Here is a 72,089-nt window from a genome sequence, read left to right as displayed (position 1 = left end):
TTAACATGTGAATATTATGTGATATATTAATCTCTTAACGCGTTTGATATTATGTGATAGATGTCTACCTCTAGAACAAGTCCCATTGACTCACCTAATAATAATGAAGAGTCAAATGTAAATTGGAATGATTCGTGGACTGATTCACAAGTTCCCGAAGAGGAACCGGAAGAAGAGTCGGAACCGGAAGAAGAATCGGAACCGGAAGAAGAATCGGAACCGGAAGAAGAAATAGAACCGGTGGGGGAAATAATAAAACAGTTAAGTAAAAGAGAATCCTCAACCAACCGACCAAGGTTAATTATGGTCAATGGTGTTTCCGCCAAGGAAGCAAAATATTGGGAGGATTACCAATTCTCCGATGAATCGGATTCCGACGAGAATTCCGATGATGTTATAGAAATTACCCCAACTGAATTTAAAAAGGCAAAAGAAAATAATAAGGGAAAGGGCATAAAAATAGAGAAATCTAATTCCAACCCCGATGAACTTTATATGTATCGTCAACCCCCGAAGTCCTTAAGTTGTAACAATGACCCGGGAACCTCTAAACCACCAGGTTGTTCTAAACCAATGTGGATCACGACGGCTCGTATTAGGGGAACATCATATATCCCTAGAAACTTGGCAAAATGAACCAAAACCGAAGAAGAAGAAACAAGCGAGTCGGAATAAAATAGTTGTATTCGTGTGGTGTAATATATGTAATATAGTGTGCTTATGCTTTATGATATATGTAAAAATTGCTTGTATTAATAAGTATTTTTTTTTTATGAATCTAACTCTTGTCTATTTTACAGTATAAAAACACAAAATGGATAGACAACCCAATATTTTAAGAGACCTACCCGGAGACATGATTGATGAAATCTTGTCTAGAGTCGGTCAGAATTCTTCGGCACAACTATTTAAGGCGAGATCAGTTTGTAAGACATTCGAAGAACGTTCCAAGAATGCCTTGGTTTATAAAAGGCTTTCGTTCGGAAGATGGGGGATATCACATTGGGAAATCCATAAGTTACGATGTGTTTACTTTGACGCATATATTGCGGGGAACCCAAATGCTATTTTACGCAATGGGTTAAGAAATTATTTTGACTCAATATATCCGAATATTGGACTTCGTGATTTAGAAAAAGCGGCTAACATGCAACATAAAGAAGCATGTTATGCTTACGGATTAGTAATGTTCGCTTCTCACCAAAGTGAGAACAAGAACATCGGGCTACAACTATTAAACAAAACGTTCCCACAAGTGACGGAGTCGGTAATTGGGGTAAGAAATGAGGTTTTTAGATTGTTACGGGACTGTTGGACATTACGTAACCCTCGTCCCTTTGACGACGTTACAACACGCTGTCTTATCAACGGCCATAACGGTTATGTTCCACAAGACCAAGGATGGGAAGTAATCCTAGTAAAACCAGAATGCATGACTTGTTTCTGGACGTATGAATTACGTGTCTTTATTGCCTTTGCTGAACGACTTGTGTACTAGCTAGAATTATCTTCACAACCATCTTGTATCAAATTTATTGTGTGCTATATTTCATGCTATATGTAAAATAAGCGGTATTGTAAGTTTGTAAAATATTGTGTAAAAGTTTGAACGCGAAATATTATTATAATCAGTTTTTCATATAGAATTGTAGTAGTTGAATTGTATATTAGCTACTAAGTATGAACTTAACGGGTAGGTACTACCCGAATTTAAACTTATAAAACGCTAATATGAAGAAAAAGCTTTTATAAATGAGTTCATATTATGCTACGAAATACTATTAACTACTCTTAATATTCTGTATGATTAACTTGTTCCATTTAACTATTTTGAAGGAAATGGCACCGACTACTCGACACACCGTGAATATGAATGAAGAGGAATTCCGTACTTTTCTAGCTTCAAACATAGCCGCAGTACAGGCTGCGCTACATACCAACAATAACCTTGGATCTAGCAGTACAGGAAATCGTGTAGGATGCACCTACAAAGAATTCACTGCCTGCAAACCTTTGGAATTTGATGGAACCGAAGGACCGATCAGATTGAAACGGTGGACCGAGAAGGTTGAATCGGTGTTTGCCATAAGTAAGTGTACTGAAGAGGACAAAGTAAAGTACGCTACGCATACCTTCACAGGTTCTGCGTTAACATGGTGGAATACCTATCTAGAGCAAGTGGGACAAGATGATGCGTACGCACTACCGTGGTCAGCATTCAAGCACTTGATGAACGAGAAGTACCGTCCCAGAACCGAGGTCAATAAGCTCAAGACAGAACTTAGAGGGTTACGAACCCAAGGATTTGATATTACCACGTACGAAAGACGATTCACAGAATTGTGCCTATTGTGTCCGGGAGCATTCGAAGATGAGGAAGAGAAGATCGACGCGTTTGTGAAAGGATTACCGGAAAGAATCCAAGAAGATATAAGTTCACACGAGCCCGCCTCCATACAACAGGCATGTAGAATGGCTCACAAACTAGTGAACCAGATTGAAGAAAGAATTAAAGAACAGACTGCTGAAGAGGCCAATGTGAAGCAAGTCAAAAGAAAGTGGGAGGAAAACGGTGATAAGAATCACCAATACAACAACAACAGCAATTACAACAATAATCGCAACAATTATCCCAACAATCGCAACATCAATCGCAACTACAACAAACGGCCCAACAACAACAACAACAACAACAGCAACTACAACAATCATCCCAACAACAATAATAACCGCAACAACAACAACAATCAGAAGCAGCTATGCCAAAGGTGTGAAAAGAATCACTCGGGGTTCTGCACCAAATTTTGCAACAAGTGTAAAAGAAATGGTCATAGCGCGGCGAAGTGTGAGGTCTACGGAGCAGGGGTTAATAGAACGAAAGGAACAAATGGTGTCGGAACGAGTAATGGCGGAGCAAGTAGTGTCGGAGCAAGTTATGCCAATGTAGCTTGTTATAAATGTGGAAAACCAGGCCACATTATTAGAAATTGCCCGAACCAGGAGAACACGAATGGACAAGGCCGTGGAAGAGTTTTCAATATTAATGCGGTAGAGGCACAGGAAGACCCGGAGCTTGTTACGGGTACGTTTCTTATTGACAATAAATCTGCTTACGTTTTATTTGATTCGGGTGCGGATAGAAGCTATATGAGTAGAGATTTTTGTGCTAAATTAAGTTGTCCATTGACGCCTTTGGATAGTAAATTTTTACTCGAATTAGCAAATGGTAAATTAATTTCAGCAGATAATATATGTCGGAATCGAGAAATTAAACTGGTTAGCGAAACATTTAAGATTGATTTGATACCAGTAGAGTTAGGGAGTTTTGATGTGATAATCGGTATGGACTGGTTGAAAGAAGTGAAAGCGGAGATCGTTTGTTACAAAAATGCAATTCGCATTATACGAGAAAAAGGAAAACCCTTAATGGTGTACGGAGAAAAGGGCAACACGAAGCTACATCTTATTAGTAATTTGAAGGCACAAAAACTAATAAGAAAAGGTTGCTATGCTGTTCTAGCACACGTCGAGAAAGTACAAACTGAAGAAAAGAGCATCAATGATGTTCCCATTGCAAAAGAATTTCCCGATGTATTTCCGAAAGTATTACCGGGATTACCCCCACATCGATCCGTTGAATTTCAAATAGATCTTGTACCAGGAGCTGCACCAATAGCTCGTGCTCCTTACAGACTCGCACCCAGCGAGATGAAAGAACTACAAAGCCAATTACAAGAACTTTTAGAGCGTGGTTTCATTCGACCAAGCACATCACCGTGGGGAGCTCCTGTTTTGTTTGTCAAGAAGAAAGATGGTACATTCAGGTTGTGTATCGACTACCGAGAGTTGAACAAACTTACCATCAAGAACCGCTACCCACTACCGAGAATCGACGACTTATTTGATCAACTACAAGGCTCGTCTGTTTATTCAAAGATTGACTTACGTTCCGGGTATCATCAAATGCGGGTGAAAGAAGATGATATTCCAAAGACTACTTTCAGAACACGTTACGGTCATTACGAGTTTATGGTCATGCCGTTTGGTTTAACTAATGCACCAGCTGTGTTCATGGACCTTATGAACCGAGTGTGTGGACCATACCTTGACAAGTTTGTCATTGTTTTCATTGATGACATACTTATTTACTCAAAGAATGACCAAGAACATGGTGAACATTTGAGAAAGGTGTTAGAAGTATTGAGGAAGGAAGAATTGTACGCTAAGTTTTCAAAGTGTGCATTTTGGTTGGAAGAAGTTCAATTCCTCGGTCACATAGTGAACAAAGAAGGTATTAAGGTGGATCCGGCAAAGATAGAAACTGTTGAAAAGTGGGAAACCCCGAAAACTCCGAAACACATACGCCAGTTTTTAGGACTAGCTGGTTACTACAGAAGGTTCATCCAAGACTTTTCCAGAATAGCAAAACCCTTGACTGCATTAACGCATAAAGGGAAGAAATTTGAATGGAATGATGAACAAGAGAAAGCGTTTCAGTTATTGAAGAAAAAGCTAACTACGGCACCTATATTGTCATTGCCTGAAGGGAATGATGATTTTGTGATTTATTGTGATGCATCAAAGCAAGGTCTCGGTTGTGTATTAATGCAACGAACGAAGGTGATTGCTTATGCATCTAGACAATTGAAGATTCACGAACAAAATTATACGACGCATGATTTGGAATTAGGCGCGGTTGTTTTTGCATTAAAGACTTGGAGGCACTACTTATATGGGGTCAAAAGTATTATATATACCGACCACAAAAGTCTTCAACACATATTTAATCAGAAACAACTGAATATGAGGCAGCGTAGGTGGATTGAATTATTAAATGATTACGACTTTGAGATTCGTTACCACCCGGGGAAGGCAAATGTGGTAGCCGATGCCTTGAGCAGGAAGGACAGAGAACCCATTCGAGTAAAATCTATGAATATAATGATTCATAATAACATTACTACTCAAATAAAGGAGGCGCAACAAGGAGTTTTAAAAGAGGGAAATTTAAAGGATGAAATACCCAAAGGATCGGAGAAGCATCTTAATATTCGGGAAGACGGAACCCGGTATAGGGCTGAAAGGATTTGGGTACCAAAATTTGGAGATATGAGAGAAATGGTACTTAGAGAAGCTCATAAAACCAGATACTCAATACATCCTGGAACGGGGAAGATGTACAAGGATCTCAAGAAACATTTTTGGTGGCCGGGTATGAAAGCTGATGTTGCTAAATACGTAGGAGAATGTTTGACGTGTTCTAAGGTCAAAGCTGAGCATCAGAAACCATCAGGTCTACTTCAACAACCCGAAATCCCGGAATGGAAATGGGAAAACATTACCATGGATTTCATCACTAAATTGCCAAGGACTGCAAGTGGTTTTGATACTATTTGGGTAATAGTTGATCGTCTCACCAAATCAGCACACTTCCTACCAATAAGAGAAGATGACAAGATGGAGAAGTTAGCACGACTGTATTTGAAGGAAGTCGTCTCCAGACATGGAATACCAATCTCTATTATCTCTGATAGGGATGGCAGATTTATTTCAAGATTCTGGCAAACATTACAGCAAGCATTAGGAACACGTCTAGACATGAGTACTGCCTATCATCCACAAACTGATGGGCAGAGCGAAAGGACGATACAAACGCTTGAAGACATGCTACGAGCATGTGTTATTGATTTCGGAAACAGTTGGGTTCGACATCTACCGTTAGCAGAATTTTCCTACAACAACAGCTACCATTCAAGCATTGAGATGGCGCCGTTTGAAGCACTTTATGGTAGAAAGTGCAGGTCTCCGATTTGTTGGAGTGAGGTGGGGGATAGACAGATTACGGGTCCGGAGATTATACAAGAAACTACCGAGAAGATCATCCAAATTCAACAACGGTTGAAAACCGCCCAAAGTCGACAAAAGAGCTACGCTGACATTAAAAGAAAAGATATAGAATTTGAAATTGGAGAGATGGTCATGCTTAAAGTTGCACCTTGGAAAAGCGTTGTTCGATTTGGTAAACGAGGGAAATTAAATCCAAGGTATATTGGACCATTCAAGATTATTGATCGTGTCGGACCAGTAGCTTACCGACTTGAGTTACCTCAACAACTCGCGGCTGTACATAACACTTTCCACGTCTCGAATTTGAAGAAATGTTTTGCTAAAGAAGATCTCACTATTCCGTTAGATGAAATCCAAATCAACGAAAAACTCCAATTCATCGAAGAACCCGTCGAAATAATGGATCGTGAGGTTAAAAGACTTAAGCAAAACAAGATACCAATTGTTAAGGTTCGATGGAATGCTCGTAGTGGACCCGAGTTCACATGGGAGCGTGAAGATCAGATGAAGAAGAAATACCCGCATCTATTTCCAGAAGATTCGTCAACACCTTCAACAGCTTAAAATTTCGGGACGAAATTTATTTAACGGGTAGGTACTGTAGTGACCCGAACTTTTCCATGTTTATATATATTAATTGAGATTGATGTTTACATGATTAAATGTTTCCAACATGTTAAGCAATCAAACTTGTTAAGACTTGATTAATTGAAATAGGTTTCATATAGACAATTGACCACCCAAGTTGACCGGTGATTCACGAACGTTAAAACTTGTAAAAAACTATATGATGACATATATATGGTTATATATATAGTTAACATGATATTATGATAAGTAAACATATCATTAATTATATTAACAATGAACTACATATGTAAAAACAAGACTACTAACTTAATGATTTTGAAACGAGACATATATGTAACGTTTATCGTTGTAACGACATTTAATGTATATATATCATATTAAGAGATATTCGTACATCATAATATCATGATAATATAATAATTTAAAATCTCTTTTGTTATTATAAACATTGGGTTAACAACATTTAACAAGATCGTTAACCTAAAGGTTTCAAAACAACACTTACATGTAACGACTAACGATGACTTAACGACTCAGTTAAAATGTATATACATGTAGTGTTTTAATATGTATTTATACACTTTTGAAAGACTTCAATACACTTATCAAAATACTTCTACTTAACAAAAATGCTTACAATTACATTCTCGTTCAGTTTCATCAACAATTCTACTCGTATGCACCCGTATTCGTACTCGTACAATACACAGCTTTTAGATGTATGTACTATTGGTATATACACTCCAATGATCAGCTCTTAGCAGCCCATGTTAGTCACCTAACACATGTGGGAACCATCATTTGGCAACTAGCATGAAATATCTCATAAGATTACAAAAATATGAGTAATCATTCATGACTTATTTACATGAAAACAAAATTACATATCCTTTATATCTAATCCATACACCAACGACCAAAAACACCTATAAACACTTTCATTCTTCAATTTTCTTCATCTAATTGAACTCTCTCAAGTTCTATCTTCAAGTTCTAAGTGTTCTTCATAAATTCCAAAAGTTCTAGTTTCATAAAATCAAGAATACTTTCAAGTTTGCTAGCTCACTTCCAATCTTGTAAGGTGATCATCCAACCTCAAGAAATCTTTGTTTCTTACAGTAGGTTATCATTCTAATACAAGGTAATAATCATATTCAAACTTTGGTTCAATTTCTATAACTATAACAATCTTATTTCAAGTGATGATCTTACTTGAACTTGTTTTCGTGTCATGATTTTGCTTCAAGAACTTTGAGCCATCCAAGGATCCATTGAAGCTAGATCCATTTTTCTCTTTTCCAGTAGGTTCATCCAAGGAACTTAAGGTAGTAATGATGTTCATAACATCATTCAATTCATACATATAAAGCTATCTTATTCGAAGGTTTAAACTTGTAATCACTAGAACATAGTTTAGTTAATTCTAAACTTGTTCGCAAACAAAAGTTAATCCTTCTAACTTGACTTTTAAAATCAACTAAACACATGTTCTATATCTATATGATATGCTAACTTAATGATTTAAAACCTGGAAACACGGAAAACACCGTAAAACCGGATTTACGCCGTCGTAGTAACACCGCGGGCTGTTTTGGGTTAGTTAATTAAAAACTATGATAAACTTTGATTTAAAAGTTGTTATTCTGAGAAAATGATTTTTATTATGAACATGAAACTATATCCAAAAAATTATGGTTAAACTCAAAGTGGAAGTATGTTTTCTAAAATGGTCATCTAGACGTCGTTCTTTCGACTGAAATGACTACCTTTACAAAAACGACTTGTAACTTATTTTTCCGACTAGAAACCTATACTTTTTTTGTTTAGATTCATAAAATATAGTTCAATATAAAACCATAGCAATTTGATTCACTCAAAACGGATTTAAAATGAAGAAGTTATGGGTAAAACAAGATTGGATAATTTTTCTCATTTTAGCTACGTGAAAATTGGTAACAAATCTATTCCAACCATAACTTAATCAACTTGTATTATATATTATGTAATCTTGAGATACCATAGACACGTATACAATGTTTCGACCTATCATGTCGACACATCTATATATATTTCGGAACAACCATAGACACTCTATATGTGAATGTTGGAGTTAGCTATACAGGGTTGAGGTTGATTCCAAAATATATATAGTTTGAGTTGTGATCAATACTGAGATACGTATACACTGGGTCGTGGATTGATTCAAGATAATATTTATCGATTTTCTTTCTGTACATCTAACTGTGGACAACTAGTTGTAGGTTACTAACGAGGACAGCTGACTTAATAAACTTAAAACATCAAAATATATTAAAAGTGTTGTAAATATATTTTGAACATACTTTGATATATATGTATATATTGTTATAGGTTCGTGAATCAACCAGTGGCCAAGTCTTACTTCCCGACGAAGTAAAAATCTGTGAAAGTGAGTTATAGTCCCACTTTTAAAATCTAATATTTTTGGGATGAGAATACATGCAGGTTTTATAAATGATTTACAAAATAGACACAAGTACGTGAAACTACATTCTATGGTTGAATTATCGAAATCGAATATGCCCCTTTTTATTAAGTCTGGTAATCTAAGAATTAGGGAACAGACACCCTAATTGACGCGAATCCTAAAGATAGATCTATTGGGCCTAACAAACCCCATCCAAAGTACCGGATGCTTTAGTACTTCGAAATTTATATCATATCCGAAGGGTGTCCAGGAATGATGGGGATATTCTTATATATGCATCTTGTTAATGTCGGTTACCAGGTGTTCACCATATGAATGATTTTTATCTCTATGTATGGGATGTATATTGAAATATGAAATCTTGTGGTCTATTGTTACGATTTGATATATATAGGTTAAACCTATAACTCACCAACATTTTTGTTGACGTTTAAAGCATGTTTATTCTCAGGTGAATACTAAGAGCTTCCGCTGTTGCATACTAAAATAAGGACAAGATTTGGAGTCCATGTTTGTATGATACTGTGTAAAAACTGCATTCAAGAAAATGATTTCGATGTAACATATTTGTATTGTAAACCATTATGTAATGGTCGTGTGTAAACAGGATATTTTAGATTATCATTATTTGATAATCTACGTAAAGCTTTTTAAACCTTTATTTATGAAATAAAGGTTATGGTTTGTTTTAAAAATGAATGCAGTCTTTGAAAAACGTCTCATATAGAGGTCAAAACCTCGCAACGAAATCAATTAATATGGAACGTTTTTAATCAATAAGAACGGGACATTTCATTTGGGCTGAGAATACATGCGCAATTTTTATAAATGTTTTACGAAATAGACACAAGTAATCGAAACTATATTATATGGTTGAATTATCGAAATCGAATATGCCCCTTTTAGTCTGGTAATCTAAGAATTAGGGAACAGACACCCTAATTGACGCGAATCCTAAAGATAGATCTATCGGGCCCAACAAGCCCAATCCAAAGTACCGGATGCTTTAGTACTTCGAAATTTATATCATGTCCGAAGGAGGATCCCGGAATGATGGGGATATTCTAATATTCATATTGTTAATGTCGGTTACCAGGTGTTCAATCCATATGAGTGATATTTTTGTCTCTATGCATGGAACGTTTATTTATGAGAATTGAAAATATGAAATCTTGTGGTCTATTAAAGTTATGAAATGTTTGTTTATGATAAACTAATGAACTCACCAACCTTTTGGTTGACACTTTAAAGCATGTTTATTCTCAGGTATGAAAGAAATCTTCCGCTGTGCTTTTGCTCATCTTAGAGATATTAATTAGAGTCATTCATGACATATTTCAAAAGACGTTGCATTCGAGTCGTTGAGTTCATCAAGATTACTATTAAGTCAATTATAGTAAGATATATTATGGAATGGTATGCATGTCATCAACCTTAGATGTAATGAAAGATTGTCTTTTCAAAAACGAATGCAATGTTTGTAAAATGTATCATATAGAGGTCAAGTACCTCGCGATGTAATCAACTGTTGTGAATCGTTTATAATCGATATGGACTTTGTCCGAACGGATTAGGACGGGTCTCTATAGTTGGTATCAGAGCGGTAGTATTTGCGAACAAGGTCTTGCATTAGTATGTCAAACTGATAGTTGTTAAGATGCATTAGTGAGTCTGGACTTCGACCGTGTCTGCATGTCAAAAGTTTTGCTTATCATTTCTAGTCGGAAATCATCTACTTATCATCCTTAGGAAATTACCTACTTATCATCTTAAGTATAGACGCGCTTTCCTGCATTTATTGCATAATAGTGTATAGACGAATTCACATCTTAGCATATCTGCTAATTAATATCTTAGCGTATCTATTACTGCGAACTTTGACTGACATTTTTTCAAAGATTCTCTGTAATTTATGGGATTTTGGTATTATATATACATGTGCAAATTATGTAATTGAAGAATACTAAATCTAAATTCTACAATCTATTTCATACCAAAAATTCTTTCCCTGATCATACGAGATGGATCCCTCAACCAGTTCGAACTCCTCAGATTCCGACAGTTATGCCGATATGGATTTCCATTCGAGCTCCGAAAGCAGTGTGACCGGAATGGATCAACCGATTAGCCATCATCTATTCTGGATGAATTAGGGATGGGTTCGTAATATACTAAATCATTGGAGACAAGAAGAAGGCGATCCCTTCCATCCACCACATTCTCCTCTTGACGATGAACCTGAAGCACTTACCGGCGAACCTATTCGAATCACCATTTTTTCTCGCATTTCTAGAGTGTCTCATCACGATTATTGATAATGCTAAAAACGAACATATATTTCATAGCATTATTCCTCAAGAAAGACAAGCTTTTAGTTGCAATTGTTCTATTTACAAGAGATATTCGTTTAAATAATAAAAGGTGAAGACAAAAGACAGATTCGACGAATTGAAGACGCAAACGACCAAAAAGCTCAAAAGTACAAAAGACAATCAAAAAGGTTCCAATTATTGATAAGAAACGTCTCGAAATTACAAGAGTACAAGATTCAAAACGCAAAGTACAAAATATAAAATTGTACGCAAGGACGTTCAAAAATCCGGAACCGGGACCAGAGTCAACTCTTAACGCTCGACGCAACGGACTAAAAATTACAAGTTAACTATGTATATAAATATAATATAATATATAATTAATTATATTAATTATATATATATTATATATATATTATATTTATAAATAAAAAACCGTCGGCAGAGAAAAACTCCAAGGACTGAGCTGTAAAAGTAACCTCCGCGACTCGCGGAGTTTGAAGAGCATTTTGCCGCGAGTCGCGGAGCCCCAAATTTGAAAACTGCCTATAAAGCCAACCGAATTCTGATCAAAAACAATATCTTTTCTTCCTCATTCATACGTAAAATTTATATTTATATTTATAATTTATATTTTAATTTTAATTATAATTCTAATAATAAGGGTATGTTAGCGAATATTGTAAGGGTGTAAGTCGAAATTCTGTCCGTGTAACGCTACGCTATTTTTAAATCATTGTAAGTTATGTTCAACCTTTTTATATTAATGTCTCGTAGCTAAGTTATTATTATGCTTATTTAAAACGAAGTAATCATGATGTTGGGCTAATTACTAAAATTGGGTAATTGGGCTTTGTACCATAATTGGGGTTTGGACAAAAGAATGACACTTGTGGAAATTAGACTATGGGCTATTAATGGGCTTTATATTTGTTTAACTAAATGAAAGTTTGTTAATGTTAATATAAAGATTTACAATTGGGCGTCCCTATAAATTACCATATACACTCGATCGGACACGATGGGCGGGGTATTTATATGTACGAATAATCGTTCATTTAATCGGACACGGGAATGGATTAATAGCCACTAGAATAATTAAAACAGGGGTGAAATTACATTCAAGGGTAATTGGTGTAATTGTTAACAAAGTAGTAAAACCTTGGTTTACACGCAGTCGATAACCTGGTGTATTCATTAAACAAAGTATTAAAACCTTGTTACAATTCGAATCCCCAATTAGTTGGAATATTTAACTTCGGGTATAATAATAATTTGACGAGGACACTCGCACTTTATATTTATGACTGATGGACTGTTATGGACAAAAACCAGACGGACATATTAAATAATCCAGGACAAAGGACAATTAACCCATGGGCATAAAACTAAAATCAACACGTCAAACATCATGATTACGGAAGTTTAAATAAGCATAATTCTTTTATTTCATATTTAATTTCCTTTATTTTATATTTAATTGCACTTCTAATTATCGCACTTTTATTTATTGTTATTTAATCGCACTTTTAATTATCGTACTTTTTAATTATCGTAAGTTTATTTTATCGCACTTTTATTATTCGCAATTTCATTATCGTTATTTACTTTACGCTTTAATTTAAGTCTTGTATTTATTTTATATTTTACATTAGGTTTTAACTGCGACTAAAGTCTTAAAATCGACAAACCGGTCATTAAACAGTAAAAACCCCCCTTTATAATAATAATATTACTTATATATATTTGTATTTTTAATAAAAGTAAACTAATATAGTGTTGAGCTTTGTTTAAAGATTTCCCTGTGGAACGAACCGGACTTACTAAAAACTACACTACTGTACGATTAGGTACACTGCCTATAAGTGTTGTAGCAAGGTTTAAGTATATCCATTCTATAAATAAATAAATATCTTGTGTAAAATTGTATCGTATTTAATAGTGTTTTCTGCTAAAATTAATAACTATTTTATATACACCTCGCATAACATCAAGTATTTTTGGCGCCGCTGCCGGGGAACTATCTTAAAAGCCGGAAGCGCAACGCTAATATAAAAAAAAAGATTTTTTGTTTACTTTTATTAAAATTCGTTTTGTAAAAATACGTTTTAAATATTCGAAAAATATAAAAAGAAAAACAAAAATATAAGTATTTTTAAGATTTTGTTAAATATTTAAGTTTTATAAGTTTCTTTATTTTTATTTTAGTTTATAAAAATATAAGCTTTATTAACTATCTTTTATTTATAGAAAAGAATTAAAAACAGAAAAAAAAAAAAAAAATAAATAAATAAAGAAAAACGCGTTGAAGATAAAACCTGTCAGCTGAAATTCTGAACCCCGCGACTCGCGGGGTTTTCTTTATAAATTACCGCAACTCGCGGAGGTTACCTGACACACGGACAAAAACCCTAAACCAGCATTAATTACGAATTATTATTAATTATTAATAATATAAACCCTAATTATGTATTATTATTATTATTAGTTTTATTTTAACTTTTACTTTTTATTTATTTTATATTTTATTTAATTAGTTTTATAAAAATTGTAAAATTAATAGTTTTATTAAATAAATAATATAAAAATAATATTTTTATAAAAATTGTAATTTTTACAACTTTTTGTATATTTTTATATTTTGTCCCTTTTTAATCGTTGTAGCGTAATATTTGTATTTTTTTAGCTCATATTTAATTTTAAACTTAGTATTTGCTATATTCATTTTTACTCCTAGATTTTTAGGCTTTGCCGTAGAATTCCTTAAGTGCTTTTTCTTTAGACTAAGATTTAGGTGCTTTAGAATTTTGCGACGCCTTTTTAAGTTTTAGTTTCTTTTTAAGTTATTTCCATTTGGGATTTAGTTTTTCCTGTAAGCTTTAATATTTTTAGACACCTTTTACTATGTACCAATTATCATTCCAATTAGTAATATCAATTTGCGATTATAATTTTAAGTTAGTTGTAGTAATAAGGTTAGGTTAGTTAAGTATTTTTAAGTTTTTATAAGTTTCTTTTATTTTTCCGTCACCTTTTATTTTTCAACCATTTTTTTTCTTTTTCAACCTTTTTCGACGAACTCTTTTTCTCTCTTATTTCTCGCTATTCTAGTTTTTAGGACATAGATTTTTATTCTACTTCTTATCTAAATTTCTTAAAATTACGAAAATTTATTTTAAGTGGTTAAATTAATAGACATCAAAATTTTCTGGTTCGTAGTAATAGTTGGATTTGTACGTGGACCGGGTTATTGGAGCCAAACAGTCCTCAATTATATTGAGACCAAACGAATCCTGCCCCTCTGCTGCATCTTTTGGCTATTCGAAACGTGGGCAAAATCAGAAAAGTCTATTAATTGGATAACTTTTTATAATTTTTCTTTCCTTTTAAAAACTAATAGGATATTCAGTGAATGCACCGAGCAAGACGTTCATCACCTTTTGTACGTTCACCACCTGTAACTCGATCAAGACATCGTTTAACAAATATAACCGCCGTTGATTTTTCTTTAGAATCGTCATCCAGTCGACCAAGTACTTCAGTTCAAATTTCCGATAATCCATTTTTTGAACCCAACCTCACAATTGAGAATCCGGAAAATATTCAGGAACGGTTCGTAGATCCTGAACCACTAAACTTTTCTCCGGAGCCACCAATCATTCAAACAGAGATTGTTGAGGAACGAACTATTAAATCAGAATCATCTAGTGATACCGATTCAACAAATTCAATTATGGAGAATCTGGAACCTTTAAGTATGGAAGACCGAATGAGAGCTAAACGCACTGGCCAAGGTCACGCAATTACTCATCCAGATATTAATGCGCCAGATTATGAAATCAAAGGACAAATTCTACACATGGTGACTAATCAATGCCAATTTAGTGGTGCGCCGAAGGAAGATCCAAATGAACATCTACGTACCTTTAATAGGATCTGCACACTATTTAAAATCCGAGAAGTGGAGGATGAACAGATATATCTCATGTTATTTCCCTGGACTTTGAAGGGAGAAGCCAAAGATTGGTTGGAATCGTTACCTGAAGGGGCGATTGATACATGGGATGTTTTAATTGACAAATTTCTTAAACAATTCTTTCCTGCATCTAAAGCCGTAAGACTTCAAGCAGAAATTGTTACGTTCACACAGAAACCAAATGAAACTCTATATGAGGCGTGGACAAGATATGGAAAGTTATTAAGAGGATGTCCGCAACATGGTTTAGACACCTGTCAAATAGTACAAATATTCTACCAAGGATGCGACATCACTACAAGGAAAGACATAGATATAGCAGCTGGTGGTTCTATTATGAAGAAAACCGAAACTGATGCTTACAAAATTATTGATAATACTGCTTCCCACTCACATGAGTGGCACCAAGAAAAAGATATCATTAGATCATCTAAAGCAGCTAGAGCCGATTCTAGCCATGACTTAGATTCCATTTCCGCAAAGATAGATGCTGTGGAACGACGAATGGAAAAGATGACTAAAGATATTCACTCAATACGAATTAGTTGTGAGCAGTGTGGAGGACCACATTTGACAAAAGATTGTCTAAGTATTGAATTAACAATGGAACAAAGAGAGAATATTTCATACATAAACCAAAGGCCTGGAAATAATTATCAGAATAATTATCAACCGCCAAGACCGATTTACAATCAAAACCAGAATTATAACCGAAATATTACATACAACAACCAACAAGGTCCTAGCAATCAACAAGTATCCAATAATACTTACAATCAGCAAAGACCTAATTTTCAAAACAAACCACCACAACAAACCGATGATAAAAAACCAAATTTAGAAGATATGATGACGAAGCTAGTTGAAACTCAAACACAGTTTTTCACATCTCAAAAACAAACCAATGAACAAAATGCTCAAGCATTTAGAAATCAACAAGCTTCTATTCAAAATCTGGAACAAGAAGTGAGTAACCTAGCAAGGTTAATAGGTGAAAGAAAACCGAGAAGTCTACCTAGTGATACAAATGCTAACCCCCGGAATGAAACAGCTAAAGCTATTCTGAAATACCTGTAACTTCTGATGAAGCCATTCCTACTCCACAAGAACCACAACCTGATCAAGATAAGGAAAAAGAACCGGTAGTTGAAAAGGTTAATGAAAATAACACAGTTAAGGATAAACCTTATGTTAAACCATACCAACCACCACTTCCTTACCCGAGTAAAATGAAGAAAGAGAAACTTGAAGCCGAGCAATCCAAATTTTTGGATATGTTTAAACAGATAAATGTAAATCTTCCTTTCATTGATGTGATTTCAGGAATGCCAAGATATGCTAAATTCTTGAAAGATCTAATCTCAAATAGAAAGAAAATGGAAGAACTCTCGGCTGTTACTATGAATGCTAATTGTTCAGCAGTGCTGTTGAATAAGATACCAGAAAAATTATCTGATCCAGGAAGTTTCACAATTCCATGTTTTCTGGGTAGTCTTAGTTCAATAGAAGCATTGGCAGACTTAGGTGCTACTATAAATCTAATGCCGTATTAACTATACACTAAACTAGACCTTGGAGAATTGAAACCAACCAGAATAAGCATACAACTAGCCGATAGATCAATAAAATATCCTAGAGGGATAATGGAGAACATGCTAGTTAAAGTTGGTACTTTAGTATTTCCAGTAGATTTTGTTGTTTTGGACATGGAAGAAGATTCTCAAGTTCCTCTCATATTAGGAAGACCATTCTTAAACACGGCTAAAGCAATGATAGACGTGTTCGGTAAGAAACTGACCCTAAGTATAGAGGATGAGAGTGTTACCTTTTCAGTTGATAGAGCAATGCAACAGCCACAATCTGCAGATGATACATGTTATTATATTCAAACTATAGATGCACATGCAGAATTATTAGAAGAATTTCCAGAATTACAAGGAACAGGAGAATGTTCTTTAGGAGAAGGTAATGAACCAATTGATGAAGCTGAAATGTTAGCTACACTTATAGCTAATGGATATGAACCAACAACAGAAGAAATTCAAATGCTAAAAGAAGAAGACAGATATCGATATAAATCATCGATAGAAGAACCTCCGAAATTAGAGTTAAAGCCACTTCCAAACCATTTGGAATACGCTTATTTACATGGTGAATCTGAATTACCTGTAATAATATCGTCTTCTCTTACTGAAAATGAGAAATCACAACTCATTTCTGTGTTGAAAGCTCATAAACCAGCCATTGCATGGAAGATTCATGATATTAAAGGAATAAGTCCTTCGTATTGCACACATAAAATCCTTATGGAAGAAGGTCATAAAACGTATGTGCAACGCCAATGAAGACTAAATCCTAATATGCAAGATGTAGTTAAGAAAGAGATTATTAAACTGCTAGATGCAGGTTTGATATATCCAATCTCTGATAGTCCATGGGTAAGCCCAGTTCAATGCGTGCCTAAGAAGGGTGGTATGACTGTCATTACAAATGAGAAAAATGAGCTTATTCCTACTAGGACTGTAACAGGATGGCGTGTATGTATTGATTATAGAAAATTAAATGACGCCACCAGAAAAGATCACTTTCCCTTACCTTTCATAGATCAAATGTTGGAAAGATTAGCCGGAAATAGTTACTATTGTTTTCTAGATGGATTTTCCGGATATTTTCAAATTCCAATAGCACCCGAGGACCAAGAGAAAACCACATTCACGTGCCCTTATGGTACTTTTGCTTACAAACGCATGCCATTTGGACTTTGTAACGCCCCTGCAACCTTTCAAAGGTGTATGATGGCGATTTTTCATGACATGATAGAAGAATGCATGGAAGTTTTCATGGATGACTTTTCAGTCTTCGGTGATACATTTAAATCATGTCTAGTTAATCTGGAACGAATGCTAATTAGATGCGAAAAATCAAATCTAGTACTTAATTGGGAGAAATGCCATTTCATGGTTAAAGAAGGCATCGTTCTTGGACATAAAATTTCAAAAGAAGGAATTGAAGTGGATAGAGCTAAAGTAGATGTAATTGCTAAACTTCCACATCCCACCAATGTTAGAGGAGTTAGGAGTTTTCTAGGGCATGCCGGTTTTTACCGACGTTTCATAAAAGATTTTTCTAAAATTGCCACTCCTATGAATAAACTCCTAGAAAAGGATGCGCCATTCATCTTTTCAGATGAATGTATCAAATCTTTTAATATTCTTAAAGAAAAACTCACTAATGCGCCGATCATGATAACACCAAATTGGAATCTACCATTTGAACTAATGTGCGATGCAAGTGATTTTGCAATGGGAGCCGTTTTAGGACAAAGGATTGAAAAACGATTTCAACCTATATATTATGCTAGTAAGACGTTACAAGGAGCACAAACGAACTATACAACTACTGAAAAAGAACTCCTTGCTATTGTCTTTGCTTTTGACAAATTTCGATCATATCTCGTTCTAGCAAAAACGGTGGTCTATACCGACCATTCTGCTCTTAGATACCTATTTTCAAAACAAGATGCTAAACCAAGATTAATCCGTTGGATCTTACTCTTACAAGAGTTTGATATTGAAATCCGAGATAAAAGAGGAGCAGAAAATCTCGCCGCTGATCATCTTTCTCGTCTTGAAAATCCCGAATTAGAAGTTCTGAATGAATCGGCCATACAAGACAACTTTCCTGATGAATATCTATTGAAGATAGATTATAAAGAAATCCCATGGTTTGCAGACTATGCAAACTACTTAGTTTGTGGATTCCTTGAAAAAGGATTATCGTACCAAAGACGAAAGAAATTCTTCAGTGATATAAAACACTATTTCTGGGAAGATCCACATCTGTTTAAAAGTTGTCCCGATGGAATAATACGCCGATGTGTATTTGGAGATGAAGCTACTAAAATTTTAAACCATTGTCACACAGGACCAACAGGAGGGCATTATGGGCCTCAACTAACAGCAAGAAAAGTTTATGAAGCTGGATTCTATTGGCCTACAATTTACAAAGACGCACACCTTCTTTGCAAATCCTGTGATGCATGTCAAAGGGCCGGAAAAATAAGTCAACGTGATGAAATGCCACAAAATGTCATCCAAGTATGTGAAGTATTTGACATTTGGGGTATTGACTTTATGGGTCCATTTCCAAAATCTAATAATAATCTATATATACTCGTAGCCATTGATTATGTATCTAAATGGGCGGAAGCACAAGCTCTCCCAACTAATGATGCACGAGTTGTAGTCAACTTTTTAAAACGTCTTTTTGCAAGGTTTGGAACACCGAAAGCTTTAATAAGTGATCGGGGAACTCATTTTTGTAATAATCAACTTGAGAAAGTTCTTAAAAGATATGGAGTAACTCATAAAATCTCCACCGCATATCATCCACAAACAAGTGGACAAGTTGAAAATACCAACCGAGCTTTAAAACGTATTCTAGAGAAAACCGTAGGATTAAATTCGAAGGAATGGTCCATTAAATTGGAGGATGCACTCTGGGCTTTTAGAACAGCCTACAAAACTCCAATTGGAACCACACCTTTTAGACTTGTTTATGGAAAAGCATGTCATCTTCCAGTAGAAATTGAACACAAAGCATTTTGGGCTTTGAAGACATGTAATCTTGATTTATATGAAGCCGGACGTCTACGATTAAGTCAACTAAACGAATTAGAAGAATTAAGACATGAAGCATACGAAAATTCGTTAATCTATAAAGAAAGAACGAAGAAATGGCATGATAAAAGAATCAGAAGTTCAAAAGAATTTAAAGAAGGAGACAGAGTTCTTCTTTTCAATTCACGATTCAAGCTATTTCCTGGAAAATTGAAATCAAGATGGTCTGGACCATTCATAGTCAAAAGGAGTTTTCCCATACGGAATGATAGAATTGATAAATTCAAATGGGATTGAATTTAAAGTTAATGGTCACAGAGTTAAACATTACATACATGGTCCGATGGAAGTCGACAACGAAGTTAATCACAATTTCGACACCACAGCTAACTAAGTGTGGGGAGAATCAAGTCTTTAAAGGATAATATGTATTTCTGTTAGAGTTAGATTGTCTGTTTTCATGTAGTTCTCGAAAATAGAACCCGAATGGTCTTTCCCTAGCAGACCCTAAAGAACTAGTCTTCTCCCCCCATTCTGAATTTTTATTTTTTTTACAAAATGAAGACTGCCTGTGAACTAAACCATGGTCTAATGCTACACGCTTTGATCACTAAAAGAAATAATGATATACTACCGAGTGAAATAGTATCAGTAATCAGAGAAAGAATGGACGGAGTTAGAAAAGAATCCAGATGCGAAGATAATAAGTTACAATTTGGTAAAGGAAAATCAAAATCCGCAGCGAAAAGAAGAGCACGACACCTAGAACGATGTCACAAATGTGGAAAATGGTCACATGAAGGTAAATGTTCAAATAATCAAACCTATTCAAATACCGAATTTGTTACTTTATGCAGAGACGAACCGTTCATATGTTTAGAAGAAAAGACACTGAATGCTCGAGGTTACGCCTATGTAGCCATGGAAAACAAATTAAACCGACTATCTTATGAATGGGATAGATCATATAACTAAGAAATCTATTCCACAGGTATGTCTGTACAGTTTTTATTTTTATTTTTATTTTTAACCTTTTGATAATAAACGCTAATTTTTTCGCTAAAAAGTATTAAATTGGTATTGAATAAAATTAGGTTTGGCGACCGAAATTATTGATATCATTCAAAAATTTATTACATCACTGCGAAATTTAACGTTTATTATAAGGTATAAATATCTTTAAACAATCAACCCAAAATATTTCAAAAATTCGTCATGAGTTAAATTAGGTCTTGGAACCGAAATTACTTTACCGAAAAGAGGGGCGCATATTTTTGATAATATTTGATTGATTAAAGTGGGATAAAAAGACAAAAAGATTTTTAATTTTATTTTTACCATATTTTTAAAATTAATATTTAAATCTTAAATTAATATTGTAAACTTTGTAAAAACAATATAATTGTAAATATTTGAAAAATTAATATAAGTTTGATATGAATTTATAAATTTTTAAATTAAGTTTGGTGTGAATTTTTAATTTTTAAAATATAAATTTTTAATTTTATGCATTTCAAATTTTAAGTTTGGTGTGAATTTTTAATATTAATTTTGAATTTCATATTTAAGTTGTGTGAATTTAAAAGCAAAAATTTACTTTATCTCATTAAGTTAAGAATATGATTTTTAAAATTCGTCGTAAGTTGAAGACTAGGTCTTTGAACCGAAATTGCTTTACCCAAGGGAGGGACGAGAACTTTTATTATCATTATTTTTAATCTTATTAATTTAAAGTATGCCAAAAACATTAAAAAAAACCCAAAAATCTTAGCTTTTAAAACAATCGCTACAAAAAGACAAATTTTAAAATTTTGTCGAGAGACGGACTAGGACATCGATCCGAAACGACCTCGTCCTAAATAACAAGGGAAACAAAATTTTAAAATTAAGTACTTAATTGTTTCAAAAGTTAATGATTATAAAAAAAAAAAAAAAAAAAAAAAAATATACCAAACTCCGCGAGTCGCGGAGTTTGGAGCTTAAATCTCCGCGAGTCGCGGAGAGACTAAAAACCGGAAAAAAAAATATAACTGCAGAACAGATCAGTCCCCAACCCAAAACAACAAAAACACAGCGAATTCTGCACCCGAAAAACACCCCCAAAAATCCCAATTTTTAACCGTTAATCACCAAATTTTTTGCTAAAATCATGTTGAGAAGGATGCTATCTAAGAATTACTCAAGAAAAACGGTAAATTTCTACACCTAAACACCATTTAATTCGAAATTTGGTGTTCTTGAGCAAATTTTTCCCCAATTTGATTTTGATGCTTTTTAGTATAATTAAGCTTAAATTGTTTATGTATTATGCTTGTATAACCTAGATTGATGCTGTTTAACATGATTAGAAGCCTTAAACTTCAAATTTTGAGTAATCTAGGGTTTGTGTTCTTGAGCAAATTTGGGGCTTTTTGATATAAACAGGTTATGGCCGATTTTTGTCATGAATTGTTACTAAATTGAGTAGTGTAACATGTCTAGGTAGTTAAATGATCCAAACTTTGAGCCTAAACATGATTTTGAGAATTAAAGTGGACTTTTTCAAGTCTAAAATTCATGAACTTGATTTTTGAAAGATAATGCCATTTGAGACTTGTTTAATTGCTAGTAATGATTATTTTGACATGTTATTTGAGTTGAATGCTTATGAACTTGGCGAACATTTTCGTATATGCTTATTTGAAAAAGTGTAGATTTGATGAAAATATGAAAATGAGCTTAAGTTTGATATAAATTGATAATGTCATTGTAATTATTTTGATTGATGATTTTGCTGACACTAATGCATATTTGGATGCACAAAATTTGTGTTTGATGTGTTTTGCAGAATGAAAGGGGTGAATCTTCATCCCAAGCCTGCAATGCTCCTGCTGAGAATTTGGAACAACAGGAGGTGGATAACTACTACAAGCAGGATGTACCTCATCCAGTCATGACCTTTTCCGATATGCATTTGGAAGAGTTGCACCCGAACCTGAGATTTGACAGACTTTGGATAGATTATCCAAAATATCAACGGGGTTTGCATACTCTTCATTCCAAGGTTGTTGAGGTACCGAGGGTCATAGAATGGGGACCCTTAGAAGCTGTAGAATTGGCCGGGCCAATTAGGGAATTACTTGTACAGAGGTATGGTAATTCTTCTTTTAATGACTGGATATGTTTATTCACCATACGTAGACCTGTATATAAAGTATGGTGTGAAGAATTGTTATGTAGTATAGAGTTGAATGATCGGGTAGCTAGTTTAACCGATCGTTCTTTTGTTAGATTTTTGTTAGGCGGTTCGATACGCCACATGTCTTTACTGGACATGGCTCAGGCTTTACGTATATATACGCCTGAGGAGTTAGCGTCTGCCGATTGTAGAGGATTGATACTAAACGGTAGAAAGATAGATGAGAATTTTGATACACACGGTGTGTGGAGTCAAATGACAAGCCATCACCGTTTCAAAGGGGGAAATTACTCTTATTTGGATATAGATAGAGCCGAATTAAGAGTGATACATAGGTTTTTAGCTAATTCGATTACACAAAGGGGTAAGAACAAAGAAAAAGTAAATGAACAGGATTTGTTTTACCATATGTGTATTCGAGACCCACAAAGCGCTGTAAGTATACCATATTGTGTGGGTTATTATTTATCAGCTATGGTTCGGGGGATGCGACCACATAGCATAATAGGAGGTGGTATTTTTATTACTTTGATTGGTGAATATCTCGGTGTGGATATAAGTCGGGGGGGATTATTACTAGAAGAGCCGGAACCCCGCGATACTATAGGTTTAAATGTATACCATGGTGCGAAAGTTTTGAAGAGGCGAAATAACGCCGCAGTACGATACCATGGTAGACATCCACAGGTGGAGAGAAACCAGCAGCAAGGTAATGTAGGAGGGGGGAATGAGATGCAAGAAATGCATAGGTTTATAGCTTCTCAGGAATACGAAAATGCTAGACAGAGAGCATTTGAAGATTGGCAAGTTCATCAGAACCAGATCATAGCTCATTGCCAACATATAGGTAGAAACTATATTCCTACACCGAAACCCGTCTTCCCTCCTTGGTCTATAGAGATGCAGCCACCATATCCTACGTATGACCCTGCCGAAGCATTCTATAGCACTTATGGTTATGCCTGGAACCCCTATTGGTACCAATATCATCCTTAGTTTACTTATTATTATTTTTTTTATTTTGTAATTTGTAATTATTGATACATTTAATATTTTTGTTAATATTGTAATCATTTTTATAATTATCTAACTTTTATTCTTAGATTTTAATAATTTTTGAACGTGGGGTAATATACCAAACTTCAAAAATATGTATATATGTTTGCAAGTTTATCTTATGTACACAACAGGGTAAAACAACGCATTTTCAAAGACTGGCATTAAGTTCAGCAAAAGCAACTAATTTTGACGACAAGATGCAAAATATATGTGAAATAACAACAAGACGGAATGAACAAATGATGTGCACCATTTATCATTCAGCAAACAAACGCCAATATATTTGGAAACTTTGGTAAAATTTAATCATTTTCACACAAATCACCCTCAATAATTTAAATTGTTACTGATTTCTTGCAAATGAGGGCATTGCAAGATCTTAAGTGTGGGAAGGGGTTAAATTCTTTCGGATTTTAAAATTTTTATATTAAACACTTGGTTACCATTAAAAATACTAGTAAAGCAGTAGTTGTATTAGAATCTAGTGCTCTCTGATAAAAAAGAACAGCCCTAGTCTTATATACTGACTACCCAATTCTAGTAAAATTTTTCAATTAAATGAATTCAAATCATGTTTATACATATTTATGAACGATAAAACTAGGTTTTAACACCGAAATTATTGTTACCTCGGAAAGGACATAAATTGAGAAACAAACTAAAATGTTAAAATTCATTTAAAATGGAATAGAGGACGATAAAAAGGAAAATAAAAGTCAAGTGTGGGAAAATTTACCAAGTTATTTTAAACATATGCCACATATATCTGTAACAAATAACTGAAAATACTTTTGCTTTGAACTAAACTAAACTGTTTTACCCAAATGAAAGAAAAGAAGAGATGGATCTACACGATGAATCAATTCCATCATTAAAAGGAAGTAAAGTCTTCCGAAAAAGAAACGCGCTTCTTGATTTAGGTCATGAAGTTGTCGTCCAGACCAGCTGTAGGTTGACGAAAAATCTAGAAAAGTCATCACTAAAATCAGCAGGAAATCCACGGACCTCAGCATTAAACAGGGTCGCCAAGTGGTCAGATTTATCCTAACCATGAGAAGGATTTATCTCGTACAATGGGGGCACCATGCAAATTAGCTGGATAAGACTAATGAATCAGATCCCCAGAAAGGATAATCTCCTTAAAGATTAAAAAATCAGCTTTTAAGACTGATATTACTCAATCCTAGAGATTGACCTTAAAGATTGAGAATTACAAACTCATGGAATTCGATGATATCTAAACTCGAGCTTAAACGAGAAAATATTTTGATCAAAATTATAAACCGATTTGTTTTCTGAAAACCCTATTTTCAATGCGTTCATTACCATTGAACGTAAAATCCTAGGAATTCACCTGGAATTCATTAGGTCACCTGAACTAAATCGGTTGTCAACCGTAAGAACGGTGGTTGCATAGTGGTCAAAGACAGGACCTTGTGCCATACCGAAAAATTATAAGGGTGAGCTTTACTATTGCTCCTACCAAGGATAGTAATTGCGTCCGACACGTTATAGACCATAATCAAAAGCATGTCACGGGACATTGCCTTAACAGTTGCTTGTTCAACGCTTTCCTTTCAACCGGACGGTAGTTTACCGAAAGGTAATATACGGGACAAGTAAACTGGACGTGTTGCTTTCCAAATACAAGGTTAGCAAGTGGGTGACACAAAACCGCAAGTTTTGAGCTAAAATTTTCAAATCTGAAACCCACCAAACCCACAAAAATATTTTGCAAACACCGGTAAAGGGTTATCCCGGAAAACTTATCTAGGGTAAAAACTTGATTTAATTTTCAAAAGATCAAATGTTTTCATAAAGATCCAATTTCCTTAATGGATCTAAATTTTTATAGTCATATGGGACTGTAAACCATATCGTTACTACCATTGTTTATACCGCCGTATAGAAATCACTGATGTACAAAGTGTGAAGAATAAAGAAGTGATTCTAGTATTTCAAGACGATATTGCTTGAGGACAAGCAACGCTCAAGTGTGGGAATATTTGATAATGCTAAAAACGAACATATATTTCATAGCATTATTCCTCAAGAAAGACAAGCTTTTAGTTGCAATTGTTCTATTTACAAGAGATATTCGTTTAAATAATAAAAGGTGAAGACAAAAGACAGATTCGACGAATTGAAAACGCAAACGACCAAAAAGCTCAAAAGTACAAAAGACAATCAAAAAGGTTCCAATTATTGATAAGAAACGTCTCGAAATTACAAGAGTACAAGATTCAAAACGCAAAGTACAAAATATAAAATTGTACGCAAGGACGTTCGAAAATCCGGAACCGGGACCAGAGTCAACTCTTAACGCTCGACGCAACGGACTAAAAATTACAAGTTAACTATGTATATAAATATAATATAATATATAATTAATTATATTAATTATATATATATTATATTTATAAATAAAAAACCGTCGGCAGAGAAAAACTCCAAGGACTGAGCTGTAAAAGTAACCTCCGCGACTCGCGGAGTTTGAAGAGCATTTTGCCGCGAGTCGCGGAGCCCCAAATTTGAAAACTGCCTATAAAGCCAACCGAATTCTGATCAAAAACAATATCTTTTCTTCCTCATTCATACGTAAAATTTATATTTATATTTATAATTTATATTTTAATTTTAATTATAATTCTAATAATAAGGGTATGTTAGCGAATATTGTAAGGGTGTAAGTCGAAATTCTGTCCGTGTAACGCTACGCTATTTTTAAATCATTGTAAGTTATGTTCAACCTTTTTATATTAATGTCTCGTAGCTAAGTTATTATTATGCTTATTTAAAACGAAGTAATCATGATGTTGGGCTAATTACTAAAATTGGGTAATTGGGCTTTGTACCATAATTGGGGTTTGGACAAAAGAACGACACTTGTGGAAATTAGACTATGGGCTATTAATGGGCTTTATATTTGTTTAACTAAATGAAAGTTTGTTAATGTTAATATAAAGATTTACAATTGGGCGTCCCTATAAATTACCATATACACTCGATCGGACACGATGGGCGGGGTATTTATATGTACGAATAATCGTTCATTTAATCGGACACGGGAATGGATTAATAGCCACTAGAATAATTAAAACAGGGGTGAAATTACATTCAAGGGTAATTGGTGTAATTGTTAACAAAGTAGTAAAACCTTGGTTTACACGCAGTCGATAACCTGGTGTATTCATTAAACAAAGTATTAAAACCTTGTTACAATTCGAATCCCCAATTAGTTGGAATATTTAACTTCGGGTATAATAATAATTTGACGAGGACACTCGCACTTTATATTTATGACTGATGGACTGTTATGGACAAAAACCAGACGGACATATTAAATAATCCAGGACAAAGGACAATTAACCCATGGGCATAAAACTAAAATCAACACGTCAAACATCATGATTACGGAAGTTTAAATAAGCATAATTCTTTTATTTCATATTTAATTTCCTTTATTTTATATTTAATTGCACTTCTAATTATCGCACTTTTATTTATTGTTATTTAATCGCACTTTTAATTATCGTACTTTTTTATTATCGTAAGTTTATTTTATCGCACTTTTATTATTCGCAATTTCATTATCGTTATTTACTTTACGCTTTAATTTAAGTCTTGTATTTATTTTATATTTTACATTAGGTTTTAACTGCGACTAAAGTCTTAAAATCGACAAACCGGTCATTAAACGGTAAAAACCCCCCTTTATAATAATAATATTACTTATATATATATTTGTATTTTTAATAAAAGTAAACTAATATAGTGTTGAGCTTTGTTTAAAGATTTCCCTGTGGAACGAACCGGACTTACTAAAAACTACACTACTGTACGATTAGGTACACTGCCTATAAGTGTTGTAGCAAGGTTTAAGTATATCCATTCTATAAATAAATAAATATCTTGTGTAAAATTGTATCGTATTTAATAGTGTTTTCTGCTAAAATTAATAACTATTTTATATACACCTCGCATAACATCAATTATATACTATCCCATATTACGAATCTTATTCATCTGCTCGGTCCAACCGCCAATCATCCCGGTGTACTAACAGAAGTTAACGAACTTCGCCCTCGAGTAGTGGCTTTGGAACACATGGTGCAAGGATTACAAACACCAGCAGTAGCACCAGCAGCATAACCAGTGTCGCCAGTAACATCCACATCGTATGCCTCAATACCATAAGCATCAGCAGCATCACCGGCATCAATGGTACCACCATCATCAACACTAACAGTATCATTACCATCACCAACAATCACATCCGCATCACATGCCTCAACATCACAATCTGTACCTCGGATATCAATATCACACGTACCATGGATACCAAGGAGTACCAATAACAACAAACGATGAAGTATTGATTCATAACTTCATCGGAGAAAAATTCTGCGGTGATTATATAATCTCTAAAGTCTTAGAGATTATGTATTTCAGCCCTAACCATAAATCAAATAAGTGGACAGAGATGATAGAGAGAAGAATCGAAACCCTGACAAGAATGGTGCGAGATTTACAAGCTAGACTTGTTTTACCAGCAATATCAACAGTACCGTTAGCATCATCAGCATAGTCAGTAACGTCAGCATCGTCAGAATCAGCAGCACCGTCAGTTCAAGAATTGCCATGGACATCATCACTAATCAACAACGAGTATTTTGTATCAACGAGTTATGAAGTATTAACTCATTCTTCTGAAGAATTTATATATATATTTTATATATGAATTCTGAAACTATAATAAGTCTTTTCGTACTAAGCTATTGAGTATGAATTGGAAAAGGGGTAGATACTACTCGGTTAAATTCATATTACTAATATGCTATGATGTACATCCTTTAACAATCTAACCATCGTTAACTACAATCTCTGTTTCAATTAAATGAATTCGGTTTCATAATAAACCAAGTGTATCATTCAATAACATGTTTGGTTTTACACTCTCATCTTCGATGTACCCAAAACTTACTGGAAAACCACATTCGTATCTGGCAAAGTTAGCAAGAGTTCTATGAGCATCAGCATAATTCATTAAGGAAATATCTATAATAAATATATTGAAGTATTGATTACATTAGTGAAATACTCCGCGAAGATTATGTAATCTCTAATGTTTTAGAGATTATTCAGTTCTAATTCAAGCCGAAAATCAAATGAGATTAATAGGATATTAACTCACTGACTCTGTATTACATCTGAAGAAAATATATACACATATATATTTTCATAAAGACTGTAATAAAACTATTTTGTCAAAATATTAGTTATGAATTTTTTTTAACGGGTAGGTAATACAAGAGAGATATTTAAATTCACAATTAATATGTTACATTTTTCAATGCTGATTCAACAATCATCAACTATACATTTATCTTTAGGAATCAAAACAACCATACTCATTTGAATCTAATTACACATTCTGATTTTGAAATCTCATAAATTCAATTCGAGATATAAATGAAATCATCACTCTTAGATTCCTACATCTTTCAAAACTGTACTTTGTAGTGACCGGAACTTTTCCATGTTTATATATATATTAAATGAAATTGTTATTTACATGATTAAGTGTTTCCAACATGTTAAGCAATCAAACTTGTTAAGACTTGATTAATTGAAATAGGTTTCATATAGACAATTGACCACCCAAGTTGATTGGTGATTCACGAACGTTAAAACTTGTAAAAACTATACGATGACATATATATGGTTATATATATAGTTAACATGATTTTATTATAAGTATGTATCTCATTAGGTGTGACGACTCGAAAATTTCCGACCAAATTTAAACTTAACCTTTATATGTTTCCGACACGATAAGCAGAATTTGTAATGTTGAATCTCAAAAAGTTTGGAACTACATTCATGTAATCAATTACCCTTTGACCGTGTTCGACGATTCACGAACAATTATGAGTGTATAGATATGTATATATAATATATAATATTAACTGAAAACATTAACAAAGTATTAGATATATGATACTTTACATGAACGTATTTGTTTCGATATATTTATCGACAGAATTAAGAGATAATATCAAATGATTGAATTATCAGATACATTATGATATGATTACGGGCCTATGTTATGAGGTCCACTGTGATTTAAGAAATCTATTCTTTTTGACAACATTCGGAAAATGGTAAAGTGATTTATAAATAAGAACAAATGTGTCAATTAACGGGAACTAGACAAGGGTTAGTGGAAATTCCTGTTTAATTTCCAAGGCATGTTTTATAATATTTTCCTCGTGACCTTGATAAGATAACTATGTTAACTTTCATTTTATTTAATATGAAAATAAGAACGTGGAGTGTAAATAACTTAGATGTTGGATATCGACAAGTTAAGTAACTCGACATTTTTCATTAAGATGATTTCATACGTTTATTTAACCTTTGGACTTTATCCCATGCTTCACCAACAGACTGTAATTTAAAAACTTGAAACCTATTATGAATATATATAATTCTACTTTTCTAAAATGTTTTGTGGTATAACAATTTCCATTATTTTAACCTTTTAACAAAATGATTCTTAAATATATTTAGTTTTGGAAAACAAAATTATCATATTTATTTGATTTAGTTTCAAAAGTACAAAACGTTTTCAGTTTAAAAAGAACTTTATTATTAAAACGTATATATCTTTTATAAATATCTAGAACCACTTTTGACAACTCATTACTTAACCAGTATGATAAAGATAACGATATTTATAATTTATTTTATTAAATATATATAACAATTTAAATTAATATTATATATATATTTATACGCGTATTATACGTATATAGTTTTATACTTTTACTATACTTTAACTTTACCTTTACTATACTTTTATTTTACTTTAACTTTAATAATTCATACTTTAATAATTCACTTTAATAATTCATACTTTAATAATTCACTTTAATAATTCACTTTAATAATTCATACTTTAATAATTCACTTTAATAATTCACTTTAATAATTCATACTTTAATAATTCACTTTAATAATTCATACTTTAATAATTCACTTTAATAATTCACTTTAATAATTCAAAAATCTATTATAAATAGAATTCAATAGGTTTCATTATTTCATAGAAACTTGAAAATATATTTCTCCAAACTCTCTCAATCGAATTATATATATATATATATATATATATATATATATATATATATATATATATATATATATATATATATATATTTTTTTTTGTATTATTTCAAGATATTATTAGTATACATAAAATACTACGACGGAGTTATACTCGGACGATTTCAAAATAAGTTTTCAAACGGGATAGAGCTAAGGAAATTATGGGTTATAGCTATGGAGGTTATGGGTATTGATCGAGGGTATTGCTCGTGAGGTCAACCTAACGTTTATCATTTTCGTTGCGTCTACGTACTTTCCTGCAATATTGAATCACAATATTGATACGTTCGTGAATCTGAGATAAACCTTGCACTTGTTCAGTGCCGTCATATACATAATTGCTACGAAATACAGTATTGTGAGTTTCATTACTCCCTTTTTATATATATTTTTGGGCTGAGAATACATGCGCTGTTTTATAAATGTTTTACGAAATAGGCACAAGTACTAAAACTAATTCTATGTGGGTTTAAACCAGAAATATACCCTTAGCTTGGTAACATTAAACTACTTGTCTATGTACGGTAGGCGCGAATCCTAAAGATAGATCTATTGGGCCTGACAAACCCCATCCTGATTATGGGATGCTTTAGTACTTCGAGTTTATTTTAAACATACCTGATCTGGTGTACTTCAGAGGGTAAAACATGAACGTTAAGGCTTGTTACCGGGTGCCTACAACTTATAGAATACTTTTAAACACTTACGAGTGTACGGATATTTATGGAAACTGAAATCTTGTGGTCTATTACTATTACGGAAATGATTGATTATGATAAACTAATGAACTCACCAACCTTTTGGTTGACACTTTAAAGCATGTTTATTCTCAGGTATTAAAGAAATCTTCCGCTGTGCATTAGCTCATTTTAAGGATATTACATGGAGTCATTCATGATATACTTTGAAAGACGTTGCATTCGAGTCGTTGAGTTCATCAAGATTAATATTAAGTCAATTATAGTTGGATGTAATATGAAATGGTATGCATGCCGTCAATTTTTGATGTAAAGAAAGTTTGTCTTTTAAAAACGAATGCAATGTTTGTAAAACGTATCATATAGAGGTCAAATACCTCGCGATGTAATCAACTATTGTGAATCGTTTATAATGTATATGAACGGGTCCTTTCAGTTTTGTATCAGAGCGGTGGTCTTAGCGAACCAGGTCTTGCATTGGTGTGTCTAACTGATAGTTGTTAAGATGCATTAGTGAGTCTGGACTTCGACCGTGTCTGCATGTCAAAAGTTTTGTTTATCATTTTTAGTCGAAAATCATCTACTTACCATCCTTAGGAAATTACCTGCTTATCATTCATAAGTCTAGACATGACTTCCTGCACTTATTTGATAGGTAGTGTACAGATAAATTCATATCTTAGCAAATCTGCTAATTCATATCTTAGCGTATCTGCTAATTCATATCTTAGCGTATCTGTTACTGTAGACTTTATCTGACACGATTCCTTAAATCCCTTCGTAATCTACGAGATTTTCCGTACTATGTATAGGTATTCTATATAATTAGAATATCATCCGACATCCGAAAATCATTTCATATCGAAAAACCTTTATCTAATCGTATGAAATGGAACTCACCACTAGTTCAAGTCCCTCGAATTCCGATATGGAATTTTACCAAAGCTCTGAAAGCAGCGTCACCAGAATGAATCAATCAATCAGCCATCCCCCAATTCATCCGATGGGTTCGTAGCCTACTTAATCAATGGAGACGAGAAGAATGCGATCCTTTTCACCAACCAAATTTCCCTCTTGGCAATGAACCTGAAGCACTTACCGGCGAACCTGTTCGAAACACCATTTTCTCTCATTTCCAGAGTATCTCGTCATGATTATATACTACACCAAATTCTAGATCTTATTTATCCGCTCGTCCGAACCGATAATCACCCAGGTGTAATAGAAGAAGTCAACGAGCTTCGCGCTCGGGTAGTGGCTTTGGAGAATATGGTGCAAAGGTTATAAACACCAGCAGCAGCACCAGCAATATAACAAGTACCACCATCAACAACATCAACAGTACCATTACCACCACCAACAACAACCGCATCGCAAACCTCAACTTCACAATCTGTCCCATGAGCATCGATGTCATACGCCCTGTAGATACTAAGGAATACCACAACGATGAAGTATTGATTCATAACTTCATTGGGAAAACATTCTACGATGATTATGTAATTTCTAAAGTTTATAAATTATCTATCCTAGCCTTAACCATAAATCAAGTGAGTTTAATTTAATATTAACTCATTAAATCTATATTACATCTGAAGAAATATACACATATACTTCCATAAAGACTGTAATAAAATTTTTTTGTACAAAATATTAATTGTGACATTTTTTTAACGGGTAGGTAATACCCGAGAGATATATAAATTCACAATTAATATGTTACATTCTTCGAATCTGATTCAGCAGATCATCCATTATACTCCCTACTTTCACAACAATATACATTCTTTTATAGAAATCAAAACAACCATACTCATTCAAAAATCTAATTACATATTCTGATTTTGAAATCGCCGAATTCAATTCAAGTTATAACCGGTATCATCATTCTTAGATTCTTACATCTTTCAAAGCTATACTTTAACTTCAAAACTGTGTTAGAACATCGTATGTATATTAACGATTATAATCTGTGTTCAAACCCTCCGAAATACTTGAAGACACTTCAAATAATGAACAATCGAGATGATGATCCAACCACATGTTATCCACAGTTACGTACCTGAAAAACTCTTGAAACTAAAGTCATAATTTAACATGTATCCATGTCAGACCTTTTGACATTTACTAGCTAAAATAACTTTTCAATCCCTTCTAAAAATAGACGGTTTTGTCACAGCTCCAGCAAACCAACTTCAATTGTTCAATCGAATAAGCCTTATTATAATGATTACCCCTTCATCATTATTACCGGGGAACCTTTCATATCTCGCCACATTTGCAGTAAACTTATTAACAACTTCATTGATCTTTGATTTTCTGAAAATCTTTATAATTATCAAAACCCCATCATTTACTCATCTGCATCTTGTAACGAGAATTGCCATACGAATCATCGGAAATTAGCAATCAGTATTTTGAAATCTCGCAGCATGTCTACACCAACAATTATATGTGTCTATCTTCTGGACTTATATACTTTGAATGTGAAGTTTCTAAAAAACACCCTAAACTGCGAACTAGTTCTCGAAATACTGATGAAGCAGCAAAAACTATAAACGACCTTCATAGTAAAAAGTTTGATGATAAAGAGTAGTGTGTTAGCAAAGCTCAGAAAAAGAGAAGATTTGGTACTGAAAATTACGGATTGAGCAAACCATGAAGAAGGCTGTGGATAAATCACAAGGACGAAATCTACCTTCAAAGAATCCAAATGATTCCATGTCTGCTGAAGTCATTATCGAATACCTTGCTCCTGACTCTAAACCCTTACGGACAATATTCTTCATCATCCTCTGATATTAGAAATTTTAAGATATCATCATATCTTTCATTATAAATATCCTCCATATTTCTGAAGATATTTCCATGATTATTCTTATCTGAAATCATTTACCTCTTCGTGCTGTCTGTATTACATCATAAAAGAAACTATTTTAGTTTCTAAATTCTGAAACTTTCGAATTTAAAATAGGAATATTTTTGAAGTAGTGTTGGGAACTGAAGCATGAACTAGTATAATATAATGACACTTGATCAACGTGATTATATTACAGTAAGTCATACTGAGTTTCTAAATGAAAGTGATGATTCACAGATTATAACGTCATCATGTTCTATGTTACACGACTCTTGTATTCTCTTTTACCTCTAAAATATCAAGAAAATATTTCTTGATGATTCGGCCTTATCCGAGGTATTCTAGTAATTTGACAAGTCAAGATCGTGCCATTACAATTTCCTTCTTAGAACATTAACAATGTTCATTCCGAAATTCATATATGCGAATTCTGGACCATTACAAGCGGTGCTTAATCGCAAGAAGAAGAAACGAAAGGACAAAACTCCGAAATAGAAATTGGGGTATAAATCGCAGTAAATAAAAGAGAGCATTAATTGGGGATGACAATGATCATAGAAGACAGAAGCAGGGACATCGAAATATAAGGGAAGATATAAAACCCAACAACAAGCCAGAAACTATAAACCGTATATATCGATGCATATAGCAATATAAAGACACGGGAGAACAAAAAACACTATAAAACCAAGAGTATAGTAGAAGTAAATAGATTCTTCCGGAGGTAGATGAAAAAGAAGAACGAAAGATATGAAAGTGAGGAATATATCGAGAATCAGCACTGGATGAAGCATATTGACGAATAATTTTAAAGTAAGAATTTAGGGAGAAAGAATAGAAGGTGTGAATTAAAAGGAAACGAAGGAGGTGGATTTATAGTGAAATATCCTACAGAAAAATCGAGATGAATCATCGCATTAAATCGAAGAGGATCATAATTTCCTTAATCATCGAAGAATCAAATCCTATATAGATTACAAAGATTTTCTTTAATCCGGAGATCAACCGTGACGACGTCAAAAGATAAGACGAATCCCTATTTTCTCATTTCACTCTTTTACGATAGCTTCACTCATACATTTCGAGTAATCGAATTATTTTATCCATATTTCTCAATCATGATAAAACCCTATGAATCAACTTATATTCGTCATAATAACATTCTTATTATTAGCCATGACGACCTCGATCAAATTTCGGGACGAAATTTCTTTAACGGGTAGGTACTGTGACGACCCGAAAATTTCGACCAAATTTAAACTTAACCTTTATATGTTTCCGACACGATAAGCAGAATTTGTAATGTTGAATCTCAAAAAGTTTGGAACTACATTCATGTAATCAATTACCCTTTGACCGTGTTCGATGATTCACGAACAATTATGAGTATATAGATATGTATATATAATATATAATATTAACTGAAAACATTAACTGAAAACATTAACAAAGTATTAGATATATGATACTTTACATGAACGTATTTGTTTCGATATATATATCGACAGAATTAAGAGATAATATCAAATGATTGAATTATCAGATACATTATGATATGATTACGGGCCTATGTTATGAGGTCCACTGTGATTTACGAAATCTATTCTTTTTGACAACATTCGGAAAATGGTAAAGTGATTTATAAATAAGAACAAATGTGTCAATTAACGGGAACTAGACAAGGGTTAGTGGAAATTCCTGTTTAATTTCCAAGGCATGTTTTATAATATTTTCCTCGTGACCTTGATAAGATAACTATGTTAACTTTCATTTTATTTAATATGAAAATAAGAACGTGGAGTGTAAATAACTTAGATGTTGGATATCGACAAGTTAAGTAACTCGACATTTTCATTAAGATGATTTCATACGTTTATTTAACCTTTGGACTTTATCCCATGCTTCACCAACAGACTGTAATTTAAAAACTTGAAACCTATTATGAATATATACAATTCTACTTTTCTAAAATGTTTTGTGGTATAACGATTTCCATTATTTTAACCTTTTAACAAAATGATTCTTAAATATATTTAGTTTTGGAAAACAAAATTATCATATTTATTTGATTTAGTTTCAAAAGTACAAAAAACGTTTTCAGTTTAAAAAGAACTTTATTATTAAAACGTATATATCTTTTATAAATATCTAGAACCACTTTTGACAACTCATTACTTAACCAGTATGATAAAGATAACGATATTTATAATTTATTTTATTAAATATATATAACAATTTAAATTAATATTATATATATATATATATATATTTATACGCGTATTATACGTATATAGTTTTATACTTTTACTATACTTTAACTTTACCTTTACTTTACTTTTATTTTACTTTAACTTTAATAATTCATACTTTAATAATTCACTTTAATAATTCATACTTTAATAATTCACTTTAATAATTCATACTTTAATAATTCACTTTAATAATTCACTTTAATAATTCATACTTTAATAATTCACTTTAATAATTCACTTTAATAATTCATACTTTAATAATTCACTTTAATAATTCACTTTAATAATTCATACTTTAATAATTCACTTTAATAATTCATACTTTAATAATTCACTTTAATAATTCATACTTTAATAATTTACTTTAATAATTCAAAAATATATTATAAATAGAATTCAATAGGTTTCATTATTTCATAGAAACTTAAAAATATATTTCTCTAAACTCTCTCAATCGAATTATATATATATATATATATATATATATATATATATATATATATATATATATATATATATATATATATATATATATATATATATATATATATATATATATATATATATATATATATATATTTATTATTTCAAGATATTATTAGTATACATAAAATACTACGACGGAGTTATACTCGGACGATTTCAAAATAAGTTTTCAAACGGGATAGAGCTAAGGAAATTATGGGTTATAGCTATGGAGGTTATGGGTATTGATCGAGGGTATTGCTCGTGAGGTCAACCTAACGTTTATCATTTTCGTTGCGTCTACGTACTTTCCTGCAATATTGAATCACAATATTGATACGTTCGTGAATCCGAGATAAACCTTGCACTTGTTCAGTGCCGTCATATACATAATTACTTAGAAATATAGTATTGTGAGTTTCATTACTCCCTTTTTATAAATATTTTTGGGCTGAGAATACATGCGCTGTTTTATAAATGTTTTACGAAATAGGCACAAGTACTAAAACTAATTCTATGTGGGTTTAAACCAGAAATATACCCTTAGCTTGGTAACATTAAACTACTTGTCTATGTACGGTAGGCGCGAATCCTAAAGATAGATCTATTGGGCCTGACAAACCCCATCCTGATTATGGGATGCTTTAGTACTTCGAGGTTATTTTAAACACACCTGATCTGGTGTACTTCAGAGGGTAAAACATGAACGTTAAGGCTTGTTACCGGGTGCCTACAACTTATAGAATACTTTTAAACACTTGCGAGTGTACGGATATTTATGGAAACTGAAATCTTGTGGTCTATTACTATTACGGAAATGATTGATTATGATAAACTAATGAACTCACCAACCTTTTGGTTGACACTTTAAAGCATGTTTATTCTCAGGTATTAAAGAAATCTTCCGCTGTGCATTAGCTCATTTTAAGGATATTACATTGAGTCATTCATGACATACTTTGAAAGACGTTGCATTCGAGTCGTTGAGTTCATCAAGATTAATATTAAGTCAATTATAGTTGGATGTAATATGAAATGGTATGCATGCCGTCAATTTTTGATGTAAAGAAAGTTTGTCTTTTAAAAACGAATGCAATGTTTGTAAAACGTATCATATAGAGGTCAAATACCTCACGATGTAATCAACTATTGTGAATCGTTTATAATGTATATGAACGGGTCCTTTCATTAGGCATTTTAACAATGAGTTATATACATAAAAATGAGACTATTAATTTAAGAAACTCGAAAACGATATATATAACGATTATCGTTATAACAACGTCTTACTAGGTACATATGAATCATATTAAGATATTGATACACTTGGTTAATTATGTTAAATAATAAGTAAATATATTATTAAGTGTATTAACAATGAAATACATATGTAAAAATAAGACTACTAACTTAATGATTTCGAAACGAGACATATATGTAACGATTATCGTTGTAAAGACATTTAACTGTATATATATCATACTAAGATATATTATATATCATAATATCATGATAATATAACAATTTAACATCTCATTTGTTATAATAAACAATGGGTTAACAACATTCAACAAGATCGTTAACCTAAAGGTTTCAAAACAACGTTTACATGTAACGACTAACGATGACTTAACGACTCAGTTAAAATGTATATACATGTAGTGTTTTAATATGTATTCATACACTTTTTAAAGACTTCAAGACACTTATCAAAATACTTCTACTTAACAAAAATGCTTACAATTACATCCTCGTTCAGTTTCATCAACAATTCTACTCGTATGCACCCGTATTCGTACTCGTACAATACACAGCTTTTAGATGTATGTACTATTGCTATATACACTCCAATGATCAGCTATTAGCAGCCCATGTGAGTCACCTAACACATGTGGGAGCCATCATTTGGCAACTAGCATGAAATGTCTCATAAAATTACAAAAATATGAGTAATCATTCATGACTTATTTACATGAAAACAAAATTACATATCCTTTATATCTAATCCATACACCAAAGACCAAAAACACCTACAAACACTTTCATTCTTAAATTTTCTTCATCTAATTGATCTCTTTCAAGTTCTATCGTCAAGTTCCAAGTGTTCTTCATAAATTCCAAAAGTTCTAGTTTCATAAAATCAAGAATACTTCCAAGATTGCAAGTTTACTTCCAAGTTTTCTAAATCCATTCCAAATAATCATCCAAGATCAAGAAACCTTTGTTACTTACAGTAGGTTATCTTTCTAATACAAGGTAATAATCATATTCAAACTTTAATTCAATTTCTATAACTATAACAATCTTATTTCGAGTGGAAATCTTACTTGAAATTGTTTTCGTGTCATGATTCTGCTTCAAGAACTTTCAAGCCATCCAAGGATCCTTTGAAGCTAGAACTATTTTTCTAATTTCCAGTAGGTTTATCCAAGGAACTTTGAGTAGTAATGATGTTCATAACATCATTCGATTCATACATATAAAGCTATCTTATTAAAAGGTTTAAACTTGTAATCACTAGAACATAGTTTAGTTAATTCTAAACTTGTTCGCAAATAAAAGTTAATCCTTCTAACTTGACTTTTAAAATCAACTAAACACATGTTATATATCTATATGATATGCTAACTTAATGATTTAAAACCTGGAAACACGAAAAACACCGTAAAAACGGATTTACGCCGTCGTAGTAACACCGCGGGCTGTTTTGGGTTAGTTAATTAAAAACTATGATAAACTTTGATTTAAAAGTTGTTATTCTGGGAAAATTATTTTTATTATGAACATGAAACTATATCCAAAAATTATGGTTAAACTCAAAGTGGAAGTATGTTTTCTAAAATGGTCATCTAGACGTCGTTCTTTCGACTGAAATTACTACCTTTACAAAAATGACTTGTAACTTATTTTTCCGACTATAAACCTATACTTTTTCTGTTTAGATTCATAAATAGAGTTCAATATGAAACCATAGCAATTTGATTCACTCAAAACGGATTTAAAATGAAGAAGTTATGGGTAAAACAAGATTGGATAATTTTTCTCATTTTAGCTACGTGAAAATTGGTAACAAATCTATTCCAACCATAACTTAATCAACTTGTATTGTATATTATGTAATCTTGAGATACCATAAACACGTATACAATGTTTCGACCTATCATGTCGACACATCTATATATATTTCGGAACAACCATAGACACTCTATATGTGAATGTTGGAGTTAGCTATACAGGGTTGAGGTTGATTCCAAAATATATATAGTTTGAGTTGTGATCAATACTGAGATACGTATACACTGGGTCGTGGATTGATTCAAGATAATATTTATCGATTTATTTCTGTACATCTAACTGTGGACAACTAGTTGTAGGTTACTAACGAGGACAGCTGACTTAATAAACTTAAAACATCAAAATATATTAAAAGTGTTGTAAATATATTTTGAACATACTTTGATATATATGTATATATTGTTATAGGTTCGTGAATCAACCAGTGGACAAGTCTTACTTCCCGATGAAGTAAAAATCTGTGAAAGTGAGTTATAGTCCCACTTTTAAAATCTAATATTTTTGGGATGAGAATACATGCAGGTTTTATAAATGATTTACAAAATAGACACAAGTACGTGAAACTACATTCTATGGTTGAATTATCGAAATCGAATATGCCCCTTTTTATTAAGTCTGGTAATCTAAGAATTAGGGAACATACACCCTAATTGACACGAACTCTAAAGATAGATCTATTGGGCCTAACAAACCCCATCCAAAGTACCGGATGCTTTAGTACTTCGAAATTTATATCATATCCGAAGGGTGTCTCGGAATGATGGGGATATTCTTATATATGCATCTTGTTAATGTCGGTTACCAGGTGTTCACCATATGAATGATTTTTATCTCTATGTATGGGATGTGTATTGAAATATGAAATCTTGTGGTCTATTGTTACGATTTGATATATATAGGTTAAACCTATAACTCACCAACATTTTTGTTGACGTTTAAAGCATGTTTATTCTTAGGTGAATACTAAGAGCTTCCGCTGTTGCATACTAAAATAAGGACAAGATTTGGAGTCCATGTTTGTATGATATTGTGTAAAAACTGCATTCAAGAAACTGATTTTGATGTAACATATTTATATTGTAAACCATTATGTAATGGTCGTGTGTAAACATGATATTTTAGATTATCATTATTTGATAATCTACGTAAAGCTTTTTGAACCTTTATTTATGAAATAAAGGTTATGGTTTGTTTTAAAAATGAATGCAGTCTTTGAAAAACGTCTCATATAGAGGTCAAAACCTCGCAACGAAATCAATTAATATAGAACGTTTTTAATCAATAAGAACGGGACATTTCATACTTTGACTTCAAAAATGTGCTAGAACATCATAAGAATATTAATGATTACAATTTGTATTCAAACCCTTCGAAATTTTGGAAGACACTTCAAATAACGAACAATCGAGATGATGATCCAACCACATGTTACCTGTCGTTTTATACCTGAAAAACTCTCGAAACCAAAGTCATAGTTTAACATGTACCCGCGTCGAATTCTTTATCATTTATTAGCAAAAATAACTTTACGATTCCTTTTCAAAGTAGCCAGTTTTGTCACAGCTCCAGCAAGTCCACTTTGACTTTTCAGTCGGACTAGTATTATTATAACCACGATAGATACGTTGCCCTTTCACCATTGTTACTGGGGAACCTTTCATATCTCGCCACATTAGCAGTAAACTTATCAACAACTTCATTAACCTTCGACTTAAGCCTCTCCGAAAAAGTCACTATACTTATTCATTGAAACCCTATCATATACTAATCCGCATCTTGTAATGAGAACTGCCATAACAATTACCGGGAATCAGCAATCAGTACTTTGAAAATTCACAGCATATCTACATCAACAGTTATATGTATGAGATTTATCTATTAGAATTAAGATCTCTCATTCTGAAATTTTGAAAAGCACTCAGTCACAAATCAATACTCTGAATGTTGAAAAAGCTGAATGAAGCAGCAGAAACCATAGACAACCGTAAACGACCTTAATCATCGAAAGTTTGATGATAAAGAATAGTATGTTGGAAAAGCTCAGAAAAGTTGGAACTGGAAAACAGATTGAGCTAACCATGAAGGAGACCAAGGACAAATACAAGGACCATACCATATATTCAAAGAATTCAGGTAATTCTGGATCAGATGAAACCTTCAACGAATATCTTGCTCCGTACTCATGTTAAAATCTTGCGGAAAATCTTCCTCATCAACCATCAAACTGAGAAATTCCAAAATATCATCATAAATATCTTCGATATTTCTGAAGATATTTTCATAAATATTCTCTTCCGAAATTATTTATCTCTTCATGCTATCTATATTGCATCATAAAGGAAACTACTTTAGTTTCTTAAATTCTTTAAAATTCGAGTTTAAATTATGAATGAATTTCCTCATCACATCTTAATTCAAAAATTCTAAGATGTCATCGTACCTTTATTTTAAATACCATCGATATATCTGAAGATATTTTTATCTGAAATCATTTATCTCTTTGCGCTATCAGTGTCACATCATAAAGAAACTGTTAGTTCCTATATTCTGTAAACTTTCGAGCTTAAAATATGAATGTTATTGAAGTGATGTTGGGAACTGATGCATGAGTTAATATAATATAATGACACTTGATCAACGTGATTATATTACAGTAAGTCATGCTGAGTTTCTAATAGAACGTGATGATTCACAGAACATACCGTCATCAGGTGCCATTTACACGACTCTTACATTCTACCCAATCTCCAAACATAATAAGAACATATCTTCTTGATAGTTCTATATTTTTGAAGATTCTGGTAATTTGCCAAATCAAGATCGTGCCATTACGATTTCTTTCTGAGTACATTAACTATGTTCATTTCAAAATCCATACGAATTCTGAACCATTATTCGCTTGACTTGAAGTCGGGAAGAGGAGACAAAAGTATGGAACTCTTGAGTATAAAAGAAAATATAAAGCTCGACAACAACACATAAATTACAAACCGTGCATATCAATACGTACTGCCACGTAAAGGCACGGGAAAAATTAATAACACTATAACCCCAAGATAATAGTAGAAGTAAATAAAATCCTCCGGTGGTAGATGAAAAAGAAGAATGACGGATATGAAAGTTAGTAGTATATCAAGAATCAAAACTGGATGGAGCATATTGACGAATGCTTTAAGGTATGAATTGAAGGAGAAAATAAGAAGGTGTGATCTGTGGAAATAAGGAAACGAAGGGAGTGGATTTATAGTAAAATATCCGACAGATCAATCCTATCTACGTCAAAAGATATGACGAATCTATACCTACTCATTTCACTCTTTGGTGATATCTTCACTTGTACTCTTCACCAAATCAAATGGTTTTATCCATATTACTCAATGATGATAAAACCATATTTATCAACTCATATTTGTTATGAAATTTGATTCTACCATTTTCATGGCATCTATTTATTTTTATTTTATATTTTTTTAATTTTTTAAAAACTTTTTCCTACTTAAAGGCCGGAGGTCCTCTCGGAAGCAATCTCTTTATCCATCGAATAGAGAGAGGGATGACTTCCTCTACTTTTGAGAGTGTTTGACTCTGGGTGGAGAAATGACTTGTCTTTATTCTCGGATAGGGAAAGGATTGTCTACATCTCACCTCCCCCATACACCACTTATGTGGTATTGGGTTTTGTTGTTGTTGTTGTTGTTGTTGTTGTTGTTGTTGTTGTTGTTGTTGTTGTATTTTTGTCATGAAAACATTCTTATTGTTATCTATGACGACCTCTATCAAATTTTGGGGACGAAATTTCTTTAAAGGGTAGGTACTGTGATGACCCGGAAATTTCCGACCAAATTTAAACTTTAATCTTTATATGTTTCCGACACGATAAGCAAAGTCTGTAATGTTGAGTCTCAAAATTTTAGAACTATTTACATTGGTGCATTTAACCTTGGACCATTCCCAACGATTCACGAATAATTGTGTGTAAATAAATATATATGTATATATAATAGTTTGAAATAATAATATACGATTTAATTGCTTAAACTAAATAAGTAAAATACAGTACAAGTTAACCACTTAATTTGAAAATGAAAGGTAATATACAAAATAAATAAGCTGTTTTGAAGATATATAAAAATGAGTGTGATTTCTATATAATTGATAATATATGTATATGGTACTATATATATAATAAACAAATAACAAATATTCAAATATGTTATAAGCATTACATAATATGTAAGGATAATTTACTAAATGTAATTACAAGTTAAAAATACAGTTATTATGTTATTACTACTCTCATTATTATTATTAAATATTAATATTATTTGTAATATTAATAATACTATAATATATAATATATAAATATGAAAATTTAAACATGTAAATTATTATTAATAATATCATTAATAAATATTATCATTAAGAATCATTATTTTTATTATTTTTATGTTAGTTATCATTATTATTAGACATATTATTATTACTTACTAATAATATTATTGTTATAAAAATTGATGGTTGTTATTATCATTATTATTATTATTATTATTTATTGGTAACATAATTATTATTAATAATTACTACTATTATTATTATTATTAATTATTATTATAAATATAATTAGTATTATTAATTTTATTACTATTATAATAATATAATAATTATTATTATTAAATCTTAAAATATATGCACATGAAAATCGTACAATATTGTTACACACACCTTTCAAACTGTTTTAGATTGATACTGCTGTCTATGATTTGATTACAAAAACGAATTCCAAACTAGTAAACAACAAAACTCTGTTAAATATCAATATCTCGTTTTATTAATTTATTTTATTTTCTTTCCTGAGTGAATTATTGTTGTCGACAACTACTTTTATATAACAATCGAATTTTACAAAGTTATGAATAAAACCACTCGATTTTCTATCAACACTATCAGCTATAACCTTCTTCAATCATTAAAGTCTGTGAAATTAAACAATTTTTTTTTAAAACATCGATAACCTCTGTTTTGAACTCAGAATTTAAAAGGATCGATTTTTAATTTAATTTAAAAATCTAACAATGCAATTGTGTTAGAAATATTTTATTTAAACTCTCTGAAAAGTTTCACAATTCAATTTCATCTACAGGGTTCGAATTTACGAAGTCAAACATAATTTCTAAAAAGTCAAACGTAGTGTTCATAAGAAAATTCGCAATTGTTTTGATGTTTCAATTCAAATTGAACATCCAGAAAGTTTCTATGAATGGAATGCAAACTTTTCATGTTGGAAGTATAGTCTAAAACTCTTTAAATCTTTAAAAGTGAATTTGGGTTCATATGAGTGTTCAACGAGTCTGATGCAGTTTTTTTCTTCTTTTTAATTATGTTATGAAATCATATCCAATCACTTTGTAGTTGTTGTTGTTTCATAATAAATTATGAACTAAATAGTGTATTTGCTGATAGTTTGATTGGTTGTCCCTCTGGTCGAACTGGGTTTTGAAAGGAAGAAGATGAAAAGGGAATATACAAAATTACGGGTTATATACTGTTGGTTATGTGTAATTTCGAATAAGGGCAACAGCCCAGATGGTTTCGTGTGATAACGGGTATCGAGAGGTCTCAGGTTCGAATCCGGGTTGAGACACATATTTTTTTGAAAGCTTATTGAGGTAGTTCCTTTTTCAATTTATTATTATTATTATTATTATTATTATTATTATTATTATTATTATTATTATTATTATTATTATTATTATTATTAATTAGTATAATTATTATTAATGTTGTATGTATAATAAAAACAATTATTATTGTTATCATTATAATCATTATTATTATCAGAATTTGTATTATAATTAGTATTATAATTATTGTTATAAGTATTATAAATGTTGTTATTATTATAATGATAAGTAATATGTATGGTATCCAATATTAGTATTATTATTATAAATATTAATTATTAATTATGATATTAGTATTAAATTAAAAACTATAATATTATTATCATGAATAGTTTTATTATTATTATCAATACGAAAATAATACAAATTATTATTACTTTATAAATATTAGTATTAGCACCTTTTTATAAATAATAGAATTGTTAATAGTAACATAAGTATTATTATGTAAATTACTAAAATCGGTAACATAACTATTATTAAAAGGAAAATTAATAGTTTACAATTATAATTATTAATATCATTATTATTATCATTAATAGGATTATTAATACTAATACCTTTATTAGTAATATTAAGTATTACAATTAACATCATTTTTACCATTATAAATATTATATTAGTGTTATTACAATTACTATATTTTAACAAACAAACTATATATATATTTAATACATATAACATAACAAAAATAATATTTTCATATACAAAGTAAATATATGAAACATATATATATTATTAAGATAAAAATGATATAATTAATAAAGTAAATATATATAAATTTATTTGATTATGATTATGTGTATTAATAAATATCTAAATGATATAGGTTCGTGAATCCAAGCCCAACCCTGCATTTGTTCAATATAGTCATATGTATTTTTACTACAAAATACATTTGGTGAGTTTCATTTGCCTTGTTACCCTTTATATTTTTAGGCTGAGAATACATGCGAAATTTTTATAAATGTTTTACGAAATAGACACAAGTAATCGAAACTACATTATATGGTTGAATTATCGAAATCGAATATGCCCCTTTTAGTCTGGTAATCTAAGAATTAGGAAACAGACACCCTATGTGATGACCCAGAAATTTCGACTAAATTTAAACTTAATCTTTGTATGATTAACATTTCCGACACGATAAGCAAAGTCTGTAAAACTGAATCTCAAAATTTTTGAACTACTTTTATATATTTAAATACCTTTCGGTTGTTTTCGACGATTCGCGAACAATTATATGTAAATAGATACATATATACTATAACTTGAAAAGGTAACAATGTATTAATTATTTGATACCGTACATTAAACTTATTGGTTTAAATATCTATTTGAATATATATGATAAGTTGAAATATTTATTATTAAAATTTATTTATAAATAACTTCCAATGTGTATTTAAAAAAAAACTGATTTATATATATTAAAAAGATATATACATATATATAATTTCAAGTTATTTAGTAAACGATAGTAACATTTCAAATTGCTACAGTACCCAAAATGCTACAGTGTTTTTGAAAATCACTATTTGCTACAGTGAAATTGACTTTGCTACAGTGAATTGCTACAGTAAAAATTGACTTTGCTACAGTAACTTTGCTACAGTGGTATATTTTATGGATGATTTAAGACTATATTTTGACAAAGGTACGATTCACGAAACGTAAAGTACAAGTTTTCTCAGCGTACGAAAGGGCGTTCGAAAAACCGGAACCGGGACATAAGTCGAGTGACAACGTACGACTTATCGGAACAAAAATTACAAGTCAACTATGCACGTGAATTTAATATAATATATAATTAATTAATTTAAATTATATATATTATATTTATATTTATTTTATATTATGTCGACAAGCTAGGAGCCAAAACAATGTGAGCTGTCCCTGGTCCTCATGCGAGTCGCATGGCCAGAAGGCCATGTCCATGCGAGTCGCATGACTCCAGATTCCAGGCCAGGTACTATAAATTCAGGTGTTTTGCTCGAATGAAAAATCAAAAAAACACATACACAAATATATATTACTCCGTATAATATTTATTATTATTATTATTATTATTATTATTATTATTATTATTATTATTATTATTATTATTATTATTATTATTATTATTATTATTATTATTATTAAGATTATTATTAATCTTATTAATCTTATTATTAGTATTATTATTTTTGCGATACAAAAATAATAATGTACATAAAATATTACGACGGAGTACTGTCCAAGTAATTTTCAAAACGAGTTTCCGAGCGAGCTAGAGCTAAGGAAAATATGGGTTATTGCCAAGGAGGTTATGGGTAATGTTCGGGGGTATTTTTGTGAATCAAACCTCGTGTTTATTATCTCCGATGCGTCTACATGCTTTCCTGCAATATTGTATATCAATATTAAACTGTGAGTTTCATGAGATCCCTTTTACTCTCTACGTTTTTGGGCTGAGAATACATGCAAATGTTTTATTAACCGATATACAATATTTATATGTGTGAGTTTCATATGATCCTTTTTACTCAATATATTTTTGGGCTGAGAATATATGCACTTTATTTTAAACGCAATGGATACAAGTACATACTAAATTCTACACTGAGTTTGAACCGAAAATCCCTTAGCTTTGGTAACTAGTAACTGCCAGTTATAAGAACTGGTGGGCGCGAGTAGTAGTATATGGATCCATAGGGCTTGATATCCCCGTCCGAGCTAGAGCACTAGCCTTTTAACGGACGTATGCTATTTGAGAAGCATACACGTTGGTTTGCGTGTATTATTAAGATGATTATACAAAGGGTACAAATAATATAAGCATTAAAGTTTAGTTACCAGGGTGCTCAATTTTGTAGAACCGATTGATAAACGTTTCGGATGAAACAACTGAAATCTTGTGATCCACCTTTTATGTAAAACCTATTGATAAACGTTTTAAATAAAACAACTGAACTTTTGTAATCCACATTGATATACGAATTATGTGTAAAATTAAAACTATGAACTCACCAACCTTTGTGTTGACACTTGAAGCATGTTTATTCTCAGGATTCTAGAAGTCTTCCGCTGTTTGCTTATACGTGATACAAGATATGTGCTTGGAGTCATACATGCTATATACAAGAAACTTGCATTCACCAAACCATTACCATGTATCTTATTTTGACTGTATTGTCAACAGATGTATTATTGTAAACCATTAAATGGTGATTGTCTATACGTAGAAATCATCAGATGTTAAAAACCTGGAATTTATATATTCATTTATGAAATACCTTTTCAAACGAATACAATGTTACAAAATGTATCACATAGAGGTCAAATACCTCGCAATGAAATCAATGAATGACGTGTTCGTCCATATGGATTTGGAGCGATCGTCACAGTTGGTATCAGAGCGTTGGTCTTAGCGAACCAGAATTTGCATTAGTGTGTCTAACCGGTTATTGTTAGGATACATTAGTGAGTCTGGACTTCGACCATGTCTGCATGATAAAAGTTGTTGCTTATAATTTTTTTTGTTAGAAATTACCTGCTTATCATTCCTTGTGTGGAAAATTACCTGCTTATCATTTGTAGTCTAGACACACCTTATTGCATGGATTGCATGACTAGTGTATAGACAAAATGAATATCTTAGCGTATCTGTTACTGTTACCTTTACTTGACAGTTTCCGAAAGTTTCTCCATAATTTACGGATCCTTTGTACTATATAAAGGTATTCTATGTAATTAAAATATCATCCGATATCCGAAAATCATTTCACATCGAAAATTATTTATCTAACCGTGTAAGATGAATTCTGCAAGTAATTCGAGTTCTTCGGATTCCGATATGAATTTTCACCTGAGTTCCGAAAGCAGTGTAACCGGAATGAATCAACCAATCAGTCATCACCAATTCTGGATGAATTGGGGATGGGTTCGTAATCAACTTAATCAATGGAGACAAGAGGAAGGCGATCCTTTCCACCAACCGAATTCACCTCTTGGTGAGGAACCTGAGGCACTTACCGGCGAACCCGTTCGAAACACTATCTTTACCCTAATTTCCAGGATATTTCGCAACGATTATATGATAACTAGAATTTTAAACTTTATTCATCCTCTCGTACCAACCGCCAATCATCCCGGAATAATAGAAGAAGTTAACGAGCTTCGCGCTCGAGTTGTGGCTTTGGAGAATATGATGCACAATTTGCAGGCATCACAGGCAGCACCGGTAGCACCACCAGTACCAGCAGCACAACCAACAACAGTACCAGTACCACCAACAACAACATCCGCACCGGAAACCTCAACCTCACAATCTGTTCCACGAGTATCAACCTCATATGCACCGTAGGCACCGAAGAATACTAATAACCATAAACGATGAAGTATTGATTCATAACTTCATTGGAGAAATATCCTGCGACGATTATGTAATCTTTAATATAGAAGAGATTATTCGTTTCTAGTTCCAACCGAAAATCAAATGAGTTTAATAACTCATTAAATCTATATTACATCCGAAGGAAATATACATACATATATTTTCATAAAGATTGTAATTGAAAATCCTTTTGTACAAACTGTTAATGATGAGAATATTTTAACGGGTAGGTAATACCCTAGAAATATATAAATTCCACATTAATATGTTAAACTATACATTCTTCAATTCTGATTCAGCAATCATTAACTATACTGCTCAAACCTATAGATATACGTATCTGTTCATCGCAGAATAACCATTTTCATTCAATTTCATATTCTAATTTCGATAGATCAGAATCCAAGTCAAGATTAAACGAAAAACATCACTCTTAGATTCCTACATCTTTCAAAACCATGCTTCGAAACCCATGCTTTGAATTCAGAACAGTACTAGAACATCATATGATTATATTTTGCGTTCAAACCCATCGAAATTCTTGGAAACACTTCAACTAATGAACAAACGAGAAGACAAACCAACTACACGATATCTACGAGAAGAAAGATTTGTACTTATAATCATATATCTGGAAAGCTCTCGAAACCTAAGTAAAACTTTAACACGTATCTGTGATAAATCCTTCGGCATTATTATTACTAAAAGTAACCTTGCAATTCCTTTTTAAAAGTATCCAGTATTATCACCCATTCAACTAGTCAACGACGACCTTTCAGACTTATAACTTTGGCATATACGTTTTTGTTACTGGGGAACCTTTTATGTTCCACCATATTAGCAGTAAATGTACCAGCGACTCCGTCACTCTGCTATTTGAAACTCTCCGAAAATCATTATATATACATTGAAACCCTATCATGTACTCATCCACATCTTGTAACAATAGTTGCCATTCCAACTATCGGGAATTTGCAATCAGTATTTTGAAATCTTGCAGCACGTCTACGCCAACAGTTATATGTGTACATATAACGTCTACCTCCTCGAATTACATACTTCGAATGTGAAGTTTTTGAAAAACACCCCAAACTATGAAACTAGTTCTCTGAAATTGGAACAATGCTGATGAAGCAGCAAAAACTGTAAACGACCTTAACAGTCAAAAGTTTGATGATAAAGAATAGTATGGTGGTAAAGCAGAGAAAAAGAGAAGGTTTGGAATTGAAAAACGGATTGAGCAGACCATGAAGGAGGCTGTGGACAAATCACAAAGACTAAATCTACCTTCAAAGAATCCAAATGATTCAGAGTCTGCTGAAATCATCAAAGAATACCTTGCTCCTTACACTAAAACCTTTGCGGACAATATTCTTCATCGTCATCTTATCTTAAATATTCTAAGATATCATCGTATCTCCCATTATAAATATCCTCCATATTTCTGAAGATATTTTTTGAAACCATTCTTATCTGAAATCATTACCTCTTCGCGCTATCTGTGTTACATCATAAAAGAAACTATTTTAATTTCTAAAATCTAAAAAAATTCGAAAAAAATGGATGTTTTGAAGTAATGTTGGGAACTGAAGCATGAGTTAGTATAATATAATGACACTTGATCAACGTGATTATATTACAATAAGTCATGCTGAGTTTCTAATGGAACGTGATAAAGGTTCACAGATCCCACCCTCATCATGAACCATGTTACATAACTCTTTTATTCTATTTAAACTCTAAACATATCAAGAAAATATTTTTCTTGATGATTCGGTCTTTTCCGAATATTCTGGTAATTTGACAAATCAAGATCGTGCCATTACGATTACCTTCTCAGAACATTAACTATGTTCATCCAAAACTCCATACCTACGAATTCTGGACCATTATTCGCTTGACTTGAGGTCGGGAAGAGAAAACAAAAACCTGGAATTTCGGAATATGAACATGAGTATACATCACAGCAAACAAGAAAGATCATAAACCATGTATGTCTATGCGAATAGCAAGATAAAGACACGGGAGAATGAAAAACACTATAACCCCAAGGTAATGGTAGAAGTAAGTAATTTCCTCTGGTGGTAGATGAAAAAGAAGAATGACAGATATGAAAGTTAGGAGTATATCAAGAATCAGAACTGGATGAAGCATTTCACAATTTGTTAGAAGTATGAAATAAGGAAGAAGATTATAGAAGTGGTGAAAATAAATGCAACGGAAGTGGTCAATTTATAGCAAAATATCGGACGCAGCAATAGAGGCAGATTACGCATTTAATCAAAGAAAATCCTAATTTCCGCAAATTCTAAAGAATCAAATCTTATTTAGATTATGAAGATTTTCTATTCCTTAAAATCCGGAAATCAATTGTTACTACATCAAGAGATAAGACGCATCTCTATTCTCCATTTCACTTGATTACGATAACTTCTCTCATACGCTTCGAGTAATTGGATTATTTTATCCATATTATTCAAACATAGATAAAACTCTATTATCAACTCATATTCGTCATTAAAACATTTTTATTGTTAGCCATGACGACCTCACTCAAATTTCGGGACGAAATTTCTTTAACGGGTAGGTACTGTGATGACCCAGAAATTTCGACTAAATTTAAACTTAATCTTTGTATGATTAACATTTCCGACACGATAAGCAAAGTCTGTAAAACTGAATCTCAAAATTTTTGAACTACTTTTATATATTTAAATACCTTTCGGTTGTTTTCGACGATTCGCGAACAATTATATGTAAATAGATACATATATACTATAACTTGAAAAGGTAACAATGTATTAATTATTTGATACCGTACATTAAACTTATTGGTTTAAATATCTATTTGAATATATATGATAAGTTGAAATATTTATTATTAAAATTTATTTATAAATAACTTCCAATGTGTATTTAAAAAAAAACTGATTTATATATATTAAAAAGATATATACATATATATAATTTCAAGTTATTTAGTAAACGATAGTAACATTTCAAATTGCTACAGTACCCAAAATGCTACAGTGTTTTTGAAAATCACTATTTGCTACAGTGAAATTGACTTTGCTACAGTGAATTGCTACAGTAAAAATTGACTTTGCTACAGTAACTTTGCTACAGTGGTATATTTTATGGATGATTTAAGACTATATTTTGACAAAGGTACGATTCACGAAACGTAAAGTACAAGTTTTCTCAGCGTACGAAAGGGCGTTCGAAAAACCGGAACCGGGACATAAGTCGAGTGACAACGTACGACTTATCGGAACAAAAATTACAAGTCAACTATGCACGTGAATTTAATATAATATATAATTAATTAATTTAAATTATATATATTATATTTATATTTATTTTATATTATGTCGACAAGCTAGGAGCCAAAACAATGTGAGCTGTCCCTGGTCCTCATGCGAGTCGCATGGCCAGAAGGCCATGTCCATGCGAGTCGCATGACTCCAGATTCCAGGCCAGGTACTATAAATTCAGGTGTTTTGCTCGAATGAAAAATCAAAAAAACACATACACAAATATATATTACTCCGTATAATATTTATTATTATTATTATTATTATTATTATTATTATTATTATTATTATTATTATTATTATTATTATTATTATTATTATTATTATTATTAAGATTATTATTAATCTTATTAATCTTATTATTAGTATTATTATTTTTGCGATACAAAAATAATAATGTACATAAAATATTACGACGGAGTACTGTCCAAGTAATTTTCAAAACGAGTTTCCGAGCGAGCTAGAGCTAAGGAAAATATGGGTTATTGCCAAGGAGGTTATGGGTAATGTTCGGGGGTATTTTTGTGAATCAAACCTCGTGTTTATTATCTCCGATGCGTCTACATGCTTTCCTGCAATATTGTATATCAATATTAAACTGTGAGTTTCATGAGATCCCTTTTACTCTCTACGTTTTTGGGCTGAGAATACATGCAAATGTTTTATTAACCGATATACAATATTTATATGTGTGAGTTTCATATGATCCTTTTTACTCAATATATTTTTGGGCTGAGAATATATGCACTTTATTTTAAACGCAATGGATACAAGTACATACTAAATTCTACACTGAGTTTGAACCGAAAATCCCTTAGCTTTGGTAACTAGTAACTGCCAGTTATAAGAACTGGTGGGCGCGAGTAGTAGTATATGGATCCATAGGGCTTGATATCCCCGTCCGAGCTAGAGCACTAGCCTTTTAACGGACGTATGCTATTTGAGAAGCATACACGTTGGTTTGCGTGTATTATTAAGATGATTATACAAAGGGTACAAATAATATAAGCATTAAAGTTTAGTTACCAGGGTGCTCAATTTTGTAGAACCGATTGATAAACGTTTCGGATGAAACAACTGAAATCTTGTGATCCACCTTTTATGTAAAACCTATTGATAAACGTTTTAAATAAAACAACTGAACTTTTGTAATCCACATTGATATACGAATTATGTGTAAAATTAAAACTATGAACTCACCAACCTTTGTGTTGACACTTGAAGCATGTTTATTCTCAGGATTCTAGAAGTCTTCCGCTGTTTGCTTATACGTGATACAAGATATGTGCTTGGAGTCATACATGCTATATACAAGAAACTTGCATTCACCAAACCATTACCATGTATCTTATTTTGACTGTATTGTCAACAGATGTATTATTGTAAACCATTAAATGGTGATTGTCTATACGTAGAAATCATCAGATGTTAAAAACCTGGAATTTATATATTCATTTATGAAATACCTTTTCAAACGAATACAATGTTACAAAATGTATCACATAGAGGTCAAATACCTCGCAATGAAATCAATGAATGACGTGTTCGTCCATATGGATTTGGAGCGATCGTCACACCCTAATTGACGCGAATCCTAAAGATAGATCTATCGGGCCCAACAAGCCCCATCCAAAGTACCGGATGCTTTAGTACTTCGAAATTTATATCATGTCCGAAGGAGAATCCCGGAATGATGGGGATATTCTAATATGCATATTGTTAATGTCGGTTACCAGGTGTTCAATCCATATGAGTGATATTTTTGTCTCTATGCATGGGACGTTTATTTATGAGAATTGGAAATATGAAATCTTGTTGTCTATTAAAGTTATGAAATGTTTGTTTATGATAAACTAATGAACTCACCAACCTTTTGGTTGACACTTTAAAGCATGTTTATTCTCAGGTATGAAAGAAATCTTCCGTTGTGCTTTTGCTCATCTTAGAGATATTAATTGGAGTCTTTCATGACATATTTCAAAAGACGTTGCATTCGAGTCGTTGAGTTCATCAAGATTACTATTAAGTCAATTATAGTAAGATATATTATGAAATGGTATGCATGTCGTCAACCTTAGATGTAATGAAAGATTGTCTTTTCAAAAATGAATGCAATGTTTGTAAAATGTATCATATAGAGGTCAAGTACCTCGCGATGTAATCAACTGTTGTGAATCGTTTATAATCGATATGGACTTCGTCCGGATAGATTAGGACGGGTCTCTACAGGTTTGATCTTGTTTTTAAAACAGTTGATCATAGGTATAGCAATTGTTGCAGGTTATTGAACGGGTCATTTGGTCTTGGTACCGAAACAATCAAATAATAAGAATTATACCGTAGGTGGTGGTGATGTGTTGACATCCTGCAGGAATAGTAGATAATGATGGATGGTGTGTTGTGGTGTTGGGTTTTGAGTTGCAGAACAGTGACAAGGTTGGTGGTGGTGATTATGATGGTGATGGTGGTTCCGACTATTACACAACGTGTAGTGACCCGAACTTTTCCATGATTATATATTATATGAGATTCATATTTACATGATTAAATGTTTCCAACATGTTAAGCAATCAAACTTATTAATACTTGATTAATTGAAACGGATTTTATGTAAACGTTTGATCACCTAATTTGTCCGATGATTCACGAACGTTATAACTTGTATATGACATGATATTATATATATATGGATATATATATATATATATATATATATATATATATATATATATATATATATATATATGTATATATATATATATATATATATATATATATATATATATATATATATATATATATGTTAAACATGATGAAATTATAATTAAGTATCTCATTATGTATATTAACAATAAACTTTATACATAAAACAAGACTATTAACTTAAGGATTTCGAAACGATATTTATATGTAACGATTATCGTTGTAACAACGTCTTAATATATATATCGTATTAAGACATATTAATAACACTATGTTATCATGATAATATAACAATGTAACACCTCATTAGTTATAATAATAATGGATTAATTGCATTAAATGAGATCGTTAACTTAAAGGTTTCAAAACAACGCATGCATGTAACGACTAACGATGATTTAACGACTCGATTAAAATGTATATATATGTAGTGTATTAAGATGTATTAATACAGTTTTGAAGACTTCAAGACATATATCAAGTTACTTCTACTTAACAAAAATGGTTACAATTACATTCCCATTCGTTTTCATCAACAATTCTACTCGTATTCAATCAGTATTCGTACTCGTATTATACCCAGCTTCTAGGTGTACATACTATTGGTATATACACTTCAATGATTAGCTCTTAGCAGCCTTAATGAGTCTTCAAGACATGTGGGAACCATCATTTTCAAACTAGCATGAAATATCTAATAAAAATACAAACTAATGGAGCCTTATATGCAAGTGTAGTATCACATTTTTCTTCACGAACCATAACACTTTCATTTTCCAACTTTCATGCATCAAACACATCTCTCTCAAGTTCTCTCTTGGTGTTCTAAGTGTTCTTCATCATCTTCGTCAAAATCTAGCTCAATCTAGCTCAAAAATCTAAACATAAATCAACCTACATAACAATCTTTCAAGAACACTTCAAGAATCATATCAAGTTTGCAAGACTACATACAAGCTTTCTAATCCATTCCAAGTAATCATCTATGATCAAGAAACCTTTGTTATTTATAGTAGGTTATCTTTCTAATTCAAGTTAATATTCATATTCAAACTTTGATTCGATTTCTATAACTATAATTATCTTGATTCAAGTAGTAATCTTACTTGAACTTGTTTTCGTGTCATGATTCTACTTCAAGAACTTTCAAGCCATCCAAAGATCCTTTGAAGCTCAAGATCATTTCTTGTTATTTCCAGTAGGTTTACCTACTATATTTGAGGTAGTGATGAGGTTCATAACATCATTCGATTCATACCTATATAACTATATTATTCGAAGAATATAAATTGTAATCAATAGAACATAGTTTAGTTAATTCTAAACTTTTTTTCAAACAAAGTTAATCCTTCTAACTTAACTTTTAAAAAACAACTTAACACATGTTTTATATCTATATGATATGCTAACTTAATGATTTAAAACTTGGAAACACGAAGAACACTGTAAAACCGGACATACACCGTTGTAGTGAAACCGGGGACTGTTTTGGGTTGGATAATTAAAAACTATGATAATCTTTGAGTTAAAAGTTGTTTTTCTGGGAAAATTATATATCATATGAACACGAAACTATATCCAAAAATCAGGGTTAAACTCAAAGTAGAAGCATGTTTTTCAAAATGGTCATCAAGATGTCCTTCTTCGACGGTCTTTAAAAATAGGCATATAACCTATAAATCCGACTATAAACCACCACCTTTTCAGTTTAGTTTTACAAATTTCAGTTCGTTACGAAACCATAGCAATTTGATTCACCCAAATTGGATTTATAATGAAGAAGTTATAAGCAAAACAATATTGTTTAAAAATGGCTAAAATGACTACGTGATGATTTTACAAAAATCTATACTAACCACATCCTAGCTAACTTTTCTTGCATTATACATGTATTCTAACATGTCATGAGTATTTCCATATAATATGCTAGTCTCGGATGAGTCCGAGACAATATCATGTAATCTTGATTAGTTAAGACAATAGTTACACAATACGTCGGATAAATCGAAAGACCCACATACACAATATGTGTAACTACAATAGCGGTATTGTGGGTCATTATTGATTCTTATACAATACGTGTATACTATGTTTTGATTATTATAGGGTGATATTTTGAATTATATATGTACTACTAACATTGGACTACTAATTGTGGACTACTAACGTTGGACTGCTAACTTGACAACTTAAATCATCAAAACCTAAATAAAAATATGATGTGAATATATTTCTATCATACCTTGATATATATGTATATATTTTTTTATAGGTTCGTGAATCAAACCGTGGCCAAGTCTTATTCTCGACGAATTGAAAATCTGTGAAATTGAGTTATAGTCCCATTTTTACTATGGAATATTTTTGTGATGAGAATACATGCAGTTTTATAAATGTTTTACAAAATAGGCACAAGTACTTGAAACTACATTCTATGGTTAGATTATTATACCGGATATCACCCTTTATTAAGTCTGGTAATCTAAGAATTAGGGAACATAAACCCTAATTGACGCGAATCCTAAAGATAGATCTATTGGGCCTAACAAACCCCATCCGAGTTATGGATGCTTTAGTACTTCAATTTTATCATGTCCTGTGAGAGTCTCAGAATGATGGAGATATTCTAGATGCATTTTGTTAATGTCGGTTACCAGGTGTTCACCATATGAATGATTTTTATACACAGGTTATGTGTATCATATTTTGTATACGAGATACATGTGCGGTTAAATAATTGAAATCTTGTGGCCTATTATTATTACGATTTATGATATAGGTTAAACCTATAACTCACCAACATTTTTGTTGACTTTTAAAGCATGTTTATTCTCAGGTGATTATTAAGAGCTTCCGCTGTTGCATGCTAAATAAAGACAAGATTTGGAGTCAGCATGCTTGTATAATATTGTTTAAAAACTGCATTCGAGAACTTGTTTTAATGTAACATATTATTATTGTAAACCATTATGTAATGGTCATGTGTAAACGATATATTTTAGATTATCATTTCTTGATAATCTATGTTATGCTTTTCTAAACCTTTGTCAACAAAATAAAGGTTATGGTGTGTTTTAAAAACGAATGCAGTCTTTGAAAAACGTCTCATATAGAGGCCAAAACCTCGCAATGAAACCAATTAATATGAAACGTTTATAATCGATATGAATGGGGCATTTCACAACCGGAGGGGTTTTGAGGTGATTCACCACAGAAATAAATGAGAAAGAAAAACATGTAGTAGTCTCGAAATGGCTGGTCATGGTGGTTGTCGATGGGTAATGGAAATAGAAAACGGTGGTGATAATCAAATGAAGGTGGCGGTTTTCATGATTAAGAAAAGGAGAGAGAGAGAGAGAGAGAGAGAGAGAGAGAAAGAAAGAGAGAGAGAGAGAGAGAGAGAGAGAGAGAGAGAGAGAGAGAGAGAAAGAGAGAGAGAGAAAGAGAGAGAGAAGTGATGAAGAGACGGTTTATGGTATGGGTGACCGGTGATGAGGGTGGTGAGGTAGTGGTGGTTACATGGTGGTTTGTAGGGTGTTGAATGGTTGATGATGGTGAAGATGGTTGTGGGGCTTAAGGAATATCTGAAGGTGATGATAAAATATAAAGGAATTTGATAGTGAAGTTCTAGGATGTGAATTGAGGTGGTGTTTTTATATATCTATGATGGAAATGAAAAAGTAAACAAGAGGTGATGGGTTCACGGGTTTGGCTAGGTAGCCAATAAAGCTTCAATGTGGACAATTTTGTGAATGTGATATGTCGGTTATTGCACACTTGCACTCCATTTTTATGTTATCATATTACTCCGTAATTGAATAATCATGATCACAATCAATAATAGTAAATCATAATCAATAATAGTAATCGATATAATATTGATTATAATATAATTTAAAATATAAACGCCTGAATAAGTTAGCCGTCATCTACTATTTCATTCACGGACTGAAATTCGTGCTCCGTTGATAATGGATAAAAGTACACAGAAAAATCCCAAAATCTTATATTAAACATCTTTAATTTGATAATCATAACCTTTTAATTATAATTATAACAATAAAAATAGCAATATTACTAATACTAATATTGATATTAATATTAATTGTAATAATGAATATAATAATATTATAACAACTATATTTTCAACTAAATAAATTTAATATTTAATCTTTTATATTTAATTAATATTCATGTATATATATATATATATATATATATATATATATATATATATATATATATATATATATATTACAAATAGTTGTTCGTGAATCATCGGGAATGGTCGAAGGTCAATTGAATATATGAAACAGTTCAAAATTTTTGAGACTCAACCTAACCGACTTTGCTTATCGTGTCAAAATATTAAATCGTATCGAGAGTTTGATTTAAAATTAGTCAAAATTTTCCGGGTCGTCACAGTACCTACCGTTAAAGAAATTTCTTCCCGAAATTTGAATGTGATCGTCGTGGCTAACACTAAAAATGTTTTCATGACGAATACGAGTTGATAAATAGAGTTTTATCATTATTGATTAATATAGATAAAACGATTCGATTATGTGAAGCGTACGAGTGAAACTGTCACAAAAGAGTGAAATGAAGAAATAGAGATTGTCTTATCTTCTGACGTAGTCATGATTGATTTCTGGGATTCAAGGGACTTTAAAGAAAATCTTTGTAATCTATATAAGATTTGATTTTTCAGTAAATAAGGAAATTAGGATCCTCTTTAATTAAATGCGGTAATCTGCCTTGATTATTATGTCTGATAATTCGCTATAAATTAATCGCTTCCGCTCTATTATTTCCACCACTCTTATACCTTCTTCCTTAATTTATACTTCCAAAAGATTGTGAAAATACTTAATCAGTTCTGATTCTTGATATTTTTCTTACTATCGCATCTGTCATTCTTCTCTTTCATTTACCACCAGAGGAATCTGTTTACTTCTATGATTACCTTGGGGTTATAGTGTTTTTAATTCTCCCGTGTCTTTATATTGCTATACGCATTGATATACACGGTTTGTAATTTCTGAGTTGTTGTCGGGCTTTATATTTTCCCTTATTTTTTGGAGCTCCATTCTTTTGTTTATCTTCCCGACTTTAAGTAAAGCGATTAAGACGTCTTGAATTCTTAGATTAAATCTTTGTAGTTTCGAATGATCATGTCTAACGTTCTAAGAAGGAAATGTTAATAGTATGATCTGACTTGTTAAATTACCAGAAAATCCGGGAAAGATAGAACTATCAAGAAATTATGTTCTTGATATGTTTAGAGGTTAGATAGAATGAAAGACTCGTGTACATGGCACATGATGATTGTAAGGTCTGTGAGTCATCATGTTCCATTAAAAATTTAGCATGACTTAATGTAATATAATCACGTTAGCCAGGCGTCATTATATTATACTAATTCACGGTTTCCATTTCCAACACTTCTCCAGAAATCATTCCTAATTTAAACTCTAATTTTACAGAAGGATGGAAACTAAAATAGTTTCTTTTATGATGTAACATAGATAGCACGAAGAGATAAATAATCTCGGACAAGAATAGTTATGAAGATATCTTCGGGAATATCGAAGATATTTATGATGATATCATAGAATTTAAAATATCAAGAATCAAAGCATGATGAAGAAACTTTTCTGCAGGCTTTTAAAATAAGTAAGCAGCAAGATATTCGCTAAAGATTTCATCAGAAACAGAATCATTTGGATTGTTTAAGTACAGGTTTGGTCCTTGTAATTTGTCTACAGTCTCCTTCGTGGTTTGATCAACCCATTTTCCAGTATCAAATTTTCTATTGAGCATTTCCAACACTCCATTCTTATTATCAAGCTTTTGGCCATTAAGACCATCTATAGCTTTTTCTGCTTATCAGCATTTACTATTACCATATCTGAATCATTGGTTATCAATCCGAGGTGTTTTCAAGAATTTCGAAGGGTTTGAACGCAGATTGTAATCGTCAAGATACAAAGGATGTTTAAGATGAAATCAAGTGGCAACTTGAAGAAATGTTTAGTTTCATATGTTATAATCAATATTTTAATACCTTTTTAATTATCCAATGTTAGTACTCCATTGTTAGTAGTCCAAATATAGTCCAATAGTTCAATATATAATCTAATTAATCAAGATTATATTATATTGTCTCGGGATTAACCAAGACTAGTATATTATGACAGTATTTAAATGACGATATTTAAAGTGCGTAAAAATAAATAACAGTATTTAAATGACGATAAATAAAATTGCGAGTATTACATTGCGATAATTAATTGCGATAATTAAAATGACAATAAATAAAATGTAATAAGAAAATAGTCATAAGGGATATAGGAATAGTTAGCTAGGATATTGTTAGCGTGGATTCTTAACAAAATTTTATATAGTTAATTAGTTTGTTTCTAATCAATTTTTATTCTGTCAATAATTTCTTCATTATGCCACATGTTAAATCTTAACTTGGATTATGATCGATCAAAATTTGAATATAAAATTGAATTTGAATGAAAATGGTTATTCTGCTATGAACGAATATGTATATATGTGGATTTGAGTAGGATAGTTAAAGGGTGTTGAATCAAAATTGAAGATTGTACAGTGTAATATATTAATGTGAAATCTAAATATTTCTCGGATATTACCTACCCGTTAAAATATTCTCATCATTAATAGTTTATATAAAAGAATTTTTAATTACCATCTTTATGAAAATATACTTACATATATATTTTCTTCTGATGTAATCATGGATTAATATGATATTAATCTCATCTGATTTATCGTTAGAACTAGAATACATAATCTATAAAACATTAGAGATTACATAATCGCCATGTAGAACGACGATAAATAATGTAGGACGATACGTAGAACGATGATTATACTCGAGGTACAGATTGTGATGTTAAGGTGTGTGAAGTTGAGGCTTGTGTTGTTGGTGGTACAGCTGTTGATGCTGGTGGTACTGTTGGTTCCGGTGATGTCTGCAAATTGTGCATCATATTCTCAAAACCACTACTCGAGCGCGAAGCTCGTTGACTTCTTCTATTGCTCTGGGATGATTGGCTGTTGGAACGAGGAGATGAATAAGATTTAGAATTCGAGATGTTATAAAATCATTGCGAGATATCCTGGAAATGAGAGTGAAAATGGTGTTCTAGACTGGTTCGCCGGTAAGTGCTTCAGGTTCTTCGCCAATAGGGCAATATTGTGGGTGGAAAGGATTACCTTCTTCTCGTCTCCCTTGATTAAGTCGACTACGAACCCATCACTAATTCATCCAGAACTGATGATGGCTGATTAGTTGATCCATTCCGGTTATACTGCTTTCGGAGCTCATGTGGAAATCCATATCCGAATAGCTGTCGAAATCTGAGTAACTTGAACTGGTTGCAGAATTTATCTTACACGGTTAAATAAAGGATATTCAATATGAAATGATTTTTGGATATTAGATCATATAGAATACCTATATATAGTACAGAAGATCCCGTAGATTATGGAGGAACTTTCGGAAGCTGTCAGGCAGAGTTTACTGTAATAGATATGCTAAGATATGAATTCGTCTGTACACTATCTATGCAATAAAGGCAGTAAGATGTGTCTAGACTTAAGAATGATAAGCAGGTAATTTCTGACAAGAAATGATAAGCAAAACTTTTGACATGCAGCTAAGGTCGAAGTCCAGACTCACTAATGCATCCTAACAACTATCAGTTAGACACACTAATGCAAGACCTGGTTTGTTAAGACCACTGCTCTGATACCAACTATCGTGACCCGTCCAAATCCACCTGGATGAACACGTTAACAACTGGTTCCATTACGAGGTACTGACCTCTATATGATACGTTTTACAAACATTGCATTCTTTTAAAAAATAAACTCATTTTAAAATATAACCTTTTGATACAAATGATATATGTTTCCTAATATGAATGGCTAATATGTCATAACAGTCTTTTTGAAATCAAACGACTTGAATGCAACTTCTTTTGAAATATGCATGAACCACTCCAAGTAACATCTTTAAAATGAGCAAATGCACAGCGGAAGATTTCTTTCATACCTGAGAATAAACATGCTTAAAAGTGTCAACTAAAAGGTTGGTGAGTTCATAGGTTTATCATAAATAATGATTTTAATAATTTTAATAGACCACAAGATTTCAAATATATAAAACCATACACTCGCAAGTGTATAAAATCATCTATACGAATTAAACACCTGGTAACCGACCTTAACAAAATGCATATAAAATATCTCCCAGCATACCGGCACTCGCGATCAGTATGCTAACAACATACAAACATGCAATCCCTTTTAAAAATGACGGTTGTATACACCTTACAAACAGGTCATTCCTTTTAAAGATGGCGGTTGTATACTAAAATTTGAAGTACTAAAGCAGTTCTGTAACATCCCGTTTTTCCCATATGTATCGAAAGGTAAATACTTAATCATTTGTACGTTTGTAACTCGTTGTTTATTCGTAATTGTGTAGATACATATATATATATGTACTTGTAAATGTGTGCGTATATAAGTCTATAAATGAGTCTTGGTTAGCGTTAAGTCTTGTGAGGCTTAGATACGATGTTTAGACGTGTATTGGAAGATTGAACGACTTGAATGTTGTGTAAAACAATTTTTGTGTTTAAGGTTGTCGAGCTGGCCAGATAGTGCCTTAGGCCGCGCCGCGACAAACGGGTCCGCGCCGTGGCATATCAAACAAACCAGGGACAGAACATGGGTTAAGAAAGGGTGATTTTCCCTTTGTTCGTCACGCCGCAACGATTTGAGCCGCGCCGCGGCATTACTGCCAGACTGGTGTTGGACTTAGCTCTTTATAAGTGATTTTAAGGGGAAATTTGGTAAATTGGCGTATGGATCAGATTGGAGCATTAAATCTGCACCACTAGTTCATTTAATTTATTTCCTTTTTCTATTTTCTTTCATTTTCTCTCCCAAAACTTAAAACCCATTTGAATTAAAAGTGAGATTTGAGAGTGAAGGATTGAGGGTTGATCTTTGGGGCAAGAATTAAAGTTGTTCCTTGTATCTCTAGCTACGCGTTGAAAGTCTCGGTAAGTTCTAACTCTAAGTTTTGAGTTTTAATTGGTTAATGGCTAGGGTTTTGGTTACTAGAGACTTGTTTGACCCATTTGAGGGTAAAATGGGCGAATTTGGGTTATGTGGTCGTAATGAAACCCTAATAGCCACAAGCTAGGGTTTGGTCTAATGAAAATAGGATTTTTAAGTGTTGATGGTGTTGTTAAGCATTAAACACTTGTTAAAATGTTGTTGAAATGGTAAATAGGTCATGTTTGACAAGTTTGGTAGTGTAAGAGTTAAAATGGGTCAAAAGAGTAATGTTGACCTAGTTTGGGTGAATTGGGTATGGATTACCCTAAGTTGGTGCTAGTTGAAGTTACTAGACTTTAATTCACTAGCTTTAGTGATTAAAGTCAAGTCTTGGCCATTAAAGGGGCGGTTGTGGTGTGTTTGAGTCATTTAATGCGAGTTGGGTCATTAAATGCTCAAGTAGGTGTAATGTGGTTAATTCCACTAGTTGTGTATTGAAATTGTACTTAATGTATTAGGTACTTTGCTTTGAAGCTCGGAAGTGCATAATCATCACCGAAGTGTTAAGGTGAGTGAAATAATTATATGCGTGCATATATGATGTATTTATTTGTGTAGTTGAGTTGTGAAGTGTCGACGTGTTAAGACACCACTCCTCACGTGGCGAGTGAAGTGTCGATGTGTTAAGACACCACTCGGGAGTGAAGTATCGATGTGTTAAGATGCCACTCCGAGAGATGTAACTAGTGAAGTGTCGATGTGCAAAGACACCACTCAGGGTGAAGTGTCGAAGTGTTAAGGCACCACCCGGGTTGAAGTATCTACGTGTTAAGATGCCACCCGTGGGGTTAGTGTACGAAGTGTTAAGTGCACTAATGGTTGTTATGAACTCCGACGGTCTTTAAACACCGTTCCCTCGTTCGTTTGGTTAACCATGGTTGTGTGTGTGGATTGTAGCATATTATATTGTTTAAACTATATGCTATTGTTATGCTAGCTCGTATGGTGGAAGATTTAGTGTTATACTTGTGATGGTATGATTACTTATAATGTTAGCATGTATGCGGTAAATGCGTAAGTGATTGCAAGTAAGTAGGTTGTATATGTAAACGTATAATTGTTGCACTCACTAAGCATTAGCTTACCCCTCTCGTTGTTTATCTTTTTAGATGCAGGCGTGGACAAGGGCAAGGGGGTTGTTGGGCACTAGGTGTCCCTTGATGATGTTATGTTTAGAGCTTTTGGAAGTTGGCCTAGCGTTTTGGGTAGTTTAGTCCCAAACCATGCTTGATGTGTTGTTTGGTTTAAAACTATCATTTTTGTATTGGTCAAACTTGTATCACATTCGTTAATGGCCTTTGTGCCTTTTGTAAACACTAAACTTGTTGTATGTTTTAACGAAACGTGTGGAATGGTTTACATATTTAATTGGCGCGTAAATGTGTATTATTTAAAAAAAAAATTATCGTATGGAATACGGGTTGAGTTGTTTCAAGTGGTATTAGAGCATGGTCTAAGGGATTTAGGCGACTTGAGATAGGTGCCTAGACTTAGACTTTATTGTGCATGCGCTTTTATGCGGGACTTGTAGGACTTTGGGTCTAATCGGGAATTGTTAGTGCTTTGGTTATGTGAACTAACCTCGTGCTAATTGATTTGTGTTGTGTTTAGCAATCATCAAGCGAGATGAACGTTGTACTAGCAAGTTAATGCGACGTGCTCGCGTAACAATGATTTGCTACCATTGTTACGGGTGCAAATCGTGTCAAACAAGTAATGTACGACGATTGTTGAGTAAGATGGAGTAGTGTGGGGTATACGTATGTGCATATGTGTTACGTCCTTTTGTTTCGTACGTTGTTTAATCTTTTCCATTTTATAGAATGAAGATGAGAAACGGACACGACACCGAAAATGGGGGCACTAGTGAGGACCGCGAATTCACGGCTAAAGTCGAGGCCATTTTGAAAAGTCATCATGCGTCTTTCCTTGAAGATGTTAAGAAAATGTTTCTAGATACGATTGACGAGCAATTAGTCAACGTAGTAAAGGAGCAAATTAAAGTTGTCCTTCAAGGGGACATTGTCGGGAGACGTGACTTTTTCTATAAGAATTTTAAAGATGCTCAACCTCCTACTTTTGAGGGCGAAAGAGACCCGTTAAAGAGTGCCCGGTGGATCTCCGATATGGAGGGGGCTTTTTGAACTTGTGAATGCCCTCTTGATAAAAAGGCGAGGTATGGTAGTAGCATGTTAAGAGGTGATGCTAAGCTATGGTGGGATGCTAAAATCCAAGTTTATGGCGAAGAACAATGCATGGATTTTACGTGGGACGAGTTCAAAACGGAGTTCTTCCAAGAGTACCGAACTTCGGCCGATCTTACTAGGCTTAAGGACGAGTTGTGTTCCTTGAGGCAAGGGTCGATGGATTTGAATACTCTTAAATCCATTTACTTGTCAAAAACTCAATTTTGCCCGGAGTATGTCGGGAATGATAAGATGTTGAAGGAAGACTTTTACCGAATCTTGAATGACAATTATCAAGAAAAGATTAGTGTGAACGTGGTGAAGAGTGTTGATGAGTTGTTTGATATGGCCAAAGGGTTTGAGTCGCTCATCTTGAGAAAGAGTGGCTTTACCTTCGGCAAAAAGAAGTTTGAAGCTATTAGTCATTCGAACTTTTCTAACAAGAAGCACAAGAAGGGCTCCGAGAGTGTTGGTAGTGTTAAGAAGGGTGCTTCCAGTGATTTTACTTATGCTTGCTACAATTGTGGGCAAAGGGGGCACATGGCTCATGAGTGTCCGAAACAATCAACCACAACCAAGCTCACTTGTTTTAATTGCGGTAAAGAAGGGCATAAGAGGCCGGAGTGTCCCGACTTGCGGGGTGATCATGTTAAGAGGTTAGAAAAGGCGGCGGGCACGGCTAAGGGGCAAAATTATTTGATGACCAATGATGAGGCCAAGCATTCCAATGAAGTTGTCTCAGGTACTTACATGGTTAACTCTAATCCGGCAAAGATATTATTTGATAGCGGTGCTAATTTGTCTTTTGTGTCGCCCCGATTTGTGTCTAAGATTAACAAACCGCTAGCTAAGTTATGTCATCCGGTAGAAGTTGAAATAGCAGATGGTAAGACGGTGCTAGGGGTTGATGTGTGTAAAGATTGTAATGTTGTGTTTGGTTCCGAAACTTTTAAAATCTATCTCATTCAGATTACTTTGGGTGAGTTTGATATTGTTGTTGGCATGGATTGGCTCGATCGTTATAGAGCTGATATTGCATGCCATGATAAGTTCATTCGTGTGAGAACCCTAAGTGGGGGAGAGTTGATTATTCATGGTGATAAACGAAGAAGACTCGTACCATTATGCACTTATGCACGGGCAAGACGTTTTCTCAAGAGTGGTGGTGTATGTTATCTCGCTCATGTAGTTGATACACGTGATGAGCCACCACCCATTCGTAAAATTCCGGTGGTTAATGAGTTTGGAGACGTTTTTCCGGATGAGTTACCGGGTGTTTCGGCGGAAAGACAAGTAGAATTTCGCATTGAGTTGGTTCCGGGAGCTACTCCCATTGCTAAAACTCCTTATCGTTTAGCGCCGATGGAAATGCAAGAATTGTTAAATCAAACCTAAGAGTTTCTTGAAAAGGGTTTCATTCGACCGAGCTCCTCGCCATGGGGTGCTCTGGTCTTGTTTGTGAAAAATAAAGATGGAAGTATGCTGATGTGCATCGATTATCGGGAGTTGAACAAAGTGACGATCAAGAATCGCTATCCATTACCTAGGATTGACCATTTTTTTGACCAACTCCAAGGTGCAACGTATTTTACTAAGATTGACTTACGGTCCGGCTATCATCAAGTGCGGGTCCGTGAGGAAGACATAGAGAAAACGGCTTTTTGAACGCGTTATGGGAATTTTGAGTTTATAGTTATGCCTTTTGGTCTTACGAATGCACCAACGGCATTCATGGATCTAATGAACCGAGTGTGCCAACCTATGTTGGATAATTCGGTAATTGTGTTCATCGACGACATACTTGTTTATTCTAAGAGTATGAATGAACATGAGCACCATTTGCGTGAAGTGTTGAAGACATTGCGGAAGGAGAAGTTGTATGCAAAATTCTCCAAATGTGAATTTTGGCTAAGGGAAGTTCAATTCCTTGGCCATATTGTGAATCAAGAAGGAATTCAAGTAGACCCGGGGAAGATAGAAACGGTGAAGAGTTGGGGACAACCGACTACGCCTACGGAAATCCGGAGTTTTTTCGGATTGGCTGGTTATTATCGTCGGTTCATCCAAGACTTTTCTAAGATTGCTTCTCCTTTGACTAAATTGACGAGGAAGAATGTAAGGTTTAATTGGGAGAACAAGCAAGAAATCGCTTTTCAATTGTTAAAAGAGAAATTGTGTCAAGATTCGGTGTTAGTGTTGCCGGAAGGGGTAGAAGACATGACGGTTTATTGTGATGCTTCTTTAAATGGGCTCGGGTGTGTTTTGATGCAAAGAGGTAAAGTCATCGCTTACGCCTCTCGATAATTAAAGGAACACGAAAAGAGATACCTGACTCACGATCTTGAATTGGCGGCGGTGGTTCATGCGTTGAAAATTTGGCGCCACTACTTGTATGGTGTCAAGTGTACGATTTATTCGAACCATAAGAGTTTGAAACATCTCTTTACTCAACGAGATTTGAATTATCGTCAACGTAGGTGGATAGATGTGGTAAAGGATTATGATTGTGAGATACTCTACCATCCGGGAAAGGCGAACGTGGTCGCGGATGCGTTGAGTCGAAAGAGTCAACATCCGGAATTACGAGTAGGATCGTTACGCATGATTATTACTAACGATTTCCTTGTAAAGCTTGGTGAGATTCAAATAGAAGCGTATGTTCACAACAAGCATGAAGAGCGGATTGTGGGGCAAACGGAGTTCATTACTATGGGCTCACGTGGTTTGTTGTCGTTTCAAGGAAGAGTGTGGGTACCTAAGATGGGTGGTAACTGACAAGTTCTACTAGATGAAGCACATAAGTCAAGGTATTCATTCATCCGGGTGCAACAAAGATGTACTATGACTTGAAGAAAGATTATTGGTGGCCCGGTATGAAACGTGATGTGGTTAAGTATGTTGAACAATGCGTCGCGTGTTTGCAAGTTAAAGCCGAACACCAAAAGTTGTACGGTAAGTTACAACTCTTGGAAGTCCCAAAATGAAAATGGGAGCACATTACCGTGGACTTCATTACTGAGTTACCGAAGACGACGAGAACCCAATATGATACGATTTGGGTGATAGTTGATCGATTGACAAAAAGTGCTTTGTTTCTTCCCATTCGGGAAACGATATCATCGGAGACTTTATCCAAGTTGTTTATTAAGGGGGTGATATCGAGACATGGGGTTCCTATATCTATTGTTTTGGATCGAGATACTCGTTTTACGTCCCGGTTTTGGAACAAGTTTCATGAAGATATGGGTACTCAATTGAAAATGAGCACGGCATATCATCCTCAAACGGACGGTTAAACCGAGCGTACGAACCAAACGTTAGAGGATATGTTAAGGGCGTGTATTATTGATTTTGGTGGAAGTTGGGATGACCACTTACCCTTGGTGGAATTCTCATACAACAATAGTTACCACACTAGTATTGGAATGCTACCTTATGAGATGCTCTATGGGCGTAGGTGTCGAACTCCCATTTGTTGGGGAAAAGTGGGTCAACGAGAAATCGGAAGTTCCGATTTGGTTTTGGAGACAAATAGTAAAATTGAGATGATTCGGGCTCGACTTAAAGCGATGCAAGATAGACAAAAGTCTTATGCCGATAAAGGTAGGAGAACGATAGAGTTTCAAGAAGGTGACATGGTGATGTTTAAGGTTTCTCACCGGAAGGGTGTTATTCGGTTTTGAAAGCGAGGAAAGTTAGCTCCTCGGTTTATTGGTCCTTTCAAGGTTTTGGCACGTGTTGGTGAGGTTGCTTATCGACTAAAATTACCCGAAGAACTTGCGGGAATCCATAACACGTTTCATGTTTCCCATCTTCGTAAGTGTCCTGCGGATGACTCAACTTGGGTGCCTTTAGATGAGATTACGTTGAATAACAAGCTAGAGTATGCGGAAGAACCGGTTGCAATCCTTGATGAGAAGGTTAAGATGTTGCGGAACAAGGAAGTTAGAACTTTCAAGGTGCAATGGCGACATCGAAAGGGTTCCGAGTTTACATGGGAATCTGAAGAGTTTGTCTTGGTCTATCTTTCGGCTTGTCATGCAGCTTGTTTCGCAAGGACGCGCTCTGATACAAGTGGGGGAGAGTTGTAACATCC

Source organism: Rutidosis leptorrhynchoides, chromosome 2, assembly GCF_046630445.1.
Source record: "Rutidosis leptorrhynchoides isolate AG116_Rl617_1_P2 chromosome 2, CSIRO_AGI_Rlap_v1, whole genome shotgun sequence".
Lineage (NCBI taxonomy): Eukaryota > Viridiplantae > Streptophyta > Magnoliopsida > Asterales > Asteraceae > Rutidosis > Rutidosis leptorrhynchoides.
This window is presented reverse-complemented; position numbering follows the sequence as displayed.